This window comes from Adiantum capillus-veneris, chromosome 2 (assembly GCF_014529385.1).
Source record: "Adiantum capillus-veneris isolate H3 chromosome 2, ASM1452938v2, whole genome shotgun sequence".
Taxonomy (NCBI): Eukaryota; Viridiplantae; Streptophyta; class Polypodiopsida; order Polypodiales; family Pteridaceae; genus Adiantum; species Adiantum capillus-veneris.
In genome coordinates this window covers 72,324,264-72,396,352 of record NC_140932.1, presented here as the reverse complement: position 1 = coordinate 72,396,352, position 72,089 = coordinate 72,324,264, and the positions used below count along the sequence as shown (strand labels likewise).

The 72,089-nt window shown below is 42.3% G+C and overlaps 1 protein-coding gene and 1 pseudogene across 2 annotated transcripts; both read right to left on the bottom strand.

Annotated features, from left to right (window-relative positions):
- Positions 1–16,637: 16,637 nt before the first annotated feature.
- LOC147462970 (uncharacterized) lies at positions 16,638–58,617 on the bottom strand. Of its 2 annotated transcripts, XM_086486490.1 has the most exons (9): positions 58,198–58,615; positions 57,337–58,023; positions 55,683–56,976; positions 44,685–44,757; positions 44,476–44,567; positions 44,326–44,391; positions 43,680–43,769; positions 43,417–43,593; positions 16,638–16,937 (listed from the first exon to the last, which is right to left on the bottom strand). In XM_086486490.1, the coding sequence occupies exons 2-9, from the start codon at positions 57,768–57,770 to the stop codon at positions 16,899–16,901; spliced, it is 2,265 nt and encodes a 754-aa protein (XP_086342616.1). In that variant the 5' UTR covers positions 57,771–58,023; positions 58,198–58,615; the 3' UTR covers positions 16,638–16,898. The 2 variants fall into 2 exon arrangements, with proteins under 2 accessions (XP_086342616.1, XP_086342621.1); XM_086486495.1 differs by lacking the exon at positions 16,638–16,937 and having other exon boundaries at positions 43,363–43,593; positions 58,198–58,617.
- Positions 58,618–72,040: 13,423 nt separating this feature from the next.
- LOC147462969 (uncharacterized) overlaps positions 72,041–72,089 on the bottom strand; it is a 616-nt pseudogene continuing 567 nt past the window's right edge.

The window sequence follows — 72,089 nt, the reverse complement described above, 5'->3', positions numbered from 1 at the left end:
TGAACACACATCTTTTAAGAACATGACTCTTTTTTTTGGGTGGAGTGTCCAAATGTTGGATTTGTGATGAGACCTCTTGATTGATCATCCTATTTGGGATACAACCCGACCTCAACTTCATGCTCACTTGACGGTTTCTTAAAGGTGAGACTGGAGGTCTACTTTTCTCGTTATGCCTCTTAGGTGCCATTATCTACACATGACATATCGACAGTTACTTTGAATTTTTTATAATTTTGATGCATAATCAATGTAATATTTCTCTTTAAAATATTGTGTTCTTATTCAATCTACTTAAATTACTTATAGTATATATAGTTTAGGTTTATAGTTAAATAGTTATATATAGCTATAGTTATGATATATACTTTAGATCTTTTGTATACCATATACTTATACTATAAACTATATATTGTCTTATACTATATAAACTTATACCATTTATACTATATAAATTTACGCTATATACTAGATATATTATGTACTATATAAGCTTAAATTATATACTTTAGATACTACATACTATATATACTACGTATACTATATACTATATATTATATATAATATATAATACTACTTATACTATACATGCTATATAATTATACTATATATTATAAATAAACAAATACTATATATTATATATACTACATAAATTATATATTATATATATAAACTTATGCTACATACTATATATACTACCTATACTATATACCATATAATATATACTATACATACTATATATATATATATATATATATTACATATATTATAAAATGTGTGTGTGTGTGTGTGTGTGTGTATATATATATATATATATATATAAACTTATACTATTTACTACCTATACTATATTCTATGTATATTGCATACAAAAAACAAGCGGAAATTGGAGAGAGAAAACCTGCGGAAAAACCTTTGCATGCAAGATTTGAGGGAAAGAAAAGGGGGAGATAGAGCTCCCCCATCATCCACGCGTACGTGGATGACGAGGGAGATCTGTCTGCCCCTTTTTTTTTTGAAACTTCATAGTCCAAGTTTTTTGTTTTCACGGTCGAATGCACTTTGAATTCCTAAACAAAGATGGCATTGTGGCAGAGTACAGAATACATAACGACATTAGGACATTCAAATGCACTTTGAATTCCCAAATGAAGACAATATTATCCACCAAAACGCAGAAAAAAGGGGGGGCAAAGCTTCATTTGGTATTTTAGAGTTTTTTTTTAGAATCAATTAAGTGATTTGCGGAAAATCAACTCAATTATGACAAAAAAAAAAAGCAACTCACACATCACGCAGATCGCAAAAAAGGGGGGGACTTTGTCATCCGCATGTGCGCGGATGATAGGGGGGCTCTGCCTCCCCCCCCCCCCCCCTCCCCCCCCCTTTTTTTTTGTTACTTTTTTGTTGTGATCTAGGCATTGCCGTGAGCGGCAATGTCTATCAACACAAGCATAGAACCACGACAATGACAAATGGCACTCAATGAAGATGACAAAGTATAGAGAGGAGCCATACTTGTTTCACTTGTTGTGAGCTCCCAAAAAAACAAAATTTTCTTCATTCAAGCACATATTTTGAGGAGTTGTGAAAACGACTTGTTTTGGCAAAAAATATTGAAAATCCCTTAATTACACACTTAAAATCACTCAAATCCACATGAATATTTTGTACCTTTTCTTCAAAAGAGTGATGTACAAGCCTACAATTAGGCATATATACATGTATAGCACACAAATTGTTAGTAAATTAATCACAAATTAGTAGATCAATTAGTGAAAAAAAGGGGGAAATGTACAAAATACACACAATTTTTTTAACCAAATTTCATCACAAATCAACCATTCATCATCATCAATACCTAATGTAAAACCTAAACTACTCTAATTGGTGATTAATGACTCTTCTATACACTAATGACTCCTCTAGCTTAGGCACTCGATCCGTGACAACTACATTGATGTTGGCGGGTTGTCGCATAGCTCAATCCACCGACATAATGTCAATGTGATGGGTCAAAACCCAGCTAGTGCAAAGAGGCATGGAGTGAATACAAATTCAAGAAGAGGATCCTAATCAAGAAAGAGAAGAAGACGGGAATGCAATGATAATAGAGAGTGCTACTCAATGCCTACTCTTTAATCTACTCTAATGTCACCAATCAAGTGGGACAATGGTGTACAATTATCAATCACTCACACACATAGATCAAGATCTCAATAAGCTCACAAATCAAGTGAAAGAGAAGAGAAATGAGAGTGGAAAGCAATAATTAGAGACAAATTAATACTTAACCACACACCATTAACACAAATAATAAAGAGATAGAAGAAGAAGAGAACTTAGCTTTCCATTGCATGCCATAGAAAGAGCGGAAGCACAAGAGGAAGCTCCATTACAAGCATCACCATCTCCACCTTCTTTACAAGCTTTCCATGAAAGCTCTACTCTCGAGTGGATAAGTGAAAAATGACCTAACTTTAACTTTATACCTAGGGCATCAAAAAGATGTTCGATCGTTCATGAGATGCATAAAACTGTGTGCATCTCTACAACTCCTAGGCATCATGATAGCCTCAATTATACAATTTGGAACTCATGTAGAGCCTGTAAATACATTAAAAATGCATATACAAATGATATGTCTGTCAAAAAATGAAGCATTGTATGCTAAAAATAACATCACTGAAGGTCGTCCACTGCTTTCCGTTGGCGTTGCTAACAGATTGACCTTCGGCTCCCTCCTTTGTTGTGGTGGACTAGCTGAAACCATAGATGGAATTTTGCACATATTGGGTTCGAGTAGTTCTTGGCGTAGGGTTGAATCTCTTGCACTACTAGACCTAGCACATATGGTTTCTCTACTTGCCCTACTGGACTAACTGAAATCATGGGTGGATTTTGGCACGTATTGGCTTCATGTTGTTCTTGGACTTGGCATTGAAGGTCTTGCACCACTAGACTTGGAAAGTGTGATTGCTCTATTTTACATCAAACATGTAGCTCTTGAATTTTTTACTGCGATTTTTTCAAGTTGGATACTACACCTTTCGGTATCGACTCCATGTCTCAACAAGATTAAGAAGTGGAGTCTTGACAAATTTTTATGAGTGTGTCTTGAGCTAGAAGACATAAAGAGGACGCACTCACAATATACAAGAGCTTAAAACTTGATTGCACCACTTAATCTTGATTACAAGACTTAAAAGAACTTGATTACAATACTTGCATTATAATGCTAGAGGACAAGCATAGACTTGATTACAAGAACAAGACTTGAACACAAGGAAAGAATTCTAAGAGGGCTTACCTTGCAAGAGCCTCACAACTGGTGTTGGCAAGACTAAGGGGAGTGTAGCCCAAGACGTCTATTTATACTAAAGCCTCAGGAGGTCAAGAACCTTCTAGGTTCTTCCTTTTGGAACCTTCTAATTTATTCCTCAAGCTTCTAGAACTTTCTAGATTCTTCTAGCTACTTCAAAGTCTTCTTGATACTTTTAGAACCTCCTAAAATCTAGTAGATTCTTCTAGAATCTTTTTCAAGTTTCTAAAACTTTCTAGAACCTTCTAGATTCTTCCAAAACTTTCTAGAATTCTTCAAAGAGCTTGCATCTATGACACCATATTCCCATCATAGGAGAAAATATTGTTGATATAAGGAATGCAAGGATGCACATATAGCTTGGAGATAGTGAAGAAGCTCAAGGAACACAACAAGAAGTGTATTACTTAGTGTGCAACTAGAAAAATAAGTTAGTTTTGAGTTATAGGTGTACATACAATGCACAGGGGGGGAAACTCCTAGTGAGGGAAAAGGTGCCCAATAAGTGTGTTCACACACTTATATGTGGTAGTGATGTGTTCACACACATCACTACCACATATATAGTAACAAATCCCATCCCCGCCACCCCACCCCCCCTTGGGAGTGTTGTGGTGAATGAGAGCTAGTATATAGTGTATAGCAAAGTGCCATTCCCTAAGGACATATCAATCCACAAAGAGAAGCAAGCCCAAAGCTTTGAACTTCTCACAAGGTAATGCCCTTGTGAACAAATCTGCAACTTTTTCTTGTGTCGGCACATAAGCTAAACTTATTTTTCCTCTTGAGAGTATCTCCTTGACATATTTTTTATGCGCCTCAATGTGATTTGTGAAAGCATGAAAAATTTGGTTCCTCGCAACTGCCAATGTGCTCTGACTATTAGTGTGTGTCCTCTCCAATAACCAAATCACTCATAAGGTGTTTGAGCCATACACACTCAGCCATAACTATGAAGACTTCCTTGTACTCAGCCTCACAACTTGAAGTGGCCATAGTAGGTTGCTTCTTAACCATAATATGCAAGAACTATTGAGCATGAAAAAAAACCCACTTGTGGAAACTTGTGTGTAATAAAAACCAACCCAATTTGAATTCAAAAATTAATGAAAATTTGGTAGCAATGATCCCCCCTTGGGATAAAACAACCCAAGATGTAAAGCACCACTCAAGTGGGAAAGATGCTTTTACCAATCTGCCAATGCTTAGACCTTGGGCTATGTATGAATTTGCTAACCTATGAGATTGCAAATTGAATATACAGCCTCATATTGCATACATAAATAAGGTATTTAACATCATGATAAAGAGTGACATCCAAAAGATCTCCAACATCATGAAGACTCAATTTCCAGCATTTTTCTATTGGAGTAGCAATAGGTTCATAGTCATAAGGTCTAAACTTACATAAAAATGTCTCTATGTATCTTGATTGACACAAAGAAATACCTCCATCATGCTGCTTAAATCGTATCCCCAAGTAATCATGCAAAAGCCCCAAGTCTTCATCTTGAATGTATTATTCAATTCAGCCTTGAATTTAGCAATGTGTGTCTCATTCAGACTAGTCTTCAGTAAATCAGCTACATACAAAATGACAACAAGATGTGCATCACCCTCATGTTTAACATACAAAGTGCTTTCAATTGGACTATAACAAAAACCTTGTTTAACCAAATGAGTGTCATCTTTCTCAAACCAAGCATGGAGGAGACTGATTCGACCCATATAAATCTTTCTTGGCATTTTCACACTTTCTTTTCTTGTTCTTTCTTGGCAAAACCAAGAGGCCGCACTACATATACTTCCTCAAAGATATCACCATTCAAGAAAGTAGTAACAATGATTGATTGATGTACATTCCATCCAAAGTGAGATGCCAATGCACATAGAAAATGAATATTAGTCATACAACAAGTAGTGGGAACAAAAGTCTCTTCATAGTCAATGTCTTTTTGCTATGCTTAACCTTTTGTAACAAGTCTATCCTTGTAGCAATCAATGTCACCATATGACTTACCTTTTAATTTGTAAACCCACTTTATATCAACGGCCATTTTTCTAGGAGGCAAATCACATAAAGTCAATGTTTCATTTAACTAAAAGTGTATCATACTTTGATTCCACTACAACCATCGAGTTTTTTAAATTTTGTAATTCATCCAAAGAAAGAGGTTCCTTTTTATCACATAAAATAATAACATTCAGATGCCTAAAACATGCATGTCAAAGTTTTGCATCTAATACAACCTTTAGATCCATAATGGTTGTAAGCAAGGGATGGTGGTACAAAATTGGTTTTCCTTGACACCACATAGGCTTGGGAGGTTTCTTAAGTAGAACAAGACTAAATTAAAAGAGGGCAAAAGGGAAATAAAGGAGAAAAATTAAATTGATAATCCCTGAGGTTTTATACTTTAGTCCTTTTTTGGAAACGTCCCATAACTGATCAACATGGGTGGGACTTTCAACGTGCAAGGAAGTAGATTTTGCTTCTCTCTCTCTCTCTCTCTCTCTCTCTCTCTATATATATATATATATATATATATATATATATATATATATATATATATATCCATGGAAGCTCAAGCCAATACCATATCTACAACTATGATGATGGAAGATGAGTGTGATCCCTTCACTAATCTCAAGTCACGGATACCTACATTTATAAAGGATACTATCATGGAAACCATGAGCGGTCACAAACCTATCAACAACCAAGAATTTTTGTCGGGCTTTGGGTGCAAATCAGGACGAATACCCCTCCAAAGATAAAAAGTAGTTGGCAACATAAAAGGAAATTTCATCCTCAACAGCAAACAAGGGTGCATGGTGGCTATAAGTAATGGGAAACTTCTCAGCTAGCAACCCACAGATCCATGAAAAAATTACCTCCATAAGCTACTTTGGCTTTTTTGGGTCATAATACTTTGGCTCATATGATCGAATGCAGGAGCACGAGTTGTAATCCGCATTCTTAAAGAACTTGTACCTCATGTTTTCCACAAGGAGGGTGTTTGTTTCATTGAATTGTGGATTATTACGTCACACTCTTCTTAGGAGCTTTAGAAAAATAAGCTTGTCGTTGAACTCCTTCGAAAGGGCTAGCACATATCTAAGTGTGGGAACCCATATCTCAAATTGAGACTAGTCAAAAATATCATGTAAACTAAGCAGTTAGAACACCTATACAAATAAGAGTATCAAAGTAACAAACATTACATAGTAGTGACATAGTACCAAACTTGGTACAACAAAATACCAAAGTACCAAATAACCAAAGTACAAAACAATACCAAATTGTGTACACAATACTAAAGTGCCTTAGCACCAGACTGCCAAAGACCCAAACAGTACCAAATAGTGTAAATAGTACCCAAATAGTACCAAAGTACCATGTAGTACCAATATGTGTACAAATCAATAGCAAAGTGCAAAACAATATCAAGATCACTAAAAATATTTTGAAAGTTAAGGGATAAATACCTAAAAAGAGGTCTTTCATCTTCATCAATTGAGGAAATTAAGCATTCACTATGGCCATCAAATTCTTCCTTTGTCTACATGACCAAACAATCATGTAACATTGCTTCACCAAGTTGATGATGAAGTCCTCCACATCAGGTATGACTACACAATATTTTTATCGAGAGACTTGCACACCTCAGGGTCTAATTTCTGATGGGGATTGGATATTTCATAAACATTTGGTTTCTTCAATATAATCCTTTAATAGCACTTTATAGACATCCAAAATAACAAGATGCCTATTGCTCGCCATTACATATGTTGGCATTGATGTATTCGGCCGTTGTTCATTTAGCCACCAATTGTCCCTTGTTGTAGTACCACTAATTAAAAGTATATGAGTAGAAGACCACATCCTTTTTGCAATAGCAAAGTTAGACATTAGGCACCATAAAAGTTTACAATTTTTTTATAGTAGGATATTAAAGTTTACAAACTCATTGACATCTTTCAAGAGTAGAGGGACATGACACCAAAGGCATTGACATAAGAAAAATGGGTTGGTATTTCATATTAAGCTAGAAGCAAGTACAAAATGTTGTCACAATAGCTTATTCTTGGAGGCTTGCATCTTGAGACCATGACCAACGAGGCGCTTTCTAGATTTCATAAGGAATATTTGGGAGAGGGTGGCTGAGTCAATGCTATCACCTGTTTCTAAGGGTGCTGCATTAGGCCTCCATTAGGAAGAGAATGGGGTCTAGGAGGGCCTCTTTATTTGGCAATTTAAGGAAGTCAAATCTTTAGTATTAAGAAAGTAATCAAAGGACAGCTTTTGAATTCAAACAGGAAAAATGGATAGTTTATTTGAATTCAAATCCCCCCCCCCCCCCCCCCCCCCCCCGCCAAAATGGAATTCAAAATCTAGCAGGTAAAACCCTATCATGTGGCATATCTATGCAAAGAGCTCATCGCGTAGAACCAGATATATGATATCCACTCAAATTGGAGATGTCTCAAATATTTTGTGTGTCTACAATCTCAAGCATAGGCATGTATGTCCAAAGGGTGGATCGTGCAAGAGGTATTTTTTTACATCTCAGAGTATTTGGCACAAGTTGATCCTTCAATGCCTCGCGTGTGGCCATACGAGGAAGATGCAAGGATGACTTCACACTTGCCAAGTGGAAAAGGAAAATTATTTAACATGGATATGAATCTATCCCGCCAAGTGGTCAATAACTTTTTCATTCTCAATGCAAAGGTTATGACCAAGTGGGTGGACTCGTGGACAATGGCAAAGGCAAGGCGTTTGCAAGAGAGAAACATGGAAACAAGTACTTGGAGGAAGGAGGGCACCCCAGTGCCTAGACACCTTGCATGTTTCCCACATCTTATTAGTGCACAGTGGATTCATGAGAGAATGACTGAAGCAAAAGCGCGTGGAGAAAACAGCACCAACAAAGAATGGGAGTATGCACGAGGCTGCATACCAAAGGTAGAGAACTCATATACCTAGACCATATTCTATAGTTTTTCCTTGATTTTATCTTTGTAATTGATAAAAAGATATTTTCCTATTTTGTAGTGCTTTCCTTTAACTCTATGTGGTCAAAGGGTCATCACTTTCGTACGTGCCACATTGACGAGCGTAGAACCACCATGGATTGTGGAATCATGGGCAACTTTGACACAAATGGTGATGAAGCTAGGTACTGTGGAACTATTGAAAGGATACTACAGGTTAATTTTAGAACCTTTTGTGCCTTCATCTTTGAGTGCAAGTGGTTTGCAAATGTGTCTAGACGACATGAAAATGGCCTCTACATGGTAGACTCTAGTGTGCATCACACAGGGAGGTATGACAATTTAGTTTTGCCATGCAATTGCAGGTGAGCGACTACCTTTTTTATTCTTATTTGCTTGTAACATTAATTATACCAACTCACTTTGAGCTTCTCTTCTATAGGTCATCTATATCCCAGCAATCCACCAACCAAAACTTTGGTTCGTAATTCCCGTAACACCTCGAAGAAGAACCATTTTTTCCATTAAAGAAGTAGAGACCATCTTCGACCCTCTTCCACTTTTTCCATTAAAGAAGTAGAGACCATCTTCGACCCTCTTCCACCTCCTATTTTGGATGAGGGGGAGACAGAGGAGAGGGAGGTTGATGAATAAGTCCGGTGGCTGTAAGTCTTAGCGAGGATGATTGTCATGATGATGAAGATGATGAGATGGAGGATGAAGAATTCAAAGATGATGAAGCCAACGCATCCACAAATGACAATTCTGTTTCTCTCTTTATTGATTTAGGAGCCATGGGCTTAGAATTGGATGATGCTTCTTCTAGGGATCTATTCGATGAAGATGATTCATAAACATTTTGCATACTTTAAGCTATGAAATTTTTTGGTCGTGTCATCCATTCATCTCTCTCTCTCTCTCTCTCTCTCTCTCTCTCTCTCTCTCTCTCTCTCCCCCCTCTTCCTTTCTCTAATTTTGTGAAGCATGTTAAATTATGTTAATCAAGTGATAGTGATTAGTTTAGTTGTAACCAAGTGTAATCCCACATAGCAAACTATTGCTCCATGTTTTTATGTCTCTTTTTCTAAAATTTAAAATTTTCATATAATGTTTTTTAAATTTTTATTAAAAGGAGGGAAATACCCAAATTTGAGGGGGGGATGTTTAAGCCAAAATTTGAATGTTTAGGCACTAAATTGCACTTCGAGAATAAATGCAGTATAGCTGCACTTATATTGGACCTTGTAGTTGATCCAGCCTCCTTCTGCTTAGCCTCTTTTGCCTTCAATTATAGACACTGCTTGATCAAGTGATCACTAGCTTTACAATAATGGCGACGCATCTTCTTTTTGCCCTTATCACCAGAATTCCCAGACGAAGTGCTTCCAGCAGAAGCATTAGGAACAAAAATATTTTCCACTTGTAGAAGAACCATGAGAAGTGGTTACATTACTGTTACCACCTTTTCTTTGAGCAAAAATAAAAGCCTCTTTAATTGCATGTTGTTTAGCCCTTTTTTTTTGGAAAGTGACTCTTGCAACAGCAATGTGCATAATGCATCAAACTTGACAACTTCAGGATATCCTTGGGTCATAAATCTCCACATACTAGCAAAAGCCTGGTAAGAATCTAGCAAAGCATCCAGTCTGCACAAGGGAACTGTCAGAAATGACTTCGCCTACAGAAATAAGTTGCTCGTTTATATCCTTGACACCAACAAGGAAAGTATCCATTTTATCTTTCTCATGCATATTCTTTGACTCCAGCTCTTTACACAGCAATGCAATTTTTGCCTCATTGCCACTTGCATAAAGACCAACTAGAATATGCCAAGTTTGTTTTGCAATTTTTTTTGAACAAATATGATGAGAAATAGTGCACTTCATAGACAATGCGATCAATGCATGATCCTTCCCATCTCTTACATCCCAACGAGCTTTCTCAGCCGTAGGCAAAACACTTCCAATAGAAGCAATTCGTGCAACGAAATCTGCAGCATCCTCAACATTACATGTATCCACAGAACCAGGATGTATATCGATGCCTTGCACAATGTTCCAAACGCCCTTTGACACAAGGACATGTGGCATCAAGTAAGCCCACATAGGGTAATTGTCCCAATCCAATTTGTCCCCATTAGCAAACATCTTGAACACATCTGTGTTGTTGTCAACCATGGCAAATGTCTGGACCTGATGTGAAAACTTCCCAAAAAGAGGAGAAAACAAAGTGAGAACAACACAAATTGTAGAAAACTATAAGGGACCTGGCTCACCAAAGCTCACAGACATCTGAGAAAGTGAGCAGGCATGTAATATCGATACTGACGACTAAGCCCGTGAGGACGCAACCTGCTTTGATACCAATTGTTGGAAATATGGTTGCAAGGAAACGCATAGATCTTAATGAAGACGAAGGAAGCTCAAGGCACACAACAAAGAGTGTATTACTTAGTGTGCAATGGAAAGATAAGATAGCCTAGAGTGATGGACATACTATACAATGCACGGAGGGGAAAACCTCCTAGTGAGGGAAAAAATGTCCCGACGGTCTTAAGTGTGTTTACACACATCACTACCACATGTATATAGTAACAATATATGCACTTCTAAGACTTGCACTTGTTGTAAAATTTGTGGATGATAGATGTATAATTCATGATCTCAATTCTCGTGATAAAATTGTTGCATCTGGCATTTTGTGTCGTGAGTTATATAAGGTCATTTTGTATGACAAGTGTGGGAAGAATTTTACAGATGCAATTGTGGATTCAAAAGTTGTTTCAGATGCCAAAATTTGGTATGCATGTTTTGGGCATTTGAATTTTGTGAGTTTATTGTGTTTGCAAAAATTTGATATGGTTGCCTATATGACTCCTCTTGAAGCCCCTTCTAAACATGTTTCTGAAGTCTGTATTTTGGGTAAGATGTAGTGTTCAAATTTTTCAGAAATAGTTTAGTAAGGGCTATATGCAGGTTACAACATGTGCATAGTGACGTTTGTGGACCTATAAAAACTCCATCCTTGGGTAATTACATGTACTTTGTGACTTTCATTGATGATTACTATAGGCATGCTTGGGTGTATCTACTTAAAGCTAAGTCCAAAATATTCATCTGTTAGAAGAAATTTATGGTTATGGCTTAAAATGTCTCTATACGTACAATGGGCACCCTCTGTTCAGATTAATGGATGGGGAGTATATGACTCATGAATTTAATGCCTTTCTGACTAGTCATGGGATAAATGTTCAATGTCATATACACTATGGCAAAATGGTGTTGCTAAAAGAAGAAACAGGTCTTTTAAAAAGATGGCACGATGTACGGTCAAGAGTCAAGCTTTACCACATTTGTTTTGGCTTGACGCTGTCATGTGTGCTACTTATGTACTTAACATGTGTCCTACCAAAGCGTTGCGAACTATGACTCCTTATGAAGCATGGCATGATAAGAAGCCATTTATTGATCATAGGAGTACCTTTGATTATTCAGCTTATGCTTTTGTGCCACAAAGGCAACACAGAAAATTGGATGATAAGGCTGTCAAATGCATTTTTGTTGGTTATAGTCTTGAAAGCAAAGGTTACACTTTATAACATCTACAAAAAAACCATATCTTGGTTTCACAAAATGTTGTATTTGTGAAAGATTCTATTTAGCCTTTATTATCATGTACCAAAGACAGTAATGTAAGCTCACGACATTTATGACACTTTGTTGCCTCTATTCAATGGTGGAAACTTGAATGTAAGTTCCAATGACACAAATATACAACCTATGGAGATTTCCAAAAATGTTAGAGATCGGCGTGCAGACGTACATGATGAACCTTATGTGGAAAGGGCTAAGAATGAAGAGGCTAGGAGTATGCCAAAATAGCTAGTGTATACTTTACATGATAGTAAATTGTATGCACCTATGTCTAGCTGTACTAGTTGAAGTTCTCGCCATGCATCATCTACATCACATTGTTATGCTTTGGTTGTGTCTAGTTTATGCAACAAAAAGGAACCTGTTCCCTTTGATGAAGCACGAAATTTAAAAATTTGGATGGCTATAATGAATTTAAAATATGATTCACTTATAGAAAATGAAACATGGACTTTATATTATTTTCTTCCTACTAAAAAGGTCATTGGTATAGTGGGTTTACAAGTTGAGACATAAGCCGGATGGCGAGATTGATCTCTACAAGGCTAGATTTGTTGCAAAAGGTTATGCAGAGAAAAAAGGCATTGACTATGAAGAGACTTTAGCTCCCATTCGTCATATGACTACTGTTTGTTTTCTATGTGCATTGATAGCTTACTTCCCATGGAGTGTAAATCAATCAAACATTGTTACTACTTTTTGGGAATGGTGATATATTTGAGGAAGTATATGTAACGCAGCCTCGTGGTTTTTTCAAGGAAGGAAAAGAAAAGAAAATGTGCAAATGCAAGAAAGCTTTATATGGATTGAATCAGTCTCTTGGTGCTTGGTATGAGAAATTTGACACTCATTTGATTAAACAAGGCTTTTGTAACAGTCCAATTGAAAGAAATTTGTATTTCAAGGGTGAGGTGATGTATATCCAGTCTCGTTTTGTATGTAGATGATTTGTTGATTACTAGTCCAAATGAGTCACACATTATTGAATTCAAGGCTAAATTGAATGCTACTTTCAAGTTGAAATACTTGGGGCTTTTACATCATTACTTGCGCACACAGTTCAAGCAGTGTGATGGAGGTATTGTTTATTCTTAGTCAAGAATCTCTTTGATTTTCTTAAGGAGTTTCAATTTGAGTACTACTTAATAAGTCCTTTAACAAGTCCTTTTTAGTAGTACTCCCTTTGCTCTAGCTCTACCAAGATCGGCTATTGTCTTGGGGGGTCACTATGATTTGTATCAAGCAAGATACATAGAGACATTACTATGTAAGTTTGGACTTCCCGATAGCAAACCTATTGCTACTCCAATGGAGACAAGTTTGAGATTGAGTCTTCATGATGGAGATATTGGAGATGTATAAATACCTTATTTACGTATGTAATACGAGGCCATATATTCGGTTTGCAATCTCACAGGTCATCAGATTTATGCATAGCCTAGGGTCTAAGCATTGGTAGGCTGTTAAAAGGATCTTTCGCCACTTGAGTGGCACTTTACATATTGGGTTGTTTAATTTGAAGGCGGATCATTGCCATCATATTTACATGTTTTTTCATGCTTAGATTGGGTTGTTTGTTATGTGACACACGAGTGTCCATATGTGGTTTTTGTTCATGCGCAACACTTCGTGCATATCCTGGGTGAGCAAGAAGCAATCAACTATGACCACGTCCAATTGTGAAGCTGAGTACAGGGTAGTCTTCATAGGTATGGTTGAGTGTGTATGGATCAGATGCCTTATGGTTGACTCCTATGTTGAATAGGACAAGACACTACCAACATCATCTACATTGATAGCTAGAGTGCAATGGCAGTTGCGAGGAACCAAGTTTTTCATGCTCGCACAAATCACATTGAGGTGCATTATCAATATGTCAAGGAGAGGCTCTCAGCAGGACACAATAGTTTAGCTTATGTGCCGACACAGGACACTCTTGCAGATCTATTCACAAAGGCATTGACTTATGAGAAGTTTGAAGCTTTTCACAAAGCTTTGGGCTTGTTTTCTTCGTGAATTGATCATGTCCTTAGGACATGGCACTTATCTATACACTATGTGTCATCTCTCATTCACCACGTCACTCCCAGGGGGGATTTGTTACCATATATGTGGTGGTGATGTGTGAGCACACTTAAGACCGTCGGGGCACTTTTTCTCCCACTAGGAGGTTTTATCCACGGTGCATTGTATATACACCCATCATTCTAGGGCTAACTTATCTTTCTATTTGTGCACTAAGCAATACACTCTGTTGTGTGCCTTGAGCTTCTTCATCTTCTCCAAGCTATGTGTGCATCCTTGCAACCCTAATTCCAACAAAGAATGCACATATTTGTTGGGCTTCCAATCTTTACTTAAATCTCATAAATCAACCTGCTTTTCAAAAAAAAAATCATACATAATCTATCAAGAATATAAGCTTATAACCAAAACCACGTAAATGAGATTAGAAATTCTCTTTTGATGTTTCAATTGAGGGACTAGTTGTGATAAATTGAAATCGACAAAAAGTTTCAAAATTTTGAACATTCGTACGGTTTATATCTCGCAGGTGAAATATGAGAATTTTTAGTGGGTGCAGTTTTGAGATAGAAGAAAGCTTACATAAACAACTATAATCTAATACTTGGATAGCATGTATTAAAATCTATTAAGTTATGTGAGTTCATTACACAAGTTCCATGCACGTGGTTATATACGAAGTGAAACATGTTATTTGTATAATTTGGAGAGTCTTCATGTTAGGCAGACACCTCCATAGCTCCTATATCTACTATTAGACCTTTTGATTATTAATCGACCTTTGCTACTATGCTAAGCTATGTTAGATCATTTTGGACCTCTCTTATGCCCTATTCATCATGATCAACCCCTATTAGGTTACTATTAATTATAATAAGTTGATTAACTCAAACACCATCTTTGAAGCACTATTATGAATTTGTAGATTTTCACAATGCATCTTGGGCCATACCTTCCACGCAAAGGCACAATCAAAAAGCCCTTTGCTGCTAAATAAAAGCAAAGTGTCGTTCTTCCTCGCAACAAAATCTGAAGGCAATTGGAGTTTTTGGGTGCAACTCTACACGATTTGCAAAAAATTTAGCAAGCATTCAATTGCATATCTTCCACTCAAAGAGGAAGATGAAGATATGGCTAGTTATTTCAGGAGGCTAAGCTCCATGTGCACTCAAGGACCTATTTAGAGTACCTTGTTGATGAGGAGGACAAGGCAGCAATGCTTCTCAAAGCACTTCAAGACAACAAGGACTTTGAGTAACTTGTCACCGTCCTAAAGGATGAGAATCCAAATTTAGAGCAAACATGAAACTATGTTAATCACTTTTTCAAATGACTAGCATGAAAGACAAGATGAACGTGAAAGGAAGTTGGTAGTTCTAAGTTAATCTTAACTCAACAACCTTATTAAGTAACTTGAACAGACCACAATACCAAGGTGAAAACTTAATAATCCTTTGATGGTCAAGTTGAGCTCAATCATGCCCAACCTTCAAATTCTTTAATGTTCTCGCGCCTCTTTTGTTTTAAAATCCCCTTCCTCAAAGATCATCCAATGTCCTTTCTTATCCTCAAATTTCTTGTAGCGGTCTTCAATCTTATGTACATTATGACGAGCAATGTGTAACATATCCATGTATACTCAATAAAGAAACTAGTTTTTAAAAAAATTCAATGTTCTTGGGCAAACTTTGAACATTTCTATCATCAAATCATATTGAGCTTATAATAATTGTAAGCACAAAGTTACAACAAACTTTATTCTTTATGATGAGGATGATTTTGTATATAACAGATAACCAGAATAGCCAATGTGGCACTGACAACTACCCTCGAGGAGATGATTATTTTCTAAAAGAAAAATTTTTCCTTAAAAACAAGGTATAGCCTAATAAAGTACATTTGAGAGACTACTCAACATATAAATAGTACCTGAAGCCCTCCATATATAGAAACACTCAAAACTAGAGCTATGTTTAGAAAATAATTTGGCAATAAGTCTTGCTCAAGAGATTTTCTCTCTCTCTCTCTCTCTCTCTCTCTCTCTCTCTCTCTCTCACACACACACACACACACACACACACACACACACTTTTTTTTGTAAATCTGATTTGATTAATTTACAATGGGAAACCTCAAACTGAGGAAAACCCATGAAAAAGAAGACAAACAAAAACCGGAGCACTATTGAGACTCTGAGGGCTAGTACCAACCATCATAAGCAAAATGCAGCGCTGATGCCAGATGGCCCACAGAACCCAAAATCTAAAACAAACAACCAAAGGAGAGGATGAGAAAGCCTTGCTCCGATGCAGACTCTCCAATCGAAGGGAATTGCCGAGAGAGGATTGCCGGCCATGCCATTCCAAACGCAAGGTGGTGATAGCCTTCCAATCAACAATGAGAGAAGAAGGGACATCCAGGAATGTGCCCTTCAAGCTTGCCAAAAATGACCTCCCAATATGTTGGCTGCCAATGACCTAAAGACGGTGTGACGATATGCCCGTCTTGGTGGCATGTGCGCACGGGCGTGCGCACACACACACACACACAGAGCATGACTACCGATTGTCATGCATAATCTACAAATGGAACATTTTTCTTCTATAGAAGGGAGCACAAAGTCTTCAAGTGGAAACATAAACAGGAACAGGCAAACCTACAAGTACATTGAGCATCTTCAACATAAAGATGCCCTTGAATCGAGTAAAAATTTTCTTTTATATGTACATCAAATCTCATCTAAAGTTTCCATCCCTGGTATCAAGATTACGGATTATTCGAGAATACTTTTTTCTTCCAAAAAAGGAGGTGACTTACTAACACAAAAAAAATAAAGAATAAAAGAAGTAACAAATGGCAAGAGATTTCTGCTCTGTGGGTAATCCCTTTCAGAAAGCCTATTAAAAGGACTCTTGCAAGCTGAAAGTTTTCCAAGCAGCCTGTTTCAAAAAATACAATATGAAGCCCATTATAAGCCAGAAACTCTCTCTCTCTCTCTCTCTCTCTCTCTCTCTCTCTCTCTCTCTCTCTTACCCCCCCCCCCCCCCCCCCCCCCCCTTACGACGATAAAATTCTCTTCTTCTCAGGTGTGTGTGTGTGTGTGTGTGTGTGTGTGAATAAAAAGAGGAAAATGGTATACCCTTTCTGTCACCCAAGTGGGGTAGATTGGTTATGCCATTTCCCTCTTGAATAGCAGGTCTTGAGTTCCAACTCTCGTCGGATAGATCTTTGAGATCTCTTGGGACAGTTTCCTACGATGTTAAAATTCTCTTCTTCTTCTCTCCCCACAGCAGCCCATACCAAACCCAATTGATTACCCCATGTTTTTAGACTGACATAGTCTTCCTCATACCATTAGAAGCAAGTAGATTATCATCAAAGGCTGTTTTTTGACTTCTTTTTCTCATTTATTTTCCCACGAAGCTTATGGAAGCGAACATGCTAGGTGCAACGAAGGATAAGCACACCTTGCTCGGTTGTGCCTACTATTTAGGTTTTTAGATATTTGCTTAAGAAGAGCTGGGTGACCGCACAATTAACATGACACACAATCAGATATCACACTAATCCAAAGACGAAGGCGTGGCACGTTTATGCTACTATTTAGTTCTTTGGCTATTTGCTTAGGGGAAGTTTCTAGACCACACGATAAAGATGATAGAGGATTCAATATCAGACTAATCCAAATACCCCATCCTTGCCAGTTGCGCTACTACTACAAAAACAAAAACAAAAAAGAAATAAATAAAAAAGACGTACAAAGGGTGGCTCCTCTCTCATAAAGGTGAGGGAGAATGGATGATACAATTAGTGAGGGGATCCGAGGGTCTACATGATTGGGTGATACATGGGGGCTTGATGAAACAACCTTCGGTAAAAAAGAAGAGGAGGTTTTTTTTTTTTTTTTTTGGGGGGGGGGGGGTTTTTTGTGCGTGCGGGGTCATGAGGTTCTCACCAACACCATCAAGAGCCCCCACTTAGTCACAAGAGTGTTATTTGCTTCCAAATTGCAGAAACGATGCGTACAAGAACCATACATCAGATCCAACCAAATGACAACTTGGCACCCGATGTACACTCTCCAATGCTTGAAACTCACATCTAACCTATGGCTCCAATCAGCTCCCACAAAACAAGACACCTCTTGGTGGCTAATTTGGGACTTCTCGTAAGTGCCAGATCTGATGGGCTGGAAAAAACTTCATGGCTGAAAATGGCGGACTCTCCGACTGATCTTGTTCAATAACTTCAGAGATTAAATTGGATACTTTCTGGCGCCTTCTTAAAAGGTTGGAACTTGGCTGAATTGCATCAGATCTGAGGCTGACCTCTGGCCACCCCAAGACGCTGATGATGCTGAAGATTTGGCTGCTTATGGCGCCCAGAACGCATGAGAAGGATGGTTAGTGAACAGCCAAGCAGGGGTGCCGACACTGGCAAATCTGGCTGATTTGGCCAAGGCTGACCGGGAAGAGGCAAATCTGCCCATTTTCATCAGGGCTGATTGCCCTCCACTGAAAACTCTTTAAGTACTCCTTAGGTGGCCCCTAAAGATCCTGCCCAATGGGCTACATCTCTCCTAGCAAGAGGATATTTTGTACAAGAGTAAACGGAGGACACCATGAAGCAGCACATAAGAAGATTGACACCAAGATACACGCAGTCTTACAAGAATGTCAGCTACAAGAATCGCTCGGCCTCAAGGTCACGATTGGCGGGCTCCACTCACCGTGGTGCACCAGCAAGAACACTCTTGAAGAAGTAATAACCAAGCTCAATGACATTCTTCAACCTGTCGTCATTACACCTGAAACTGTCAATTGGATCAACGGCATGTGCCACCCGAGCATTGCATACTCACTTTCAAGGACAAAGATGAATGGATGAAGCTGGTACGTCAATCTCGACTTCTCAAGGGAAAATAAGTTTTGGATCGTTGAGGAACTAACCATGAATCAACTCAAGAGTAAAGCAAGCAAGCTCAAGAAGATGCATGAAGCACACAAGCAAGGTAAATGGGCAGTCTGTCGAGGTGGCAAAGGCGTCATCCAGGAATTTCGAACTCCCAAACCAGCTCTCTCATTAGCTGACCCCCCTTAGGTTTTGTTCTTTCCTTTATTCTACCCTCTTGATGGACCCTCAGTCGTTAACCAATATGTATCGATCATCCTGACTTAGAAGGAACAGTTGTAATGCTTTGCTTTGGTCCCATGGGTCATATATGACCTTAGTGGACGATAGCTCTCTCTCTCTCTCTCTCTCTCTCTCTCTCTCTCTCATATAATGACACTGAAAGTTGTTCTTGAGGAAAGCACATCACATGGTAGGAGGATTTACTATACCTTCGTGGCTTTTCATAAAGCATTTGATACTATTCCCAGAGCTCGATTGATGCAAAGACTGCAGGAGATGGGAGTACCTACAGAGCTGAATTGGGGAGTCATGGCTTTTTACAAGACAGTTGTGGGGTAGGTTCATACTCCCGAGGGGTTATTCACTCCACAGTTGGAGTGAAACAGGGATGCTGTTTCTCCCCTACATGGTTTGTATGTAGATGAACATTGAGAGGGGAGGCGACAGAGGAGCATAGCTAGCAAGGACCTAGATTTCATTACTATTGTATGCAGATGATATTGTGTTAATCTCAGATTCGCTAGAGGGGCGACAATTGGATGCATTGCACACTCTTGCTAGTGATGAAGGCCTGCCGGTGAACCTTGGCAAGACCAAAGTTATGATGTTCAACACCATAGCACGGTGGGTCACACAATATGCACTGACCTTCACATATGATCAGCAGACGGTTGAGTATACAGACGCATACACTTACTTGGGAGTGGTCTTCAAAGTTCAATGGTCCAAAGTTCTCTTTGAGGAGAGCAAAAGAGACCAGACTGACAAGAGCACATGCAGCTTTGTGGAGATGGAGAGGATGTGTTCGCAGATTCAATTTTAGGAACCTTGAACAAAGCTCTAGATATTCGACAAATTGGTTACTTCAGCTATGCTTTATGGGTGCAAATATGGGGACCATCAGTAGACCATCATAGGCGAGCTGGCAATACTGATGGATGGAGATGTATGGAGAGGCCTCTGGTCTCTATGATTTTCCGGATGATTAGGGCAAAGGCCTCTGTTACCCCACGAGATTATTCGTGTGTAGCTTGCTGCTCCCCCGCGTATTATAGAGGCCCTTAACAGATCCGTCTCTTTATTTTTTCCCAAGAAAAAGATCCTTCTATTAGTTAATAAAACTACCCATTGGGCTACAAACTGGTTGGGCTACAAACTGGCCCAACAAGAGGGGAGGGCTAAATCATCATGAGGGGAGACTCTCCCAATGAAAAAATGAGATATGTACAATGACAACTAAATCAAGATATGGGAGGGGGAACAACCAAACAAGTGGGCGGTAATTCCACCTAGGAGTTCCCATGGTGTAGAAAGGCCCTGGCCGACAGAGTAGTAGAAATACCCCGCATCTGGTCAGAGCTGCCCTGCAACCTCTCAAACTGACCTCAAAAGTGTATGGATCAGCTCCAGCCATATATCTCGTGCAATCTCTACTGGTGGGATGGGGCGGGCCTCGAAGATGCGGAAGCATCGGCCTCTCAATATGAACCAAAGGGTCAGGCTGCAGATAAGCTCCCAGCAAAACTTTCTATCACTACTACACTCCTGGGGCATAATCTTTGTGACAGGCTCGAGTGTGGGTTGGCCCTCACAGAGAGGACAATCACAAGACAGGCCAGAGAGTTCCGGAGCGGCTGAAGAACGTGGCAAGAAAGGAAAGATGAAAGCAGGACTCGTACCAGATTGTATGGGGACCGACCCGAATCAGATGGACGAAAGCACAGAACTTTGCCGCTCATGGGGTAAAGTAAGAGATTAGGAAGCCCTCATCTTCTTTGATGGAGAAGCCAAGGCCAACTTCATTTCACCTGAATTGGCGGCTCGGCTTGGAATTACACCCAAAAGAATGGGGCCACAGGCGAAGGCAGTTCTAGCGGCACCCGAACAGGATGTTGCCATTACACCTGTCATTATCAAACTTCGTTTGCATTGTCAAGGGTACAAGATTGTCCATGTTCAAGGACAGAAGAATTTAGTAGCAGATGCATTGTCTCGGAAGCCCTTGGTTCTGGCTATTTCCGCGATTCATCACCGAAGCTTCGAGGATATAGTTGACTAGTATGCAACAGATCCTGACTTTGCTGACATTTTTACTCGAATACAGAATGGGGAGACAGTTTTACGCTATTCCTTACAGGACGGCTATTTGATGCGGAAAACAATGTTATGTGTTACACAGCCTTTGAGGGAAAAGATCTTGACAGAGTGCCACTGTCCACCTAGCAGGCCACCGTGGCATAGATACCATCTTGAAGGGTGTGGAGCGTTACTTCTATTGGTCGAGGCTTAAAAAAGGATGTGGATGATTTTGTTCGCACTTGTTTAGTATGCCAAAAGGTCGAGTTTGACAGGCATAAGGCACAGGGACTACTACAGCCTTTACCCATTCCCACCCACACTTGGGAAAGCATTGCTATGGAAGGCCAATCACGAAATGGTTGCTACTGATCCCCGGTTTACTAGTTTGTTTTGGAGGGCAATCTGGTAGAACCTTAGCACACGGTTGCAGTTCTCGTCCTCGTTCCACCCGAAGACAGATAGCCAATTTGAGAACATCTAAAGCAGGTTTTTGATCTTCTTAGGCAACACAAATTCTATACTAAAGTGTTTTGAATTTGCTGAAGTCTTATTTTTCGGACCAAAAGACTTAATGGGAAAAGTATTTTCCCTTGGTGGAATTTGCCTACAACAACACACGGGAAGGCACCATTTGAAGTATTCGAGGGGTGCTAAGAAGGTTCCTCCATTTCTAAGCACCTAAGACAAGATTCTTTTGTAGTTTTTTTTTTTTTTTTGGGAAGGGGAGGGGGGAGGGGGGGGGGGGGGGTCTAGAAGGCATGCAAGGCCATCTAGCCGTTCAAAGGAGGACAGCTTATCCTCTTTTGACAATGACCAGATCGACAAGAAAACCAAGGAGTTCAAGGAAGGGAGGCAGTTAGGTTTGAGACGTTTTCACACTACTAGGACACCCATCGAACCCTTATTTTTGTACAACAGTTTGACGTCACCTTCTCTAGAGGACGGTTCTCAAAACATTCCACGGTGTGAAAAGCGGCATCTTACTTGAAAGGAACTTTCACGTCAACTTGGATATCATATGAATATGCAAGAGATGTCATCACGGGTTGGCAACACTTGAAAATGACTGAGAACGATACATTGAATGAATACTACCACAGGTTTTGGGATACTTATGTGCTAGTGTCTTTGTTTTGGAAGATTACTTTTTGACCAGATTGAGCGGTTTTGTTGTGGCTTGCTAAAAGAGATTTGCGACTGTTGTCTAAATCAAAAATCTGACTCTATTCAGAGACTTATGCGACATGCTAAGGAACGATTTGGAACGCACGCCGGCTCATTGACTTATCTTACGGACAGGATAATATCCACCTCAACAAGGCAAGAGTCTGCCAGATTGAAAGAATGAATCAGGGGAATCGGATGACAACTCATCACAAGATTCTGAGAATCAGAGGGTTCAGACGAGCTAAGGGAACCAGATGCAAGTTCATTAAAGGATTCCAAAGAAAGGCGATCAGATGATAATGCGTCTTAGGGTTCTGATGATTGAGATTGACCTACCAATGGATAGGGGAAGCGAAAGACGTTACCCACAGGTCCCAGGGCACAAGGAAAGAAAGGAAAAAGGGAATCAATTGGTAGATCAGAGAATTCCCCAGAACCAGGAGAAGATTTTTGAAGCTAATCAGTATGATCTAGATCTGGATACTGCTTTTGCCAAGGTGCACAAGGCTCTTGAGAAGTCTCAAGCACGGCATAAGAAGGCAGCCGACAAGATTCGACACGATTAACAGCTGAAGGAAGATAATTACATGCTTTAACGGTTTGAAAAGGCACACCTAAGAAAACGAAAAGGAAAGGAGCGGCTTTTTCCAAAGCTAAGATACTATGGCCCTTTCCAGATTAGAGAGAAGATCAATGATGTATCCTTCAAACTTAAGTTTCCAGAAACTTGGAAGATTCATAATTCTTTTCATGTGAGTCTCTTGAAAAATTTCAAGGGTGAGGTGCCAGTCAACAAGGGGGCGAAACTTGAAATGGAAGAGAGCGAGGAGATTCTCGTTTGGAACAGATACTTGCTCACCAAGAAAGAAAGGAGAAAGGTAAAGTGAACAGCGGTTCTTAGTTAAGAACCATTCGGCATTGAATGCAAAGTAGATGGAGGAGGACCTAGCAGATACCCCTCAGATTTGGAACTTTACCTTGACGCTTTTGGTCTAGCTTTGGCTATTCCAAGAGTTCCCGGAGATCAGCGGGTTGAATCTGGTGTATGTGGGACAGCACAAGAGGGGAGTTACTCCGCTCCTTTGTCACAGATTGCCTGGATGGAATAAAGTCACTAATTTTCCTTTGGACTTCAGGGATATTGATGTGCTGACAGTATTCTGCTAGATGACTGTATGAAAGTACTTCGACATAAGAATTTTCGTAACTTCTTCTGATTGATGAACACTCTAACATGTGATTGTGTTTGAGTGCACGACATAAAGACGAAATGACTGTTGTAACAGACTTGGACACTCCAAGTCGAGATTCTACCGCGACACCACAAGAATTCACTTCAAAACAGTTCACAGTTTACAATTGATTCGACGTTGGCCCGGCGGAGTTCCGTGCCTAGAGATATTGGCCCCATAGACTGGCGCTCCTTTCGGTATTTCTTTTGTATTAATCTATTGCCAAAGTACAATAGAGTGGTTGGGTCTCACTCTCAATCTCTGCTTCCAGATGCTCTGAGAAGTGAGAGGCCATGCCATACTTTTAAAGAGTTACAAGGGATGACAAAAGCAGAGCCTGAAAATCAAAAGCTTTCAAAAATAAAGCAAAGTCTTTTCACAAGCCCTTTTAGGGAATTAAAGCAACTCCCAAAAAGCTGCCCAATAATTTGCATGGATTTTTTCAGCCGGGCATTGCGTAGAGAAAAGCATGTCTCCATACAGCTCCCACGTCAGCCTTGCTGCCGCATCCAGTGCCGCAAATTTTAGACAGGCCGTACGGCAGTGCCACGTCAACATTCAGCAGGAATTTCGGGACCAGCCAACCGGGGAGAAGGTGTGTGCTTTTCTCTGCTACTCCCTATGTCCAGGGTTATGCCTAACACAACACCTGGGGGGTGTATATGCGTCCTGCCCAAAAGGCTGCCACATCACTGATTTGTGACATACCCCCCTCTTGAAAGCATTGTAATCGCCCTCGATTACGCCTACAAAAATAGACAGAAGCCAAAAATTGTCTTAGCAGACACTGAATGTTAGTACCGACGCACTAGGAACACACATCTAGCTCATGTACCAATCGACAATCACATCACAGGACATCACATGACAAATCACATTCAACATTCATTCGGATCTCAGACCATGATTTATCGGCAATGCAATTAGCAGTCGCATCTAGATCACTCAGGACCTCATAGATGCCCGATTGACTAACCCCTATTGCAACCATGTCTATCAAGATCATTCAGATCAAAATGCTACAATCATTTCGTCTATCAGTTCCAGCACTTAAACAAGTCAAGAGCAAGTCAGTATCATGTTCGGGAATTCCAATTCATAAAGTCATACAGCAGAACACTGTCAGCTCTCAGTATCCCTAAAGCTCAAAGAGACATCAGTGACTCTAGTATCAAAAATCGAGGCATCTGTTGACAAAGGAGCGGGGTAACTCCCCTCTTGTGCATAGCCACTGGACCAGATATCTATGGTAAACCAAAATCTTTAAGGTAAAGTTTCACAATCTGAGGAGTATCTACTAGGTCCTCCTCCTCCATCCACTTTGCATCCAATGCAGGATAGTTCTTGAATTTAACCAAGAACAGCCTTCTTACTTTACCCTTAATCTTTCTGTCCTTATGTGCCAATATCTGTTCTGGAACAAGGATCTCCTCGTTTTCTTCCACTTCGGGTTGCTCATCAGGCTCCCCATCTTCGGGCACATCGCCTTTAAAAGGCTTCAAGAGACTCACATGAAATGCATTGTGAATCCTCCAAGTGTCGGGCAGCTTCAGTCGGAAGGAGACATCATGGATCTTTTCGGAAATTCTGGAAAGGTCCACACTATCTCATGCTAAGCTTTCAAGAAAGCCGCTCCTTTCCCTTTTTCTTTGCGGACGTGCCTTTCCAAAATGTAAGAGCACTCAATAGTTCTCCTTTAATTTCAAATCACCACGAAGTCAATCAGCTGCCTTTTTCTGAGATTTCTTGAAAGCCTTCCACACCAAGTCCCTCGTGAACTGGTCGGCTTCAAAGAAAAATCTTATCTTTCACGTTAAGGAAGGGTGGAACCTTCAATAATCTCAAATGACACCTTCCCCATCAAAGAGTTAATCGTGTTTCTGTAGGCATATTCCACCAAAGGTAAAACCCTTCCCCATGTAGTCTTCTGATCAAACGAAGAAGACTTCAACAAATCCAGTGCCACAAAATTAGCAATCTTTGATTGCCCGTCAGTCTGCCGGTGTAACGATGACAAGAACTGCAACCACGTGCCTATGTTCTCCCAAATAGCCGTCCAAAACAAACTCGTGAACCTGGGGTCCCTGTCGGAGACAATCATCCCAGGCATGCCATGTAATCTGAAGATCAAGGCAATAAACAATCGTGCCCACGCTGTGTTCTCGGGAGATCAAAAATGAAATCCATTGCAATACTTTCCCAGGGGCGGGTGGGTATGGGTAAAGGCTGTAACAATCCCTATGCTTTATGCCTGTCAAACTTGACCTTTGGCATACCAAGCAACTGCACACAAACTCGTACACATCCTTCTTGAGTCTCGGCCAAGAGAAGTATCTCTCTATCCCTTCCAAGGTGGTAGCAATGCCGCGGTGATCCGTAAAAGGCGGACAGTGGCATTCGGTTAGAACCTTTTCCTCAACAGCTGTGTAACACACAACATGGTTTTCTTCATCAAGTAGCCATCCCGAACGGAATAGTACGCTCGGCGCTATTACCTCCCCATTCTGTATTCAACTAAAAATGTCTACAAAATCTGTATCTGTGACATACTGATCGACCATATCCTCGAAGCTTCTATGATGTATCACGGAAATAGCCAGAACCAACGACTTCCGGGACAAAGTATCTGCCACCAATTTCTTCTATCCCTGCACATGGACAATCTGGAAGAAAAACTGTGACAAGATGTTTGCCCACCGTATCTGCTTTTCCGATAGCTGCTTCTGTGACAAGAAGTAGCGTAAACTCCAACCATCTGTGGAAACCCTGAAATCGGCTCCGAGTAGGTAATGTCGCCACTGAGTAGGAGCATGGATAGCCGCCAAAAGCTCTTTCTCACAAATCTGTGCTATCAATTCCGGCCTTGAGAACAATCAGCTCTCGTAGACAATGACATTGGCCTTCTTGCATTAAGACCGCATCCAGACTACGACCACTAGTATCACAATATACTTCAAACGACTTCTGCAAATCCGGCAAAGTCAAAAACTGATCCTATAGTCAAATTCTATTTCAATTCCTGAAAGGCGGTCACTTTTGTGGATCCCCACGAGAAAAGGACTCCTTTCTATGTCGACAAATGCAAAGGGATAAACAACCTCTGCAAACTACCTGATGAACCGCCGGTAGTAGGAACATAAGCCCAAAAAGCTTTCAACTTCATGGACATTCTTCAAACCGAGCCAACCACGGATAATCTCTATCTTGGCCGGGTCCATCTGCACTCCTGCGTTGAGACAATGTGTCCCGAACAGGTGTATCTCTGGGCTCGGCTCACACGGTAAGGTGGCCGGTTCGGTGGTGTGATTCCAAGTATCACATCAATGGAGCTGGTGGCAACTCGCCTGGCAGGCCCTCTGAAAAGCAATCAACATGAGTGTGGAGAAAATCTTGGCATTCTTTGTTCAGGTCAAAACATATTCGTCCTTCATTCATCGTTCAGTTCTCTCCCAAAAAAAAAAGTGAGTAAAGAAACTGAAGTTCATCAAGTACAATCTCTGAGCCCTTCTTTTGTCAAAGTCGCTTTCTTGGCCCAGTAGTCAACCACGGCGTTGTTCTTGTGGTACCAAGGGATTTCGAGTAGTACGTCACAACCTCTCAAGGAAATTACGTAGAAATCCTCGTGCCCTAAACAACCCCGTCATTGCAAACGAAGTTTGCCAATGATCGGTGTAATGGCAAAATCCCGTCCGGGTGCCGCTAGAACTACCTCCGCCTGTGGCCTCAGCCTGTCGGGCGTAATTCCAAATCGAACCGCCAATTCAAGTGAAAAGAAGTTTGCCTTGGCTCTTTCAAAAGAGCTTCCTGATCTTTCCCTTTGCCCTAACAATGGCAAAGTTTGTACTTTCATTCATTTGATTCGGTTTGGGTCCCACGCAATGTGATACCAGTTCTGTTTTTTTTTATCTGCCTTTTCTGCCACGTCCCTTAGCTGCTTTTTGGAACTTTCTGGCCTTTGTTCATCCTATTTATTCGGTGCCTTGTTAGGGCACTTCGCGGAGATATGCCCAGTTTCCCCGCATTCAAAACACTTCCCCTCTTTGATATAACCAATCCTCTCTCGACGAGTGAGTTGGGGTTGTACATCCTTTTCTTTCGTTTCTGGGGTGCTCTTCTTCTTTCTACTTTCATTTTCCAAAGTCTGTTCGGTTTTCTACGTCATGATCTCATTTGTGGGGTAAGTCAAACTGCAAGAATGAATGGCAAAACCCCGTTTTGCATGACACATCAGTTCCTGAATGGCTCTTCTTCTTTCTACTTTCATTTTCCGAAGTCTGTTCGGTTTTCTGCGTCATGATCTCATCTGTGGGGTAAGTCAAACTGCTAGAATGAATGGCAAAACCCCGTTTTGCATGACTCATCAGTTCCTGAATGGAATCTGACTTTTGCTCTAAGCAGTGATCTCAGATTTCCGTAGGAAGTCCCAAGGTAAACCGCTCAATCTATTCATTGAACGAGATCTTCTTAAATGAAGAGGCTGGTAGAAAGGAGCTCCAGAATCTCTCGCAATATGCGTCCAATATATCCTTCTTGGTCATCCGAAGATGGTTCCAAGCAGTTCCAATGTCGCATTTGTACTCTCGAGTCAGCCAAGAAGAAATAAAAATCCTTTTAAATTTCAGCCATTTAACTAGCGTTGTCTTGTTTAATAGAAGCGTGGACCACCAAGTCCAAGCATTTCCTTTGAAGTAAGAAGTAGCCCTCCGAATCTTGGAGTGCTCTGAGTAACACCCTCCAGAGAAAGCTATGTCAAACTGCTGTATGAAAGACAAAGCCTTAGAAGCATCTCTATAACAAGAAAACGTGTCAAATTTAATTGACTGTCCACCTTCCTTAAACTCTCGGACTTTCTTGCTTTTATCTTCCAGGAAGTCATACTGGTTTGCTTTATAAAAATTCTTCTTCTGTGCACAAAAGCTGTTGTCGTCAGAGTCCGAACTATTTGAAGACGAGCCCTCTGTACAACTGTCAACCACGAGGCGAGATTTACGCTTCTTTGCCTTTTCCTTGCCCATTCCGAAGCTTTGCTTTTTGTTTCGCTTTTTGCCTTTTCAGTCTTCTTCGCTCGAGTCAGAGGAGCTAGAAGAACTGTCAAAAGAAGAAGAAGAAGAACTGCGTACTCCTTCAAATCAAACACGCTTCTTTTGTTTTCTTGGCGACGCTAATGTAGACTGACGACCCAAATAACCCGGGAAGTCAGCGCCTTTCTTCTGCTTTTTGTCGTGCTTTTCTGCTTTGTTCTGCGCGTCAAAGAGCTGAGCAATTCGTGCATCAACCACCTCTTCTAATTCTTGCCATGTGTACATCCTTGGACTAGGAGGTTTCTTCAGTGCCAGTTTGAGGGGTGGTTCTGTGGTCTGCCGCCACTGTGCATGCACCTCGTCGAAGGAGGTCTAGCTCATAAATTTTGCAAATTTCGGATCCTTCGCAAAATTTAGCATCATCTTTGTTGCATCGCCGATCAATCGTCGACGCTCCATCTCTTCGATCTCTGCCTAAGTAGGACGAGGCGGGCCGCACTCCTACCTGAATCTTCGTTTGATCTCTTCCCGCATCTCCGAATGCAAACAAAGTCGACTGATCTTTGTCTGAAGCCATAAGTGCCGCGTAAAAAGGATCGGATTTCCCGTAGAAGAGAAATTGGCCGTGCTCTGATACCACTGTAACAGACTTGGACACTTCAAGTCGAGATTCTACTGCAACACCACAAGAATTCACTTCAAAACAGTTCATAGTTCACAATTGATTCGACACTGGCCCAGTGGAGTTCCATGCCTAGAGATATTGGCCCCAAAGCTGGCGCCCCTTTCGTATTTCTTTTTATATTAATCTGTTGCCAAGGTACAATAGAGTAGTTGAGTCTCACTCTCAGACTCTGAATCCAGATGCTCTGAGAAGTGAGAGGCCAGGCTACATTTTTAAAGAGTTACCAGGGATGCCAAAAGCTGAAAATCAAAAGCTTTCAAAAATAAAGCGAAGTCCTTTCACAAGCCCTTGTAGGGAATTAAAGCAACTCCCAAAAAGCTGCCCAATAATTTGCGTGGACTTTTCAGCCTGGCATTGCATAGAGAAAACCATGTCTCCGTACAGCTGCCACATTAGCCCTGCTGCTGCATCCAGCGCCGCAAATTCCGAACAGGCTGTACGGCAGTGCCACGTCAGCATTCAGCGGGAATTTCGGGACCAGCCAACCGGAGAGAAGGTGTATGCTTTGCTCTGCTGCTCCCCATGTCCAGGGCTATGCCTGACACAACACCTCGGGTGTATGTGTCCTGCCCAAAAGGCTGCCACGTCACTAATTGTGACAACTATAGCATTTCGGTCTTGAGAATCTCTATAGGCATGATCGCAATAAGAATTAGTTAATCCAACATCAGTGAGATTCGGGATGGATCTAGATGCGATTGCTAAATACGTTGCTGGCAGTCATGGTCTGAGATTTGGAATGAATTTTTCTGTGATTGATTTGATTTGAATGTGATGTGAACGTGACTATCGTCTTTGTGCAAGTACTGTATTTGTGTCGTCTAGTGCGTCGGTACTTAGAGTCCGTGTCTAATGAATTGGTTTATCATTTACGGCTAGTCTGTTTTTGCAGGCGTAATCGAGGGCGATTACAATTCTTTCAAGAGAGGGTATGTCAACTGGTATGAGCACCTGCGGCAGAGACTATACGGACATGCCGCAATTTGCACTGACATGCTGTACAAACGGCCGGAATTAGCGTGGCAGCAGTACGGATTTTGACATTTTGCGCTGATAGGTGCTCACGTGGCAGGTTGTTGCTAAATAGACTATTTTCTTATTTTCTTATTTTCTCGAGTAATTTCTTTTTATTGAAATTAGGATATTTAAAGATGTGCACTTGAACCGTAAGGTTAGGAACTGTAGATCTACTAAAATTATTAAAAGGCTCAGGAACGGAAAACTCTGATGCGTCATATGATGGGTGACATTAAGCATCGCGAAGGGGTTTTATCGTTAGTTCGGTAGGAGAGATCGGGAAACGAGTATTCCTAATGCATCACGTGATGGGGTGACAGGAGCATCGGAAGGGAATATCTCATTGTTCTGGTAGGAAATCCGAGCTGGAAAGAGGAATACGCGTAAAGACGCAAGCACAAGAATAAAGATGGGTTCTGAGAAACTTTTCTTAAAAAGCGGAATATTTTAACAAGTTTTCCGGGAAGAGCAATCGCTTTCCCGCGAGGAATCTATGTCTGCATTGCATTTGTGCATGTGGTTGCATCCAAGGACCCCTCGGAAGTGTTGTGAAAAGCATTGTTTTAAACTTATAAGGTTTTATTGAGTTTTTGGGCAGGTTCAGACCAATTGTAAAATATGCCGGCCGCCCACTTAATAAGTGGGTAGCCACTTGGAAAATAAAGCAACAAAACCAGCCAGCGAATTCTCTCTCCCTATTTCGGGTAGAACAGTACCAGGAAAAAAAACGTCGTGATCTCTATGCGGCCAGTCTCTGCTCAGTTATTCTTGTTGTGGCCAGGGAGCTATAAAAGCACCACATGCCTTCACTCAGAGGAGGAGTTGCCAGCGCCAGCAAGAGAAGACTCTGCCGCAAGAAGACGCAAGAGATCGCGAGACTGCGAAGCACGGAAGTCGCTTTTCCCGCGCAAGAGCGACAGGCATCTGTTGTGGATTCTCCATACGAATTGTTGTCCCGTATTTGTGTGTGTGTTTACAGGTACTTCATCGCGAAGGAGAAGCAGGAAGGCTTCGACCTACACTTTGGATTTTCGGGAACTAAATTCAGAAATTGTCTACGGAGTCTGGACTCCGAGTACAGACGGAAAAAGGATTGAGAGCTCGTCTCTCGGATTTCCCTTACAGAAAGGAACGACCATTGAGTGAGAGAATTAGAACTGAGGGGTTCTCTCCGATTCTTGTGCTTGTTAAAAAGATTCTCCCTAATAAAGGATTCTCTTTAAGGGGGGGGGGGGGGGGGGGGACCAATCTATCTTCTGGTCCCAAATACTGTGTCGAACTCCTCCCTCAACTCTGTTTAGTTGAAAGATTATTTATGTTCATCTTGTTGATTATTCGTGTGCGCTCCCGTTTGTGACAGTGGTATCAGAGCTCGGATTCCTCTCTTTCTCTGCAAAGGAGGACGATTCCGGGAAGGAACGGGGAGAACCATGACAAGCCACGAAAGAACCATTGAAGACAAACTTCAACAAGTGCGAGCACAACTCGCGGAATTGCAACAACTCATTTCGTTTCCGATTGTCCAAAAGGCTATGAACGGAATCAAGAAGCCACAAGGAACGAATGCCGATGGGCGTCAGGAAAATCCTGCTAATGGAAGTAATCCGCAGGTCGATGGTGCGGAAAGAGGTGCCGAAACACACAAGGGATCTCCGGATCAGGACAAACGGCCTTCCAAGAGCAAGGGCCAGGAAAAAGAACTCTCTGCTTAACGAAAGCAAGGATGTCTCTATCTCTTCTCCATCATACTCTCCTGACTATACTACTACATCTACTTCTCATACAGTATCTAAATCTTCTCCCAAGAAGAAAACTCCTACTACTTCCCTACATATTACTAAAGAGAAGCCCCAGTTCAAGAGGGATAACCGCAGACGTCACCGCAAGATGCGGATTTTCAAATCCGGTGACAAGGATGTGAAGTTTGATAACTACACAGGACGGAGAGATATCTCCAAGGCACTGTCTTTCATCAGGCAGTTTGAAGTTTCTTTTGCCAACGGAAACTTCACTGAAAAATCCAAGTTACGTCATGTTGGGATGCATCTCAAGGAGACTGCAAGCAACTGGTGGTTAGCCAAAATTCTGGAAGTTACTCAAGCCAGAACCTGGGCTCAATTCAAAGCTGAATTCTATGAACAATTTCTTCCACCTGGTCTCGAGAAGGACATTTGGAAGGAATGGGACTGGCTCGCCCAGAAGGAACATGAGAAGGTCACCACTTATGTTGACAAGTATTGGTCGGTTCTTCTAAAGGTTACTCCTTTCATGAAGATCTCCGACGAGGAAAAGATGCAAAAATTTGAAGTGGGTCTCCTACCACAGCTTCGAAAGAGCGTGAAGCTGTACCCTCATAATACCCTTCAGAGGATGATGGAGTCAGCAATCATTGTTGAGGACCTACACTCTAACTACAGAAGAGATACTCCAACCGAAGCAGACTATCCATCATCAGGATCGAACATGTAAGTCTGGAAAGATTCTACTCTAGATGCTCAGTGGATGACCAAGCAAGAATTAGCATCCTATCTCGAGATTTTGGAAGGTTAAGTACAAGCACTACAGTTGAGGACAGCTGTTTAGAAGCCAGAGGGATGTTGCTAAATGAACTATTTTCTTATTTTCTTGAGTAATTCTTTTTATTGAAATTAGGATATTTAAAGATATGCACTTGAACCGTAAGGTTAGGAACTGTAGATCTACTGGAATTATTAAAAGCCATCAGGAATGGAAAACTCTGTTGTGTCATATAATGGGTGACATTAAGCATCGCGAAGGGGTTTTACCGTTAGTTCAGTAGGCTAGACCGTGAAACGAGTATTCTTGATGCGTCACGTGATGGGGTGACGGGAGCATCGGAAAGGGAATATCTCATTGGGCTAGCAGGAAATCCGAACTGGAAAGAAGAATACGAGTAAAGACGCAAGCACAAGAATAAAGATGGGTTCTGAGAAGCGTTTCTTAAAAAGCGGAATATTTTAACAAAGTTTTCCGGGAAGAGCAGACGCTTTCCCGCAAGGAATCTATGTCTGCATTGCATTTGTGCATGTGGTTGCATCCAGGGACGCCTGGGAAGTGTTGTGGAAAGCATTGTTTTAAACTTATAAGGTTTTATTGAGTTTTTGGACAGGTTCAGACCAATTTTAAAATATGCCGGCCGCCCACTTAATAAGTGGGCAGCCACTTAGAAAATAAAGCAACAAAACCAGCCAGCGAATTCTCTCTCCCTATTTCGGGTAGAACAGCACCCAAAAAAAAAAAAAACACCGCGATCTCTACGCGGCCAACCTCTGCTCAGCTATTCTTGCTGTGGCCAGGGAGCTATAAAAGCACCACATGCCTTCACTCAAAGGAGGAGTTGCCAGTGCCAGCAAGAGAAGACTCAGCCGCCAGAAGACACAAGAGATCGCGAGACTGCGAAGCACGGAAATCGCTTTTCCCGCGCAAGAGCGACAGGTATCTATTGTGGATTCGCCATACGAATTGTTGTCCCGTGTTTGTGTGTGTGTTTGCAAGTACTTCATCACGAAGGAGAAGCGGGAAGGCTTCGGCCTACGCTTGGGAATTCCGGGAACGGAATTCGGAAATTGACTGCGGAGTCTCGACTCTGACTACACACGGAAAAAGGCTTGAGAGCTTGTCTCTCGGATTTCCTTTACGGGAAGGAACGACCATCGAGTCAGAGAATTAGAGTGGAGGGGTTTTCTCCGGTTCTTGTGCTTGTAAAAAAGATTCTCCCTAATAAAGGATTCTTTTTAAGGGGGGTAACAGTCCATCTTCTAGTCCCAAATACTGTGTCGAACTTCTCCCTCAACTCTGTTTAGTTGAAAGATTATTTATGTTCATCTTGTTGATTATTCGTGTGCGCTCCCGTTTGTGACACAGGTTGTACAGATTTCCGGAAATTACGTTGGCAGCTTTTAAGCCAATAGCTTTTGACTTTATTGCTTTTTGGGACTCTGGTTTTGGGCATCCGTTTGTAAGAATAAAAGAGCCCTTAGGGCCTCACTCTTCAAAGCATATGGACGTAAAGTCTCAGAGCAGAGGACACTCGGGAGTTGTACTTTGCAACGATTAATGTTAAAGAAATACCGAAAGGGACGCCAGTCTTTGGGGCCAATACCTCTGGGCACGGAGCTATGCCGGGCCATATCTCTCTCTCTCTCTCTCTCTCTCTCTCTCTCTCTCTCTCTCTCTCTCTCTCTCTCTCTCTCTCTCTCTCTCTCTCTCTCCAAAGACCACCTCCTCCAGCTTACGGAAGATGGTTTTGTGGCGAGACCTAGATACATGGATACCCACTTGTCTCATGGGATACGATGTGCTATTGGCCAGTTACGCACATCTTCTCACCAGTTGCGGATTGAGACTGGGAGATACAGCGGAGTACCAGCAGAGGACAAGACATGCCCCTTGTGTAACATGGAACCTGAGACAGAGCTACACTATACATGCCGCTGCCCCATCTACTACGAGATACGAGGCCGCTTCCATTGCTTGTTCAGAGAGGGTTTTGGACCACTCTCAAGAGTCATGGGATACGAAGATCAGAGATGCCTGGGTTTGTTCTTGCTCGAGCTGCGCAGACACAGAGATAGCCTGATGAATGGCGAGGCTAGCCAGTCTCAAAGACGGATCACAGACTTCTTCAGAGCAGACACGGGACAGCCGCAAGAGCCACTCCCACAGCAGAGCTCCCCCCCCTCTCACACCAGAGGCACACTAATTGACGGAGCGATTGAACTGGGGAAATCCAGGCGCCCGCGACTGCGAAGAACTACACACCCCTCTCTCTCTCTCTCTCTCTCTCTCTCTCTCTCTCTCTCTCTCTCTCTCTCTCTCTCTCTCTCTCTCTCTCTCTCTCTCTCTCTCTCTCTCTCTCTCATCTGGATTCTGTTTGTGTGTTGCTATTGATTTTCGGGTTTAGAGTGTCCAAGCCGGTTAAAGCCACAATCACCCACCCCATGGCCAACTAGGCCTAGCAAATGAGCACAAATGGCAGGAAGGACCTCCATCCCAACTATGTCCACAGTAAATACATTTGCACGTCCATTGTCCTTTCGGAAGAAACATAACTCACTCCACATACTGCTACTCTTGATGCTTGGGTCTACCCATCTGCAAAAACAGATGGCACATGTGCACATACATTTAAGGCTTACATACACCTACATAGTACACACACGCACCCGCATAAACCCTAAATCCCATGGGAAATTGGAATTTGGAACCCTCGCCTTGGAAATTTGAAGGACGAGCATCGAGTCTTGATTCCCAAGCGGTGGGAGGAAGCAGGATTGCAATTGGGCAGGGGTAGCTCGCAAGGTGGGCAAGAGAGAAGGAGAGAGCGCTAATGTTTGCACTCTACATGTCACAGCACCCTCCACTACCCCCCTCCCCGTATTGCGCAGCAACAATAAGCCAAGCGTGCGCAAAATTGGGCATAAAAGAGGGCCCGCTTTTTTTATTCAGGTGGACGTGCGACAGTTAGTTTCAGATGCCTATCGGACACGGATGCAAACAACAAATCAGATTGCCAATCAGACACGTCAGAAAAAAACTATGATTCCAAGGGTCCTCTCAAGCTTTAACATCAGTAGATGGTGGGACCTCTTTAGCTACGCCTTCACTCGGTTTCTTGGCGACCCCCACGCTATCTCGAGGTTGATCGGGCACAGATTACTCCCCACCCAAACAGGCCTCAAAGATTGCTCAGTTGGCTCCTGCAACAGCATTGGTTTTTTCTCAGTAACCCCATGAGGATTGTCTCATGGAATATCCAGGGTCCTGGAGGACCACACTGTGCACCATCGGGGTCGGTTGAGACAAGAGCTCTAGACATGTCTTGTGGGTGGACCTATTGATATTCTTATGCTACAGGAGCATCATCTGTGGGAGAGCCACATTCGGCTTTGTGGGCACACTTTGCGAGGTAGATATGAGACATTTTCATGAGCTGCTTTTCGGCCTGGCGGTGTTCAAGGAGGTGTATGTACAACTATTGCAGGCTCACGGCAGCATGCCATTGTGGGCTGAGGTATTATTGTGCTAGGTAGGGCCCAATGGATCACCATGCAGTTTCAAGGTAGCCTTGTGGGCTTCTTAAACATCTATGCACTCAATCCTGCGAGTGCACGAGTTTTGGTCACACATTGTGGAGTCCTTGCCTCACACAGTGAAGTGGTGCATTGGGGGGACTTCAACATGTTGGAGGACCCCTCGGATAGGATGGGGGGCAGCCATGCTACAATTCACGGGGCTGCCTTGGCTGCTTGGGAGCACCTATGTATGACTTTGAGGATTTTGGATGAATGGCAGCATGCAATATTTGTACAGCCCTCAGATCGCCTCTCTCTCTCTTGGTCTGACCGTAGAGTAGGGGGAGTGAATCTATCTAGGATAGATCGTTTTTTCGCTAGTGACCACATATGTGACATGGGAGAATCGATTTGCAATTTGGTAGTAACTACTATCTCCAATCATTCGCCAGTGATTCTTATTGTGTCAGATAGAGGAGTGGCAGTGTCATGCTACGCATGCCAGAGAGGATTTTGCTAGACACAGAGGTTAGAGAGCAAATTGTGGCACTCTGGACAAAGAGTTTGGACACACACGGGGACCCTTGTAGAGCTTAGTCATTTTCTTCCTCCAACCGTCTACAACTCGCTTGGCTGCAACCACAGAGGAGGAGAAGCGACTCTGACGAGGGCTTGCCTCCTTGTAGTGGATGCAAGAGAGTCACCTAGGTTGCCCTTGGATGGAGGAGCAGATGCACCAGGCTCGACACGAGCTGATCACCATCAAGGAGCGGTGCCATGAGTTTGTCTTTCATCGTCAGGCATCTCAGTGGACCCAGGTGGGCGGCAGAGTTACTAGTGAGCGACGGAGTTACCGGTGAGTTCTTTGAGATTATGGGTCCTTGCCATGTGCACACGAGTATTGGTCAGTTGAGGAGGCTGGATGGGTCTCTTGTTACACAGCCCAAGGATACTAACTTTTATTGTGAGCCGCTTTTAGCCAAGAGCCAAAGTCGGAGCGTCTAGATGTACGCACAGAGCAATTGAGGGCACAGATGCCTTGTTTAGTCACTAAGGAGATGCATCAGAGACTTGAGAGCCCTCTCCAACAAGAGGCGCTTCACGAGGCCCTCAGGGCACTTCCCAGGGGTAGTTGCCGAAGGGAGGATGGTTTGACTCCCAGCTTCTTCTTGGAGTATTGGGAGGTGCTTGGTCGAGACCTTTGTAGTGCTTACAAACACATTATGCACATTGGGGTGATGCCAGACAACATGAGTGAGGGATTAATCTATCTTATACCCAAGAGGGGAGGCTCCCTGGACAAGATTTGACAGTAGCAACCCATCACCGTTCTCAACTCAGCCTACAAAATCTTAGCAAAGACTCTGAGTTTAAGAATTCAGCCACTACTTGAGAGCATAATACATGAGACACAGACAAGCTTTGTTCAGGAGTATGACAACATTTTCACCTTTTGGGAGGAGACTGCCCTCACACATCTCCAAGGACAGGATCGTGTGGTACTCCTCCTCGATTTTGAGAAGGCATATGATAGAGTTGACTAGGGCTTCTTTGAGGCACTATGCGTCGGATGGGGTTTTCGCATGCATGGATTAGGGGAGTGTCAACGGTCTACAAGTGTGCGCGCAGTCAGGTGTTGTTGGCAAGGGAAAGAGGGGAACACTTCGTGCTCGGACGCTTAGCTTGACATGTCTGCCCTCTTTCCCCCTTCCTGTTCCTCTTCTATGCTGAGGTGACGAGCAGGTTTTTGACCTCACACGAGGTTGGTTTGCGTGGACTGTCACTGCCTATCTGAAGAGAGGAGCTTTTGGACATTGAGTTTGCAAATGACGTGAGCGTGTTTTTTGAGGGCCGGGAGGCCAACTTGCACAAGTGTGAGCAGTCTCTTGAGGTGTTCTTTTGTACATCGGGAGCATTGATTACCTGACGGAAGACAGTGGCTTTCAGGGTTGGTAGTGCTCCCACGCTCGATTGGTCGCCTCGAGAGAGCATTAGGTGGATCCCTTCAGGGACACCAGTACGCTACTTGCCCTGTCAAGTTTATTTGGATCTATCGCCAAAGAAGTCTATTGCTCCTCTCCTCCTTTCTATCAGGAGGAAACTACTCCATTGGAGCTCAGCACGGCTTTCTCTTGCTGGCACGGTTGTGGTGGCCAACCAGGTGTTGTTGGCTACTATGTGGTACTTCACGTTTGCTAGATTTTCTTGAGCTCTTGCATCAGCCAACTGGAGAAACTGATCAAGAACTTTGTGGTCAAGGCTAGACACATAGTCGGCTTGGGTCAAGGTCTCCTGGCAGGTCGTCACTTTACCTTGCTTTCAGGGAGGGTTGGGGATCATCAACTCAGCACAGTAGAGTGGAGAACTCCTTGGAAAGCTTGTGGTCAAAGGACTTCTTCCAAGAGAAAAACCCTAGAAGGAGTTGTTGCTACATTGGATTCGAAACCATATCCCACAGACAGGCGGCCCATGGAGTCCTTCCACCCGTTGGATTTTCATAGAGATGCGCAAAGTAGGCTTGAGCAGGAGACAGGAGGACTGTTTTGCTGCAAGCCTGCTTCGGCGGGAGCAGTTGCAGGGTGGCCTTGAGCAGCACCAGCCCAGATGCATAGACGAGCGTTTAAGGTAGCCACTTGTTTGGAACCCTATGGTCACACATAACGAGACCACATGGCTAGTAGCAGGACCTCATGTCTCTTGTGGTCCCATTGCAAAGGGTCCAACCCGCTCTTGTGGGGACTGGCTGAAACCAGCCCGTAGGGCAGTAGATCTTTTGGTTTTCACATGAAATTCTTTACTTTAGACACACAAAGAGAGAACTTGCAAAGGTAACCTGCGACGGGAATTAACATTGCACACACACGGCTCGGAAGCTAGAATGCTCCGAGCAAACACCGACAACCTGTAGGCCTCAAAATTGGCGCCCCTTTCGGTATTTCTTTATACTTTAAGAGGGTAGATTACAAAGTAGAGTCCTGGGAATTCTTTACCTGTGTCCTGTATCTAGCTAGATACCACCTGTTTTGGCAAAATTTTGGTAGCATAACAACCCCAAAACTTGCCCAAAACCAATTCCCCTGCCAGAACTCACTACCACTGACATAAACCCTCTAATTTCTGCCCAAAAACAATAAATTCAGCACGCTGTATTTACTGGTTTTTGCCCTGTTTTAAGCCCTAAACAGTCCTTGAACTGTCCTCTAACAATGGGGCATTGTTCCCAATAGTTCTGGAATCCATATGACTTACATGATGTCCGACCATTTGCAACTTCAAAAAGAGGGTCTCAAAAATTAAACAAAAATCATTGGAAAGAAACCAACAACTAAGGTTAGCAATTGCCACGTCCACGTGACATACTTCCCTCTTGAAATCGCAAACGTCCTCGATTGCATACCATAAATACACGCCACTGATGATCTTGTGTTGTTAGCACTCTTTTATCATCGCACGTATCCGCAAAAAAGGTCGTGACACATAGATACAAATGACTTAATGAGACCTTCTTACTTTTGTTATTTCCATCTATTGCACTGAATTCATATATACATTTGATGTGCTAGCTCTATCATTACCCCTCCTTTGCACACGTTGGGTTGGGGCATAAGTAGGCTATAACCCAAAGGCTTCAAGGTAAAGCTGCAATACATTTGGTGACTCTGACATCTCATGCTCTTCCATCCACTTCGCATCCATAGGTGGATAGTTCTTGAACTTCACCAAGTAGCGTCTTGCAACCTGTCCTTTAACTTTTCCATCCTTATGTGCCAAAACTTGCTCAGGTACTAGGATCTCATAAAGTTCCTCAACTTCAGGCTAATCCTCATCTGGCATATCTTCTGGCACATCACCTACGAAGGGTCTTAGAAGACTCACCTGAAACGCATTATGAATCTTCCATGCATCAGGCAATTTCAACCTGTAAGCGACATCGTTGATCTTGTCAAGCACTTAAAAAGGCCCATAGTAACGCATGTTGAGCTCAGGAAACAGTTGTTCCTTGCCCTTCATCTTCTTTAACCTTGCCTTTTGGAACCTTAACAGAACCCAATCACCAAGTGATAACAACAATTCACAACGATGACGATCAGCAGCCCTTTTCTGATTTGCCTGAGTCTTCTCCAAGGCAACTTTAATTTTCTTGTACATTTCATCCATGTTCTCAACATATCGATCTGCCTCAAAGATCTTGTCCTTTGTATGCAAAATGGGAGGGGAACCTTTTTGCCGCCTTCAACAATCTCAAAAGGTGCCTTGCCAGTCAACGAATGCACTGTATTGTTGTACGCATACTCAAGCATAGGCAAATATTGTTCCCACTTGCCCTTATTATCTGACGCATAGCATTTCAGCACATCCAAGACAATAGAATTATCCTCTTCTGACTGCCCATCAGTTTGTATATGAAACGAAGACGAGAACTTGCGCGTAGTGCCCATGTTCTCAAACAATCCTCTCCAAAACAACCTTGTCATGCAAGGATCACGATCACTGACAATCGATTGTGGCATACCATGGTACTTAAACACATTGTACATGAACAAGCGTGCTATCTGATCAGATTTTATCTTCTTCTTGACAGGGATAAAATGGGCCTGCTTGCTAAACCTGCAGATAATGGTCCATATACCATCATTCCCTATTGGGGTTCTTGGAAGATCAAATATAAAGTCCATAGCAATGCTTTCCCATGGCTTATCCGGAAGGTGGAGTGATTGTAACAACCCTGGTGCCTTTTGCCTATCAAACTTGACCTTTTGGCAAATCATGCATGCTCGCACAAAGCCATTCACATCTCTCCTCAAGGTAGGCCAATAGAAAAATGTCTCTACCACTTTAACTGTCGCATCAATACCACGATGCCCTGCATACGGAGGGACACGACTCTCTTCCATGACCTTATGTCGCAATGGCCTAGTGACACAAAGTCTGCCATGCATCATCATAAAATCATCTCTGAGGAGGTAGTACTCATGATGTTGCCCCTCTTGTAACTGTTCAAAGATCCTTGCAAAATCTTCATCAGCAACATAATGTTCCTTCATGTCATCCAGTTCATGATGATAAGGATTAGACACACCTCACATTTGTGGCTTCCTTGATAACGCATCAGCCACAACATTTTTCTTGCCTTCCACATACATAGCCCATCACATATGCTTTTCAAATAACTTTGACAGTGTCACGAAGTATCGCAAGGTCTGATGGTCTGTTTGGACAACAAAATCAGCACCTAAGAGGTGGTGCTTCCAGCTAGAAAGCGCATGAATCACGGCCAAGAGCTCTTTCTCATAGACTTGCATAGTCTTCTCTGGCCCTTGCAAAATTCATCTTTCATAAGCTACTACCCGTCCATCTTGCATTAGGACTCCTCCGACGCTACTGCCACACGCGTCACACTGGACCGCACATGACTTCCTGAGATCTGGCAAAACAATTACTCGATCTGAAGTCAACTTTTCCTTTAAGAGACTAAAAGCTGAAATCTCTTTTTGGGTCCATCTGAAAGTGACCTCTTTCTTTTGCAAAGCGTGAAGAGGTGATGCTATCTCTGCAAAATTCTTGATAAACCTTCTTAGTAGGAACACAATCCCAAGAAGCTTCTGACATCGTGCACAGTCTTCAAGTCTGGCCATGTCTTGATAGCTTCGACCTTTGCGATATCCATTCTAACACCATCCTTTGAGACTATATGGCCAAGAAAGTGGATCTCTTCCAGGAAGAATATACTTTTCTTAGGATTGACAAGTAGCCTGTGACTGCGCAGCTCTTCTAACACAATGGTCAAGTGACGCCTATGCTCTTCTTCATTCTTCGAATAGACTATCATGTCATTGAAGAACGTCCCAACAAACTGTTGATGCGAGCGGAAATCCGGTCCATCATTCTGTTGAACGTGACAGGAGCATTTGTTAGACCAAACGGCATCACTAGAAACACATAACGACCAAATATCGTTCTAAACGCAGTCTTGTGCACATCCTCTGGGCTTATACGAATCTAATGGTACCCACTCTTAAGGTCTATCCTGCTGAAAATTGCAGCACCCTCTAATCGATCGAGAATATCATCAATCCTTGAAATAGGAAACCCCCCCACTCTATCTCGTTTCAATTCCGAATCAGCTTCAGATTCATTTCCTTAGTGTTTTAGTGTTAGTTCTTTGTACTTTCCGTACTCTGACATGGTATCAGATTCACCAATTGTAACTTTCTGGTCTCATAGGCCATTTTGGCCTTTCGAAGACGTTAATATAACATTTCATTTCTCATTCTCAAATGTCCTGCATCTTTCTACCTCAGCAATCTCTCTTCTCCACAGTTGCCTTGTTCATGTATGTGACATTGCACGTGTTCTCTAGTGAGAGGATCTTATAGGAGTTGAGCCAAATTAAGTCGAGGTGTCCACCGGATCAGAGCCCAGTTCTTGTCTTCCGCTGCCTATTCTGACATGCCAGATCACCCACCATTTGGTATTGCGCAATCTTATTTCTGTTCTTCAGGACAATCAAAACACTGTTGTGTGTTCTACAAATGACTGCAGCCCCGGTCCCCAAGTTCTCATCTTTTATAGGCCGCTGATGTGGCGGATATTGCTAGGTGCATTCCAAGAAGGTGTACACCTTGCAGCCTGGTTAAGAAAAGCAATACTTAGCACACTACCTAGGAACAAATGGCATCCCAAGATGTGCAACTGTGTCACATACGAATCCAGCAGCTACCAGATAAATTCACCTGGTGTCATACAGCAAATAATATTAGACAATCTGAGCAGAGTGGGAGACTACTTAGATACATTCTCTTCGACAGCAGAGGGAGCATTTCACAGAGATATGATTGGCAATCGCATCTTTGTTGAGATGAGGAACTATCGTCCTGAAAGGGGTATCCACCTCGATTATGGCTCATATCCACTATTCTTACTTTTTTTCCTGCTGGCACTCGTATGTTTAGGCTATTCCACATTTCATGTGGAAACAATAGGTCTATTTTTTTTACCTAAACAGATCTTTACTGCCACTTCATAGAAATAGCATGAGGTGAGGTTACCTGCAGAATGTCATATACTTTCTCTGCAATGTACTTCTGTTGTATGGTTGCACCCTTCTGCTGCATTTTATCAGGATGAACAAATAGAGTTGCTTTCCGGTAAGCCTTTTTCACATCAAGAACCTCTATCAAGTCAGACAGAGGAATGGCCTGCCAACTGCTGTCTGACCAAAGGACCTGTAATACAGAGGACCAGCCCAATTATTGTCAGAAATTAATTTTGAAGCACAACCAACCATGGCAAAGTCACATTTATAACCTACATGCTGCAGGTTAGAAAGAAGTGCCCGTAAGTTCCCTTCTTTTCCAGCAGCCCACTGTTTGATTTTTTCATCTAAACTCTCTGAACATTGCTGCAGGATTAAGCAGAGACGGAAATACTATAAAGTCAGATTGGTCTCAGACATGGTGGTAAGTTGGCACTGGTTTTAAGGAAAATATCTTCTTTTTTATCAAATAAGATCTCTACAAATTGTGAACTTTCAATCAAACTTTATGAGTGAAAAATTAACTCTTGATATATTTCTTTTCTCCGTTGTTTTGCCAAAAAGTGCGCAGTAGATGTTTTCTTTAACTCCATCTATTTAACAAGCTAGCAATGCCTTGAAATATGAATGAAAAGTTATATAGTAATCAAAATGCATTTAAGACGAGATGCAAATGTGACCGCACACGGAGAAAATGCAGTACATTTTGCCAAGAACATCATTCACAGATGACAATGTATGTTTGCAAAAAGGCACATGGCTCGCGTCACAAAAAGTGGCAAAAGATTTTCTTGCCAAGCATCAAATTTACAAACATCACCATAGAGGTGAAGTTCAGTTACTCTACCAGATGGTCATGAAATGAAGATTATGTAGAATACAATAGGCACAACCAATCACCAAAACTGGCAATAATTTTTACTTGTTTTTCATTCTCCTGACGCTGCAGCTCTGCTTCCCTCTGTCGCAACTCCTCCAAAGCTTTTTCCTGAATTACAAAGTTATGGCAAGGTTAGTTCGTATGAGCTTTCACCTTCAGATATACAACAGATTATTACTTAAGACGACTTACTGCACGCCTTCTAGCCCGTACATGCCGCTCCCATCTTAATTTCCTACGCTCAGAAGTTTCTCCTTCAATTTCTTCAAATCCCACTGTGAAAGCTGCAAGGTCCATGGAAAAACAAGAAAGAATAAATAGATAAGTAAAACAACACTAACATGTTCATCAAAACCAAGCTATGATTGGCAAGAAAACTTCCAGTCATATTACTAACCAACCTAAAAGGCTTTCTGTGTCCTCCAATTGTGCCGTCATATGTAATCTGCTCTGTTCATTGTTGTAAAGACTCTCCTGCAGAATGTGTTTTCCGTCAAACTTCTATGCTGCTGACTTCATGAACTGAAACTTATCTCTGCTTGGTCTACTTTTTATCATGTTGCTGCAATAGACCCACTCTATAACCTTCCACATGCAAACTTGAAAATTAAACATTATCAAATCCCCTTGCACCCTTACCTAATCACTAAGCCTACATATAATTTAGCTGTGACAGGACACAAGGTGTTCGATAGCTCTTAGTTGTGCATCATGAAAGAGGGAATTCCTACATAGAGATGAAAGGCAGAGCCAGAAGCCCATGCTTTCATGACTTCCCACAGTGTGGCCATCTACAGAAAATGTAGCTCATGGACTCGTACAGTTAATTTTGCCTTAGATAAGAAGTAATACCTACAATAGAGGACATGCAGCAGGGCGATGAGTACATCAAAAAAGAGCCCCAGAAAGTGACACTGATATACATTTCTGCATGCTCTCTAGAGAATGAACATATACACCTTCATAAGGTCAGAAAAAACTTAACTTATTAAGAATAAGAGAGGCTAAAACACTCACAAATGCAAGGCACACAAGAAAATGGATAAAGAAGAAAAATTGACGCACCTTATTTGATTCTAAACAAGAAACAAACAAAAACAAGCCATTATTTACTTGAAAATGCTTTTGGAAAAGGCTTAGGTGAACTTGACTAAAACTTTTACACAGTTACTCAACTTTGAACAATCACAACAAGGATAAGACAGCACAAAGACTTATACGAATATTCAAACCCCACATGACAACACAAAATACAGACAAAAGAGGAAATTCATAAATCCTAATGTAAGCTAAAATGAGAAACTCGACATCCCGACCTAGAGAATATATATTATCTTTTGGGTATTGTGGACCGTTCAAAATCCTAGAGGCATAAGTGTAATGTCCTCTAGGTTGGAGCTACCCTCACACCTTAGCACTTGTCACAAACTGCTGACATGTCAAGCCATTGAAGAACAGAGCCAACCTGTAGATCCTGGCCAAGGAGCCTAAACCCTAAGTGAAGAAGCAGCAGAAGAAGAAGAAGCAGAAGAAGTCCCCACCAACTTATGGGACCCCGTCCGATGGGACCCAAATGACCCATAGACATTAAAGTAAAGCAAGCCCACACACACACTCAATTGCATGGCGAGTTGATGACGTGGCAGCCCTACAAACAGATTTCTCGATTTCACGCTGGCTGTGATGATGTTGGCAACAGTTCGGAGTCCCTGTCACAAGACGGGCACCACGTGCCAATAGAAAAGAACAGACTGAACAGAATTTTAGCACTTCAATAACAACTAAACTAAAATAGAGAGAGACGACACGCGACACGGAGTGGCGGAATTCCACCCCAGAGAGTACTGGCCCCAAACCTTGGAGCCCCTTTCGGTATTTCTTTATATTGCATCAACACAATACAAGTCAGTACCTTCTCTAGGAAGCATGTCAGAGAATGAGCCCTAACCTCATATTTAAAGGCCCTTGGCCTAAAAACAATTACAATGAAAAGCCTTCAAACTCAAAAGCAACTGGTCCAAACGCAAAGCCAAAAAGCTGCCAGCGTAAATCACGAAAATCCGTACAGCCTACCACGTCGTCAGCCGGCGCAAAACGCAAAAATCCGTACAACCTATCATGTCAGTGCAATTTTCAAAAATTGCCATGTCATCAATTGCAAGTCCTGCTTTATTTTAATCTTTATGTCACTTGGGGCCCCATCGGACGAGGTCCCCATAAGTTGGTAGGACTTCTTCTTCTGTTACTTGTTCTTCTTAGGGTTTAGGCCCCCTCCGCTAGCATCTGCAAGTTGGCTCCATTACTTAGGCTTTGACATGTCAACAGTTTGTGACATCTCCCCTTCTTGAAAGAGAGTAATCGTCCGCGTTTGCCTTCGGTTTCTGGGTGCATAGTCCTGGTCGTTATTCTTGTATACTTTTTTGGTGCATGAGGGGAGCGGCCAGACGTGCCCTACCCAACTCCGAAAACAAAACAAAAGTAATCATCTGCGATTACAGCATATCTGCAAAACAACTCAAGTTAGCTCAAAAATTTCCGAGGGACAATCAGTTTGCTCTTTTTGTTAAGGAGTTAGCTTCTCCTTTCGGCTCTTTTGTTCAAGGAGTCAGCTTCTCCTTTCGGCTGTTTTCATCAAGGAGTTAGCTTATCCTTTCCTCCAGATCGGAACTCTTGATATTCCGGCGTAGTAAAATTAGCCATCACACCTAGACCGTACTGATCTTCCATGGGAAGTCTTGATGCACTAAAATTACATACCCAGGCAATCTCATCCAATTAGGAATATTCAGTAATTCGCACATCACAATGCAACACAAATGCTTACATATGCATGTTACAAGACACAACAAACAACGTTGCTGAGCACTCCCTCGAGACAAACGGTCTGCGGTATGAAGCTACTCAACGACTACCTCGTCACTCCCCCCGCAAATAACCTATAAAGGTCCGGGCCATGAGCTCAGAGAACTGTACAACCAAACGCTCCCCAGACCGCAGTCTGCATCGCTTGGAGGTTCAAGCATACAACAGAACGCTCCCCAGGCATAGGCCTGCGTCGTTCCGAGGTTTTCTAGCATACAACGGAAAGCTCCCCAAGCATTGGCCTGCGTCATTCTAAGGTGTTCAAACATACAACGAAACGCTCCCTAGGCATCGGCCTGCATCGTTCCGAGGTTCAAACAATACCAAAACAGTATTTCTCACTTCTCCACCAGAGAGTAAAATAACCAATATCAAAACCAGAGTCAAACATTTCAAATCGGCACCAAGACAGGTTTAAAACAGATAGCATCCATTTCAAACAAATTTCAAACAATACTTTCTCAAACAATGTTCAAAAGTATCTAACTAGAAAACAATTAGAGAGGTCATTAAGGGTTTTGTTCGGACAACCGAACTTTGAGGACAACGGGCTTGCCCTTCTGCATCACGGTGATGGTTCAGTTCCGGATTTGGAGAGTTGCATCATTCTTGTCGTGCCAGGGCATGCCCAAGAGAACGTCGCAATTGCCCAACTTCATAATGTGGAAATCAGCTTTTCCATGATAATCTTGTATAGTCACTGGAAGTGCACCAATGAGCGGTACCACTTTCTGAGTTTGCCCTATGGCTAGCTCAGCTTCAATTTCTCCACCCTCTGCAGCATAATCAAAGTGCATCTACTTCAAGAATTCTGGATGGATGAAGTTCTCCATAGCTCCGGGGTCAAAGCAAATAAGGGCTTTCAAGCCGTTGACTTTTCCATAAGCTCTGCATAATTCATTAAAACTCTCGAGGTGTATACCATAAATATCGGATACTAGTCAAATAGCAGGTCTAGCCTTCTTGGTTGGAGGTGGCCCCGGGGATCTGTCTGACGTGGGAGTAGAAGGTTGCACTGAGGACGTCGAGGCTCGCTTAGGACATGTATTGAACGTTCAGTATGCCCTCTTTGGAAACATTCGAAACATCGGCCTTCTTGTAACAAGGCGTCTCGTTGACGTGTCAGACAAGGCCGTTGAGGTTGGTTTTTACCGGATTCCCAAGAATTTGTTCATTGTTGCTAGGAGTTCTAGTTAGTGGCCGTAGGTTCTTCTGTGGTAAACTCCAACTTTTCTTTCATGAGCTTGTAGCAGACCGCGGCATGGTCCATAAGCTCTTGCATGGTAGAGACTTGCTTGGAGAGACAATATTTCTGCAATAATGATGGTAGTCCAATGGTGTAGCACTCGCACTGGTCCTCCAAGGGAATGAACTTAAAGAAGGACGCTGGAAGGTACACGTCGAAAACCTTTGGTTATAGTCGTCCATGGTTTTGGTGGCAAGCATTTTTAAGTTGCCCCACTCTGCCAAATTCCAAACTTCAAACATCGAAGTCATGTAACTACGTGCAAAAACTGTCTTGAAAGCTTGCCAGGTCCTTGGAGCATGCGGTTGTGTCGCGATTGAACTCCACCATTGCATAGCATTATTTTTAAGAAATCCCGCTGCTCGAGAAATCTTGGATTCTTCTGTATAGTTCCCTAAAGCATAGATGTTGTCGAATTGTTGTAGGAACTGCAATGCTTTCTTGCGATCTTTCACCCCGGAAAAAGTGAAAAATTTGACTGTCGTGCCGCCATCTTTGAAATCTTTGGGTTGGTTAGGCCCATATCCCGGGTATAGATAATAAGGGTAATTGTAACAAACTGCTGACGTCTCAAAGCCTAAAGAATGGAAACCTTAATTTCTGCCAGAAACTCTAACTGCTGAAACCCTAATTCTAGAAACCCTAACCCTAAAAATTGCAGAAACCCTAACCCTAAGGGCAATGTGGCAGATTTCCGAAAATTGCACTGGCATGATGACGTGGCAGGCTGTACGGATTTCCGTGATTTACACTGGTAGCTTTTTGGCTTTGCTTTTGGACTAGAAGCTTTTAAGTTTGAAGGCTTTTTACTGTAAACTGCTTTTTAGGCCAAGGGCCTTAAAATATGAGGTTAGGGCTCATTCTCTGGCATGCTTCCTGGCGAAGGTGCAGAGTCTCGAGTACCGACTTGTACTGTGTTGATGCAATATAAAGAATACCGAAAGGTGCGCCAATGTTTGGGGCCAATACTCTCTAGGGTGAAATTCCGCCACTCCGTGTCGCGTGTCGTCTCTCTCTTTCAGTTCAGTTTTTAATGAAGTGTTAAAGGTCTGTTCAGTCTATTCTTTTCTATTGGCACGTGGTGCCCATCTTATGACAGCGGTATCAGCGCATCAGGCGTGTGCTTTTCTGAAAGCATACCGATCCTACAAAAGAGCAGACCGATTTGATTCAAGGTATCTTTGCCCACAAAACAGCAGACCGATTTGATTCGAGGTATCTTCGCCCACAAAACAACAGACCGATTTGATTCGAGGTATCTTCGCCCTCTAACCCGGACCTATCAGCCACCCCCACCCTTACTTCATCGCGCATCGGACGCGCTCCCGTCTTCACCAAAGTGTCTTACAGGGCATAAGCCAATTAAGAACCCAATACTTGGAATTCATGGATTCAGCAGAATATTTGCAGTTTCTGCTCAACGAGCTTCACGACATTCTTTCGCGGCATCCCCACCAGAATCTTTCGATACTGCAAAGTTTTTAACAATTTTTGAACTACATGTTACCCCATTTGATGCCCGAGGTGGTACCTCCTCCTCCGCCACCAAAAAGTACGAGAGCTTCCAATCGGCAACCTTCTCAGCCGTCTGTTCCAATGCAACCGCCTTTGCCACCGCCATTGCCCCCACCTCCACCACCACCACCGCCGCCGCCGCCATGGTGGCTACAATGTTTGGAGCCCATATGGATACCCTTATTATCCATACCCGGGACATGCGCCTAACCAACCCAAAGATTTCAAAGATGGTGGCACGACAGTCAAATTTTTCACTTTTTCCAGGGTGAAAGATCGCAAGAAAGCATTGCAGTTCCTACAACAATTCGACAACGTCTATGCTTTGGGGAACTATACAGAAGAATCCAAGATTTCTTGAGCAGCGGGATTTCTTAAAGATAATGCTATGCAATGGTGGAGTTCAATCGCGACACAACCGCATGCTCCAAGGACCTAGCAAGCTTTCAAGACAGTTTTAGCGCGTAGCTACATGACTTCGATGTTTGAAGTCCGGATTTTGGCAGAGTGGGGCAAATTGAAAATGCTTGCCACCAAAACCATGGACGACTATAACCAAGGGTTTCTCGACGTGTACCTTCCGGTGTCCTTCTTTAAGTTCATTCCCTTGGAGGACCAGTGCGAGCGCTACACCATTGGACTACCATCACCATTGCAGGAATATTGTCTCTCCAAGAAAGTCTCTACCGTGCAAGAGCTTATGGACCATGCCGCGATCGGCTACAAGCTCATGAGAAAGTTGGAGTTTACCACAGAAGAACCTTCGGCCACTAACCAGAACTCCCAGCAACAACGAACAAATTCTTGAGAATCCCGTGAAAACCAACCTCAACGGCCTCGTTTGACACAACTTCAACGAGACGCCTTGTTACAAGAAGGCCAATGCTTCGAATGTTTCCAAACAAGGCATACGCTCAATACATGTCCTGAGCGAGCCTCGACGTCCTCAATGCAACCTTCTGCTCCGACGCGACAGACAGATCCCCGCGGCCACCTCCGGCCAAGAAGCCTAGACCTGCTATTGGACTAGTACCCGATATTTATGGTATACACCTCGAGAGTTTTAATGAATTATGCAGAGCTTATGGAAAAGTCAATGGATTGAAAGCCCTTATTTTTTTTGACCCCGAAGCTATGGAGAACTTCATCCATCCAGAATTCTTGAAGCAGATACACTTTGATTATGATGCAGAGGGTGGAGAAATTGCAGCTGAGCTAGCCACGGGGCAAACTCAGAAAGTGGTACCGCTCATTGGTGCACTTCCAGTGACTATACAAGATTATCATGGAAAAGCCGATTTCCACATTATGAAGTTGGGCAATTGCGACGTTCTCTTGGGCATGCCCTGGCACGACAAGAATGATGCAACTCTCCAGCTCCGGAACCGAACCATCACCGTGATGCAGAAGGGCAAGCCCGTTGTCCTCAAAGTTCGATTGTCCGAACAAAACCCCGAATGACCTCTCTAGTTGTTTTCTACTTAGATACTTTTGAACATTGTTTGAGAAAGTATTGTTTGAACTTTGTTTGAACTTTGTTTGAAATGGATGCTATCTGTTTTAAACCTATCTTGGTGCCGATTTGAAATATTTGACTCTGGTCTCAATAGTGGTTTCATTAAATTGGTGATTTTTACTCCTGAGTGGAGAAGTGAGAAATATTGTCTTGATATTGTTTGAACCTCGGAACGACGCACGCCGATGCCTTCTTGATATTGTTTGAACCTCCGAATGACGCAAGCCGATGCCTAGGGAGCGTTTCCTTGTATGCTAGAAAACCTCCGAACGACGCAGGCCAATGCCTGGGGAGCGTTTAATTATATGCTTGAACCTCCGAGCGACGCAGACTGCGGTCTGGGAAGCGTTTGGTTGTACAGTCCTCTGAGCTTATGGCCCGGACCTTATTAGGTTATTTGCGGGGGGAGTGACGAGGTAGTCGTTGAGTAGCTTCATACCGCAGACCGTTTGCCTCGGGGGAGTGCTCAGCGGCGCTGTTTGTTGTGTCTCGTAACATGCATATGTGAGCATTGTTGAATTGTGATGTGTCAATTACTGAATATTCCTAATTGGATGAGATTGCCTGGGTATGTAATTTTAGTGCATCAAGACACCCGTGGAAGATCAAGACGGTTTGGGTGTGATGGCTAATTTTACTACGCCGGAATATCAAGAGTTCCGATCTGGACGAACGGAGAAGCTAACTCCTTGATCAAAAGAGCAGAAAGGAGAAGCTAACTTTGATCAAAACAGCCGAAAGGAGAAGCTAACTCCTTAATAAAAAGAGCAAATTGATTGTCCCTTGGAATGACCCTCGGAAATTTTTGAGCTAACTTGAGTTGTTTTGCAGATATGCTGTAATCGCGGACGATTACTCTCTTTCAAGAAGGGGAGATGTAACAAACTGCTGACGTGTCAAAGCCTAAAGAATGGAAACCTTAATTTCTGCCAAAAACCCTAATTGCTGAAACCCTAATTCTGGAAACCCTAACCCTAAAACTTGCAAACCCTAATTCTGGAAACCCTAACCCTAACCCTAAGGGCAACGTGGCAGATTTCCGATAATTGCGCTGGCATGATGACGTGGTAGGCTGTACGGATTTCCGTGATTTACGCTGGCAGCTTTTTGGCTTTGCATTTGGACCAGAAGCTTTTAAGTTTGAAGGCTTTTTACTGTAAACTGCTTTTTAGGCCAAGGGCCTTTAAATATGAGGTTAGGGCTCATTCTCTGGCATGCTTCCTGGCGAAGGTGTAGAGTCTCGAGTACCGGCTTGTACTGTGTCGATGCAATATAAAGAATACCGAAAGGGGCGCCAAGGTTTGGGGCCAATACTCTCTGGGGTGGAATTCCCCCACTCCGTGTCGCGTGTCGTCTCTCTCTTTCAATTCAGTTGTTCAATATTTTGTGCATCAAAGGGATTAGTATCCCCTCTTCTCTTGAATAACTGTCTCCTTTTTCCCGCGAATGGAACCTTTATCTCATTCCTATCCAGGTCACTTTATCTGTAACTTGTATTTACATGCACGTGCTTAACAATGTACGGACCAAACCACCTTTTCGTAAACTCTCATTGCGGTATGTTGGTTGTCAAGGCTACTATCATACATAAGCACCCAATCTCCTTCCTTTATGTATTTTGGTCTGAGCCTATGCTTTTTATCAAATCTTTCTTTGTTCCTCAACCTTGCATCTTTCGAATCGAGCAATCGCAAGCTCTATCTCCTCATGCCTTCTTTCTAATCGTTGTATTTGCAAAGCAAGGTCTTCCCTACTCATTCCATCCTCATTCCATGTTGGAATCACATCCTCAATTGGCATTATAAACTTTTGACTATACATCATTTCAACAGGCATGTAACCAATGACTAAGCTATGTGAAGTACCATCAACCCATAAGGCATAAGGTAACACTCTTGGCCATTCATGAACCTTTCACTTGCATGCTTGAGCCAAAGCTTTAATGATAGGAGGATGTCCTCTTTCACCTTAACGACTACCTTTAGGATTATGGTAACAGCAACCTTGATACCCATCCTTGAGAAGAACTCTCTTGCTTCATCAGCATCCAATTCTCCCCTGTCAGCAACTATTTTTCCAACACATCCATGGCTTGCATACCCCGTAAGTGCTCTTTGTTCTCAAAGCATGACCTTTTACTTGGTTGAACAAGTCCTCTCTTGCAAGCACAATGTAATGCATTTGCCACATACCCAAAGGCAAAGTAACAAGATGTACTACCCATTTGTAATGCATATCCAATGGGTAGGTAGCATGCAACCCATCACGATACCTTACATTTGAATACATATCTGACAAATAACACAAGCTTCCACAAATTGAGATACATCTTTATACACGCCTTTCCACCAATACCTTTCTTTCAATCGGACAAAGGTGTCCCATACACCTCAATGTCCAACCCATAGACTCTTATGTAACTCCTTGATAAGCTTTTGTTGAGTCTCTTTATCACACACAACTCTTTGTGGTGTGCCATTTCTCTGCTTTGGATGCTTCCATAGGTAGCCATTCTTTAAAAAGCCTTCCTTCGTATTCTTTTATATTCTTGTTCACTCCAATCTTCTTGCCTTTCCAATGTGCTCAAGTATTGTACAATAAGTAGCCAATCACCTTCATACATCTCTTCTGAAAAAGACTCAAGTGCATTTGCCAAGCACATATCATCACTTCTTGCATTTGCAATGGTATAAAACTTTGTACCTACACCATTTCCCTCAACGACCATGTTCTCTTCATCTTGATACCTTGCTCTAGATAGCATATCTACCATTGAATTATCCTTCCCTGCTATACGCTTGAACTATGGATTCAAGGACTTGATGTAAGCTATCCATCACAGCATTGCAATGACAAGAGTTGAGCAATTTGAGATCATTCCAAGAAGAGACAAGCAATCAGTTTCTACTACCACAGATGCCCCTATCAAGTACTCCTTGTCGCATCTCAATGCTATGACTACTCCCCATAATTCTCTTTTTAACTATGCATAGTCCCGTTGAAGAGAACTTAGAACCTTAGCCATCATCCTATCCAATTGCCCATCCAACCCTTGTAGGACTCCTTTCCACTGTCACAACCACACATCTTCCACATGCATCTTTCTCTCTCTCACTCACAAAACCTTCACTCGGTTCCATTCTCTCTCTATTCATTGCACATCTCTCATAAGTAAAAGGAACCTTGTGTACATGCAAAGCACTCATCCTCAGCTATCACCATCAACACTTCTGTTGCACTTAACATGGGTCCTCAATGGGTGTGGTTGAGAAGGGCTTTCTAAGACTCCGCTATGTTGTCGCACTATCAATGCTCATAAATAGGAGGTAAAGCTCAAGCTCCTCTATCTCCTCCAAAGCTCACTGCTTGCAGCGTGTGAGAGTCTGCATTTGTTTTCTGCTTTGTAGTATTCCCAAGAGCTTTTTGTGCTCGTAGGGTGCGGTAAAGAACTCTCCACTCATCATCGTACCAATGGTTCTATGGCATAGTCCCTGTGGAGGGAGTACGTCAGGTGTGAGTAGTGTGTGGAGGCTGATGTGTGTAAGATGGATGAGATCTGGGAGGTGAGTGTGGACAACAATGCAGATGGGTCAAGCCAAAAAAGGCCAGCATGGGCCTCTGCTGAGTATGTAGGGGCTAGTTCCCGTGGGAAGTGCAGCAGGTGCGTAGGAGACCGTCGCTTCAATGAAAGAAAGAGAGAGGTAGGCATGGTCGTTGGTCGGTTCTGATGGGGGTGGGTGGATTGGTGAAAGAGCTAATGAGCTGTAGAGATGCCATAGTATAATCCACTGTACTCTCCCACCCCCACCCCCACCCCCCCCTGTCTACGACTCCGTGTGGCATGCATGTCAGACCACGAGATGTAGGCCAAGAGATGGTGCTGGGAGCCCAATCTGAGTAAATGGCATTTATAGGCAGTGGGAAGGGCTGCGTCTACTGAGACTCGGATGAGGTCCTCCTTGTCTGTAGCATGTCGTATGTCTTGGTCCTCGAAAGCACACGTCGTCACACTGAGAGCTACATGTCCAGGCATTGAAGTCTACCATGAGGAAAACTTCGACAAGAGTAGAGTACTCCATTGTCCCCTCCATCACTCTTAGCAGCTCAATCCAAAATCCTACTGAATGTGTGCAGGATATAAATGCAGCAGCATGTCAAAAAATCCAATTTTATGGATTATATCACATAGGTTTACAATCACAACGATCAAAAAAAAAAAAGAGAACAGCCACGATAATTCTACAGAAATTCTGGTGGTACCTGTGTTGCAATACTTGAGAAACCATGGAAACTAGCATTCTTCCTTAGACCATCAGACCTTCCCTGCACTTGTCCCTTAACGAGGTTTACATCGCCTTTTGGTGGTTCACTCTCAGACTTTAGGCCAGTGAATCTATCAGGTGAGACATGAACTGTATGCAAACCTACACTGTCTTCTGTTGTGTCCTGCAATGTTGCAGCATCCTTGTCTGCTTGCACTTTGAAACCACCAGGTAAGCTGTCAATTGAACTTTCATTACTTGAGATTTTCCCCCGGCCAAATTTCCTCCACTCTTTCCAGCTTACATCGCTATCCTTCTCATGCACATCCCGAAGCTCGTATTGGTCAGTACGTGACAGGTAGATTTGTGTAGATGGATGTTTTGCAATGTGTACAGGAAACTTGGTATTATACTTTTCCCTTTCAACCTGTTCATTGAATTTCCAAACATTCGTGAGCAAAGCTTGCAGCTCTCTTTCTTCCATTTCATCTGAATACTCTGCGGAATTAACCTTCCCTGTTTGTAAAGCAGCTGAGCTATGACAAGGTTTCCCAGCATCTTGTTCTGATTGTGAAATCATGTGCTTCTCAACAAAGACGTCTGCCACATCCTTATCTGTCACTATTTCTTTCGTAGTTGCCACCAATGATCCTGTTTTTCTGGAGGTAAAAGTTTGGCCAGCAGGCGGACCTGAAATCAAGTCCTTCCAAGACTTGACTTTTATTGGAGTACCAGGCGTAGTTGGTTCAGATGATGGAGCATCATGGGATGTTACTGAAGTCCTTCCAGCAGCCAGCTCCGACCTATCGGAAACTGATGAGTCCATTCGCCTGGATGTCCAAACCTGCTTATCTCTCTGTTCTCTGCCATCCTTGGTTGATGATGACCTGGATAGCACTGTTTCAACACTATCAGGGATCTCATGAGCATCTGATGTGGAAAAAATCTTCAGCCCTGATTTCCCTGATCCTAATGCCTTTCCACCATGACTGTCTGCCTTAGTTGGAACAACAGAAAATACCTGAGCAAAGCTTGTTTGCGGGTACCCACCAAACACATCGTCAGAGTCAACAAAAGATTGCAGCATTGCGATATTGATGCCATCCATAGCTCCTGCTGAACTCTTTGCATGTCCAAATGAGCCCGATCTCGGAGGTGAAGAAGGTACACTCAACAAAAAGGAATCATTTGTCACACCTGAGAGAAGCATGTCAGATGGCTTTCCTCCACTCTCGTCGAAGGAAGAAGCTGATGAAAGTGAGCCCCGTTTTAAAAGCCTCCCAATTTCTGGCCTGCTCTAAAGCAGCAAATGAATCAGATAATAAGGATCAATCCCTTCTAGATCCAACCCTTTACCGCATAGAAGCTTTACTTATTTGTGCTTAAATACTTAGCTAGCTATGGCCTAGATCAAGGAATGACATGCAACAGAGCTTAAATACCCTTGCTTGAGAAAATAACATGATATGCATGCAAAACAACTTGAGGACCATCCTGTTTTTGAGTATGAGTCAGTGAGAGAGGTCAACAACATAAGTTGCAACATGTACATGTGCAAGCATGCATGCATGTGTTTGTGCTCGGGGCCAGGGTGAAGTTCTGCATAGTTCAACAAAAGAAAACTGAAGCTTGGTAGTGAATTGGTTAAATACCTCGTCTTAGCACTCAGCTTCTCAGCCCCTCCTAATTGACCAGAGGCTGCAGAAGCAGTATGGACTGGGCTCATTCGCCGGGAGCTGGAGTGAGAGCTCGGCTTGGACCTTGAGCCAAAATGCAAACTAGAAACCATCACATTATCAGGCACTGGACCCTCATCATCAAACATGTCATCATAAACTTTAGAGCTTGCTCGTGAGTCATAAAAGACACCACGTGCAGAAGCATCATCTCCAAAAACAGGGAGATCAAAAACAGGGAGAGAAGAAGTCCTGAAAGAGGATGTCCGGGCCGTGACTTTGTCAAGCATAGCTGATTGGCTCGTCCCCAAACGCGAGGCTGATATTAGAGCCGCAAATCTTGGGGGTCCACCGAAAACGTCATCAAAGTTGATCTCTACTGGCAAGCCTGTGTGCATAGGTTTCTCCATGGCTTGTATTGTGAGAGACACACAACCACAAGTCACTTTGTTTTCTTGATCCTCAGGAAATGCATTCCTTGCATGTCGTTCTATGTGTCTGATTGGCCTGTCGCGTAGTGTTCACGTAAAGACGTCCAAGAGCAGCCCATCCAAGACCCAAGGGGAAGGCAAATTTGTAAGTGCAAGCAACATATTAGGCACATGGTTGTCGATGATTTTGTTCCCATACAGCCAGGCATCCCTAGAGTGTCACTGTAGATACCTAAATCCATGGCAAATTGCAGATTTCAATATGACATTTAAGAGAATCACTCTGACAACTCATTGAAGGTGGTACTCACATATGGCAATGTGTTACCATCTGTTTGCTTTGTGAAAGAAAGCACACATGTGCTTAAATGGAACTTGAAGCAGAAGGTGAATGTGGAGAGCTTACCATCGGTAACGTTCCTAAGGACTGTGGTGAGAGCGAAGGCGGGATGCTTTTATGGCTTTCAGCCCACCATAATTAGCTGAAATTGACTGTTGCTTGCACTCCGAGGGCAGTAGAAGACATTTGTAATTCGTGTTTGTCACGCTCGGCTCCGCAGTAATTAGCTTTCACTTCTTGCTTCACAAAGAGATCCTCTCTCTCTCTCTCTCTCTCTCTCTCTCTCTCTCTCTCTCTGTGCGGCTTGGAACTGGTGTAAATGGGTCTATGGGGCTCACACAGGAGGATAACCTTGTGTAAGAGTCGTGTGTGCTGGTGAGTGATGGAGGGAGACAGTGGATTAGTGTGGGGTGTGTGTGTTGAGGGGGGCGACAGTGTGAGCGTGCGCGCGCGCTCGCGTGTTGTTTTGGCATATACATGGATAAGGCGGGTCCAGACAATTTTCGTCCCATCAACTCTGAAAACTTCACAGCCCCCTACGAGGCTACGACCCAGATTCCACTAGCTGTTGTACATTTTCGTTGGCTCTAAAGAGCCGTTCATGCCAAATGCAGTAACTCAGCTTGCAAGAGTGCACCTTTGAAAATCAATAATGCTGCTTGAAAGGAAGGGGAAAAGGAAAAATCTCGCCTCTACTAGTGTTTAAAAATAGTATATTTCAGTTCAAATGTATACAATTTCCTCTCAAATAAAAAATTATGAAAGGAAATTTTGTATGGTTGCGAAAAAATGATTTTCTCAAACAATGCTCGTTGGCCTTAGCAATCTGCTAGAGTCTAAAATTGTTGTGAAAAAGGGTGAATTTGATACCATTTTTGTCTATATTGAAACCATGTAGGTGTGTCTCTTCAAAACAAGCTCAACCTCTCTACATGTCCCTTACATAGCGCACACCCCAAGGCTCTCTTTCATTCCTCATGTCCTTTACTTGTGCAAGAACATAACCACGTGCATGGAATGATCCGTGTTCTTTAAAAAACCATTCCCTTTCTTTTCCCTCCCTATGCCAAAGTCTTTCGACTCCATTGCCTACCCTTATGCTCATTCAGCACTCGCACCACGACACACATGAAGCACTTCAGGATACACCATCCCCACCAATTCTCATTAGTCATGTCGTGCAACAAACTCCGTGCCAAGAGGATAGACATTACATCAAAGACCTTCTCATACTGGCACCCATAGAACATCAACTTAAGGTACCCCACACGTGCTCCAAAGTCAGAGCGAAGAGCATCCTCAAGGAGCACCAGACACTTCTCTAGCAAATCTGCCTTAATGCATCTTGCCTACGGAGCTAGTTAATAAATATAAAGTTGGGCATTCAAAAAGAGACCCAATGGCTACGGGCATGGTTTTGGGATAATTGGTTGGTGAAAGGTATAGAAGTCACTCGTATGTCTAGGTGCTCCTAGAAAACTTTTATATCACCCTTTTAAAGAATGAAACCATGGTTTTCTAAGCCTTAGGTGCAAGGCAATGGATGGTTCTAAACTCACCTCTTTCCCTATTTGTTCATTTTCCTTGGAAGGTAGCGACATCTTTGCATTTGCTCTAAATGTAGCTTCCCCGCCTCTCATATCAATATTACAACTTTCTCAAGACCATAGCCTCTTTTGTAGGTCAAGTTCTACGTAGCCACTCTCCATGAAACTCCAATCCATTATGGCAACCATAGATTTGAGTTGAACTCAACAAACCCTTGCTTGAACACATTAAGGTTGACCTAGATAATAGTGTCTATTTCCTACAGCCCATAATCTTTAAACACTTTCCTAATGCCTATTTTCATTGTGGACTCACTACTCATAGTTAGGGATAGCTCCTCTTTTCAGCCAAGGGGGGAACCTAATGAACCTGAGCTACAGCAAGAACTACATGACACAAAAGCTACTTAGACTTCGACTCCTTCTCAGTTCCTCAAGAACCAAAGGAGCAATAGAAGGAGAGGTCACAGACAACTCAAGTCGCAAATACTTTTTGCTTTCAAAAGTGATAGGTCGTTAAGAGGTTTTCCTTCTTGCAATAGCATTGTGCCTATAGCTTTGTTGCTTCCATCTATCTCTAAGTGCAAACGGTTTGACAACATAAACAATAGCTACAATAGGTAAGGAATGGGTACCACAGTTAAAGCTACCTTAAGCTCGTCAAAACTACATTGTTTCTTGTTGCCCAAAGTGAAGACCTTGCCTTGATGCTTTAATTGATCTGCCACCATAGGAACCGCTATCTTAGCATAATCCTTGATGAATTTGCAATAATAGCCTGCCATACCTAGAAAAGTTTGAAGTTCTTCCAGGTTAGTAGGATGTGGCCATTGTAAAATCACATGCATCGTGGCTAGATCCATTTGAAGACCAACATAAGAGATAACATGTCCTAAGTACTTGATTTTAACTTTTAGAAATTCATACTTATTGAGCTTTGCATAAAACTTGTCCTCTCTTAGCAAAACAAACACCAACTTGAGGTGTCGAAAGTGCTCTTCCTCAATAGAGTTGTAGATCGAAATATCATTTAGGAAAACAATGACAAAATTCCCAAAATATTGTCACAACGTATCATTCATCAGGGTCATGAACTTGGCAGGAGAGTTAGCTAACTTCAAAATGTCCAAATCTTTACTAAACATCTTTGGAATGTCTGCTAAGCGTATGGGTGAAAGCATGTATAGGTGGACCACTTTTGCCACTATATAGTATATGGTTTTTGGGGTTGAGAAAATGGGTGGTTTAGGCGTTTGAAACACTGGGATTAAATTCAAAATTTATGGAAAAAAGGGTTAAAATTTGACGTGTACTAAGTGAAAGCGCTTACTCATTAATGATCACCTCAAGGTACATTCAAGAACTTAATGCAAATATTCTCTCGAGTCTTGTCCCTCCCACTCTGTCTCGCTCGTTCCTCCCCCCTCTCTCTGTCTCGCCGGCGCCATTCAGGTTTCTGATTCCCTCTTTCCTCCCTCCTTTGCGTTTCTCTGCTAGCCGAAGCAACAAGTAGCAACATCACAACAACAGCAAGCAAAATCAGGAGGAGTACTTTTTGTTGGGCTGGTCCTCAACTTCAGTAAAAATCCCCTGCAGCAGCAACAAGTATGTGTCATCATGTATCTTGAAGCATTCTATCTCGAATGTTGGTTGAATTTGAATGTGGCTGGTTTTCCTAGGTAGCATTTCCAGGTAGCATTGATCCATGTTTTAACATGCTTCATGCAGATGTAGAAGCGTTGTATGCTTGTCTCTGAATGTGTGGCAAGATAACCAAAGGGGGCTCGGCCTAGTGGTTAAAGTGAATGGGTGGGTGCGTAAGGACCCAGGTACCCCTACTGATATGGTCTGCCCTCTGTTGGGTGGCAAGATAATCATGGATTGTAACTATTAATGATGCATGTGTAAGTTTAGAATTTATTTCTGGAATGTATATGCATTGTGCACATCTAATTGATCACCCTTGTGAATGCTTTATAAGAATGCATCATGCAGCTTGAAGCATAAATGCAGATTTTATCAATTGTGTGTGCATGCTTATACGAATGCATCATGCAGGTTCAAGCATGAATGCATTTAACTATTGATCTTGTATCTATGTGGCATTTGTGATTTTTTCAGGATGAAGAACCAGGCTACAAAAGGACCTTCAGACTCTGACAAGGGTACACCTAGGAAGGGAAAGAGCTCTACGCAGGAGTCGCCTATCAAAACAGGTAAGATGCATCATGCATGCATTTCTAAAATTGGTTTTATGTCTTGTAAAATTTCTGAATTTTTTGCACATGCATGCTACAAAAAGAACTTTCGAGTCCCCCAAGGGTACACCTAAGTAGCAAAATGTTCAGCAGGTTAGATGCAGGTATTTCCCCCATGGATTCAATTAAAGTGTTGCTTTATTAGGAAAAAGTAGTGTGCACACCACTAGTAAATATCAAGTGGGTGAACCCCACTTTTTATGGGTACAGCACCACTGATAGGCTGTGTTGAAGTGGTGCACCTGCAACACCCTTTAAAGTTGGGCAAAAACCATGGTTGCATCACTACATAGTTATGCTGATATGGTGCACCATCTATTAAAAGTGATACTGGACCACTTTAAAGTGCTGGGCAGCACTAAAAAGAGGTAAGGTTCTAGTAAAAACTGGCGATACAATGGGTGCATCACTTTCCAATGGAAAACCCTAACTATTTTGTGGTGAAACATCACTTTTAAGCGAAGCATCACGATGGTGCACCACTTTTCAGTGGTTTTACATACTTTTAAGGTATCGAATAACGTTCTAGTTAAGAAGCACCACTTTCTAGTTAAGAAACACAACTATAAAGTGGTGCTTCTTAACTTAAACGTTATTCGGTACCTTAAAAGTGTGTAAAACCACTGAAAAGTGGTGCTTTTTAACTTGAACATTATTTGGTTTAAAGTGGTAAACACCAATAAAGTGGTGCTCATCACTTTTTGTGGTTCAAATCACATTTAAGTGGTGTTTATAGTGGTGAAGACCACTATAAAGTGGTGAACATCACTATAAAGTGGTGCTCCTTAACTAGAACGTTATTCGGTACCTTAAAAGTGTGTAGGACCACTGAAAAGTGGTGCTTCTTAACCTAAACGTTATTTGGTATAAAGTGGTAAACACCAATAAAGTGGTGGTCACCACTTTTTGTGGTTCAAATCACATTTAAGTGGCGGTGCGTGATGGTCAACCACTTTCAGTGCTATAGAACCACTTTTTAGTGATGCTTTACAAAAGTGCAATAATCGTTAGTTCTGCATCTTTGCTAAAAGTGGTGGTTAAGTGCTTTTAAGTGATGAATCTTTACAAGGAGATACCACATTCTATTGGTGAAGCACCACTTTTTAGGAGTGGAGCACCAGTTTTAAGTTGTGTACAACAATTCACATCGGTGTAGCACAACTGAACAGTGGTTCAGTCCACTTTTATGTGCTGGAGCACCACTTTAAAGTGGTGAAGAAACTCCAAAAGGGGATGTATCACTAGAAAATAGTGGTGTAGCAGGACTTTTTAGTGTTACCTAACCAGTTTTAAGTGGTTGAGAACCATTTAGTGGTACACCACCACTTAAAACTTTTGTAGTACCACTGAGAATGGTGCAGAAATCATTTCAACCACTTCTTATTGTTGATAAAACAAGTTTAATTATGGCTCATTACATACTAACATGCATTCTTATATGTTTTTACAGGGAGGTGGACAGTACCACAAGTGGCCTTACCCACTCAAACAAAATTTTGCTTCACCAAGGAAGATTTTCATACCGAATATGGGCTATGCTTGGTTGGCCAGGATCCGAAGCTCCTATGTGATGATGATTTCTCAGATGAGGAGTGGCTTAGTGTATGGCTTTACAAGCGCCACCAAAAGGAGAAGATGCATTTAAAGGGGCTGAGGCCTGAAATGTATGAAGAATGTCTCCTGCTATACCACAAAGTATATCATGGAGCTCCCCCAAACAACGAGGTAGGCGTGCATTTTGCACATGGATTTACTTGGCAGAAGTGCAAGGCCACTGAAGATTATGAAGGTTTAGTTGCATGGGCTATGTATGCTGAAGGTGTTATCAAAATGTTACGCCAACAGAAAACTTTAAATAGGAAATTGGAGAAATGGAGGTCCACAAACAGTCCATGTCTTGGAAGCGAGTGGAAATGCAGAAAATATGCCTAATTACACTGACAGTACTGACATAGGCTTTGACTGGTAGACATACTCAGGTGGACATCAATTTTCAGGGCAGGCTAAGGAGGAATTTCCAAAGAAGCGGGCCTTTGGCTCGATGGGAACATTTGGAATGTCAAATGTTTCCTCGACTACATTTTCTGCGTCAACGGCTGATGTAGCAGCTATTTCTAACATGAAGGCTAATGCTGCTGAAAAGTTAAAAGAGAAGCAGCAATGTCTTGAAGCAATAAAAATTGCTTTAGATCAATCAAAGACAAAGAGAGATGAGCATGTTGGTTTGATGCGAGGTGCCGCCAAGATCGTAGAGAGAATGAACAAGGATGTGGAGGAACTCAAGTTGCATAAGGTTGGGCTTGTACCAAACGAGGAAGCAATGACAAAGCTTGAGACCTTGATTCAAATCAGAAAGGAGGCTCTCAAAGACATGGGACTTGATATTGAAGTGCACAATCTCGATAACCTAGGTGAAGAGGCAGCACAGTTACAGGTATGTAAGCTTGATTGATTCACCTAGTAGTAGTTGATATTACTTAAAAGTGGTTAAACTCTAATTAGGAAAAAATGGTTAGAGACCATTTTATATGGTAAAAGACCACTTAAATGTGTTTATATAACACTCTTAAGTGGTACCACATAAAGTGATGAAGACTCTTGAAAGTAATGCACAAACACTTATACTGCTTTATAAAGTACGCAGTGCTATTTTTTTACAGGGTCAGCATGACACTTTGTTATGGGAAGTAGAAGTGGCGACAGGGCATCTTCGATTTGTGTAAACGATTATTAATTTGTTCAAGTCAAGAATGCCTATCCTTCCTTTCAGGCTGCCTGTTCATTTGGTATCGGACAATAGCTGTGTGCAGTTAGGTGATTGTGTTACTTGTGGGATGTCTATCATGCAGATTGTTGTTACCGGTGTCTACATGCTCCGGTGTCAACATCCGTATCACCCACTTTGTTTTGTAACGTCCTGTAAGTCTACCGGCCAGTGTCTATTTCATGGATGTGAGGAACCTTTAAAAGATGCTTTGAAGCTGCTGGCACCTGGAGAGGCAAACATGGATGAGCATGTTGGTACAGGTAATCGATGTTTTTATACCTTATGATATGAAGCTGATTGTAGATTCATTTCTTGACCATTTTGTTTCTTTTCTCCATGTAATTGCAGAGAAAGATCCAATGGAAGGCATCTTTGGATCTCCTGTTGATGGAATTGGTAATATTCTGTGGAACATTCTTCTCTTTGAATGTTCACATAACTTAATATTGAGTATTATTACATTGTCTTTTATGTAGCACACTCCCAAGCTGGGTCATCACGCAAGCCCAATATTGATAGCATGTGTGGTGGGTGTGGGGATAAGAATGCATCCCAGAAACAAGCAGGTGAAGACACTCCGGACCAACAAAAGGCAAAAAAAAGGGCTAAAAAAAGAGCAGATGTAGTGGGAGCTCAAGGTGACGCATCCAAGGAGTCAGCCGAGGTGCCTCTGAAGCCAGAACCTGCATTGAACAAGGATGTAGAGGACGTTGAAAAATCATCTGAGAAGCCAATTGAAAAGGATACAACAGTGAACTTGTCTAATGAGGACTCAGAACTTCTTATTTCACAGGTTTGTGCAGAGATTTTGGGGCATAGGAAAAAGAGGAGCAACACTGAAGAGCGCGCCACACCAAAGAAAAAAGCTAAGGTTGCATCCGAGCCTCCAGAGCCTACTCCAGGAGGTAAAAAATCCAAGGAGCCTTCATCTGCTCGGAAAAAGACTAACCTCCAAGCACCCACAACCTTAAACCTCCCAAACCAAAGTCCCGCAAGAAACTTCTGTAGCCCCTATTAACCTTTTGTGCTTTGTAGCCTCTTTGTAATTTTGTCTTTGTACCCTCATTTTGATGATAATGAAACGACGGGTTTATTTTTCGTTCACTAGTTGTTTATTGCTCATTGATTGTCTATTTATTGTACTCATATTGTTCATTGACTGTCTATTTATTGTACTCGTATTGTTCTTTCCGACATCATCATGAGCATCTTCAAGTAGAGCTTATTTTTTCTCTCCAGTATCTCCTGCCAAGTGGACTATTGCCATAGAAGTTCAGAAAATTAATGAAATGGAAATCAATAGCCTGGAAGGTATACTTTTCAAGTGTATTTTGAAAAGGTTAATATGTCAGTCTGATTGAGGTTTTTAAGGCATGCTACTTGTCTATGGCAGAACTTAGTTGGATTGGAGATGTTCAAGAACCAGATGAGAAGGTTGAAGACATAGCAGCTAAGCAGGATGCAGAGCAGGATGCAGAGCAGGATGCAGAGCAGGATGCAGATGTAACACTAGATAAAGTAGAGGAAGACCAGGAACCAGCAGTTTGCCCCGAAATTGAGGAGATTTCGCCAAACTGCCCTGGATGGGGATATCTTGTTTCGAATTTTTGCAAGATCAAAAAGCTCATCATCCTTGATCTCGATGGACTATTCGTGAAACGAGATGTAACCAAACGTGATCCAAAGACTGGACAACTTAAACACCCTCCACGTCCAGCTTCCGACAGAGTTAAACTAAAAAGAGTGGACGAGAAGTTGTGGATCTACTACTATAGAGATGTTGAGCAATTTGTTTGGGATTTGAGGCAAATAGCAGATTCAATGATTTGGAGCACTTGTATTGCTGCTAACATTGAGCATATCCTCAGTACATGTTGGCCAGACATATGGGAACATAGGACTTATTACTTTAGGGATCTCTTCTCAAACTGGCAATGTGAAAAGTGGTCGTATTTTGAAGAGATTGCTGGAGCTCCAAGAGACCTTGCAGGTGAATCTGTGTCTTTCAAGCCCCTTTACCATGTTTGGAACAAGTTTCCATAATACGACTCCTCTCGGACATTGCTGGTAGACGACTCCAGATATAAAAATCTGCGCAATGTCTGGGACAACTGTATATGTCCACCCACCTTTGATCCTCTTGATGAAGAACAAGACCCTGATTACCTCACGCGCACACTGTTGCCATGGCTGTGCAGATGGGCACTAACCCCCAATACCCTGGAGTATACAAAGGCAAACCCCATCAGCAACCCCAAAGATGAACTTTCGAGTCTAGTCTTTGAGCACTTTGTTATAAATGAAGATGAATGAGATTGTACATCCGGAAGTGCCAGAAACGTTATATATTGTACATTCTTGGTGGATATATAGACGTTTCTAGATAATTGTTGTAATATACTTTTTGTAATATACAGAAGTTCTGGCACTTTACTGTCTTTGCACTATACATGTCTCTACACTTCTGAATGTCTCAGAACCACTTTTTAGTGGTGCTAAACCCCTAAAACGTGGTTAAATTTTAATTATGTTATTGCAACAGTTTTTCTGGAAGTGCAACACCATTTAATGGTGATTTTTGGGGGGAGTGGTGAAGCATTCTTAACCACTTTTTAGTGGGGCTAAACCACTTTTTAGTGGTGCTAAACCACTTTAGTACCACTAAAAAGTGGTAAATTTTTATTGAGTTTTTCTAAAACTGCAACACTTTTTAGTGGGGCTAAACCACTTTTAAGTGGGGCTAAACCATTTTTTAGTGGTGCTAAACCACTTTAGTACCACTAAAAAGTGGTAAATTTTTATTGAGTTTTTCTGAAACTGCAACACTTTTTAGTGGTGATGTTTGGGGGGGGTGGGGGGAGTGGTGAAGCATTCTCAAAAACCAACATGTCAATTCCATCGTACGTTTACACCAATTCCATCTTGTTCAATCTTTCACTAGATGATATAAAATCAGATTTGATTTACAATTCAAAGGGCATGCTATTGTATATTGCCTCATGGTTTTCATTGGAAAGTTCGAACACTTCTCCTATGCCATCGAGCACTACAGGCTCCATAGGGAACTTTATTGCCCTTATCAAGTGGGAATATATGAAAACTATTGGCTTGTTATCCCACAGCTCATACAAGTTTGCTTGTAGGGATTTACACCAATGGCCCGTGACCATATAAGTATGCTTCTCTATCTTGTTGCCCCATGCATCAATTTGCTCGTTAGTTGTTAGGCCCTTAGCTACTACACACTTCAAAATGTAGAAGTCAACAGCCTCCTCATTATTCTCTTCAGAAGTGACACCAAAATTGTCTTCAGGTGTGAGAGCATCGCTTAAGGAGTCATAATGACCTGCATAAGTGGCACCATGGAACTCCTCATCGTTTGAGTCTCCGTATGACTGGGAATCATTAGGAAGTGGCTCCAAAGTGTGATATTGCCACGTCTCCACATGTGATCTGTTCATACACTTTCTCCAATGGCCAAGCCTGCAAGGAAAACAAAAGCATGACAACCGTTTTGATCGCAATGCACAAGTGTTGTTCTCAGAATACCCATTCACACAGTGCATTGCTCTTGAGCCCTTCAATGGTTTGCAGTCCCATTGATGGGATCTCTGAACATCGCCTAGCTTGACCTCCCAGAACACCCTACTGACCTCCCTCTTTTGCTTGTCATACATAGTAGTTGCTCCAGTACTGAGATGCATTCTCAAAAAAGAGACAACTTCAACTGCACAAGTCAACCGCACGCTATTTTGCTTCAATTGCTCATGATTTAGAGCCCTTATAATGACAGCCCCAGCCCCAGCCCCATCATGTTCCCCCTTTCCATGTCTTGAGCAAAAAAAATTCCAATTCATTTCCATGCTAGTAAGGCTCCAATATCTAGCAACAAAGTAAAACGGTCGCTTTGCTTTAAATTGTGAAGCTGTGCCATCTGACCAAACCCAATGTTTTTTAAAGCTTAGCCCTTGATCTCTCAACCATTGAGCATGTAAGAGAAAAGCATACTGCACAAATAAGGTGTCACGTTGTTTATCATTTGAGACAAAAAAGTGCAGGGTCTTCTTTATTGCACCCGATGCGATGCGGAAATAAGTAATCAGGACAAAGATAGTGACTTGCTTAGTGTACCAATGCATTGACTGGATCTCATTTTGCTCCTTGAAGGAGTAGTTCTCTGCAAAGTCAACGACGGAGACAACCACATCATCTGGAAACAAAGAAATGCAGTCCTTGAACTGTTGTGCTTGCCACCTAAATATAAAATTGTGAGTGACATACTTCTTCAAGTGGTCTTGGTACACTCGCAAAAGTTCTCTAGGCAGCATTTTCTTGTGGACAATGTCTTTCACAGTGCTCTTTCTAGCTTCATTGTTTAATCTAGTGGCACCCACTATATTTTCAAAAAACTTCACAGATACTTGCTTACTCTGCTCAACTTCTTCTCTTGGACAGATCTGAATATTACCTACACCGCATGCATTGCATGTTCCCATTAAGCATTGGTAGCTATGGAAACTATGTTCTGCAAGTATAGGGTAGAGTATAGACTCCAACAGTGAAGTGGTGCTCATACTTGCATTTTTGTATGCAAGACATCCATGGTTGACAACTTCATCATGATGAAGGCATATAGGGCAGCTGCACATGCAGCAAGAACCATGAAGATCAAAACTTCGAGTCCGCATGTGATTTACTGCCTCTTTAAGGAAAATCATTTGTACATGCACAATACAACAGCAGGTGTAGCGATCCCTCAATTTTTGGACAAAGAACGGTTTCATAAACTCGAAGCAACGTTGCGAAATCTGAATATCTGCATACTTTGTCTTGAATCTTAAATAAAGCTCCACCTGCAATATACATGTATACAAATGTTAAAAATAAACTTAGCATTCAGAACTGGTTAAATTGTTTCAAAACATTAAAAAGTGATTCTATATCACTAAAAACTGGTGTGCACCACTAAAAACTAGTAATGATACATTCAGTAGTATTGTTTTACCTGTGAAAATAATGCACCACAAATACAAATTAGTGTAGAAACTAGTAACCATACAAAAAGGTAGAATATTAAGAGGTTGTGTGAGGACAACTTAATAGTGGTGAGAAACCGCATTCAGCGTAACTAAAAAGTGGTTTGGCACGACTTAAAAGTGAATTCAAACCACTTTGACGGTGATGAACCGCCAATAAAAAATGGTGTGCACTGTTTGATATATGGTGGGCAACAATTAAAAAGTGGTGAGTAAGGACATGAAAGTTCTGGGGAAGTTCAGAACTAGCACTTAAAAAGTAGCTGGGAGGGACAAAATACTAGGCGACAGACCAGCATTAGCACTAGATAGTAGTCCAACACAACTTGAAAGTGGAGGAGCTCATGTGAAAAGTGTTTGATGACCACTTTAGAGTGGTGAGCGACTAGTTCAAAGTGGCCAGTCACCAATTAAAATCTAGCACTTAAAAAGTAGCTGGGAGGGACAAAATATTAGGCGACATACCAGCATCAGAACTAGATAGTGGTCCAACACAACTTGGAAGTGGAGGAGCTCTTGTGAAAAGTGCTTCATGACCACTTGAGAGTGGTGAGCAACTACTTCAAAGTGGGCAGTAACCACTTGAACGCGGATTCTGGTCACTTGAATGCGGTTTCTGGCCACTTGAAAGCGGGAACTTGCCGCTTGATTGCAGTGACAAGGTTTTAGATACCACTTGAAAGTGGTGTTTTGCCACTTGGGAGTGGTGCCTCATCACTTGCATGGAGTGATGACTGACGTAGTGACTTAGCACATGAAAGTGGTGTCTCACTACTTGATGACCACTTGAAATTAGTGAGCAACTACTTCAAAGTGGGCAGTCACCACTTGAACGTTGATTCTGGTCACTTGAATGCGGTGTCTGGCCACTTGAAAGCGGGAGCTTGCCGCTTGATTGCAGTGACCAGGTTTAAGCTATCACTTGAAAGTGGTATCTCACCACTTGATGACCACTTGAGAATGGTGAGAAACTAGTTCAAAGTGGGCATTCACCACTTGAACGCGGATTCAAGTCATTGGAATGCGGTGTTCGGCCACTTGAAAGTGGTGTCTCACCACTTGGGAGTGGTGTCTCACCACTTGCATGGAGTGATGACTAACGTAGTACTTTGCACATGAAAGTGGTGTCTCACCACTTGCATGGAGTGATGACTAACGTAGTACTTTGCACATGAAAGTGGTGTCTCACCACTTGATGACCACTTGAGAGTGGTGAGAAACTAGTTCAAAGTGAGCAGTCACCACTTTAACGCGTTTTCTTGTCACTTGAAAGCGGGAACTTTCCGCTTGATTGCAGTGATAAGGTTTTAGTTACTACTTGAAAGTGGTGTCACACCACTTGGGAGTGGTGCCTCACCACTTGCATGGAGTGATGGACTGACGTAGTGACTTAGCACATGAAAGTGGCTTCTCACCACTTGAATGCGGTCAGACACCACGTGAAAGTGGTTTTTATACTTGTAAGTGTTGTGTCCACCGCTTCATTGTGGTGTGACAGCACTTGTAAGTGTTTACTAACAAAATGTGTTCAAACTCCACTAATATGGTTTTGGTTACCATCATAAGGTGGTGGGCACCATTCGTGCAGCAGCAATAAAAAGTCTATGGCACTACTATAAGTGTTGCACCATGACTAAAAGCTGCTACATCACTTGGAAAAAGTGAGCTGCACCACCAAAAACGTTTGCACTTGTAACACCCCTACAAGTTTGTAAAACACGTCTGTTAGCATTGGGTAAACAAGACTTTTTAGTGGGTGAACACCACTTTGTAGGGTTTACGGTGAAGCGTTGGTGCATTTCTAGTAAAAACTGTTTCTTAAACATTAAAACCTACTGCAAAACATTAAAAATTGGTTCAAAGACACTAAAAAGTGGTGTGGAAACACAAGTAAAAGTGCTTCAAAAACATTTAGAACTATTGATAAAATTTTAGAAGTGGTTCAGATTCAATTAGAGACCAGTATAGTAATGTTTCACCACTTTTTAATGTTGTAGCACCACTAGAAAGTGGTGCAAAACACCAAAACAAGCTGTAGTACTAATAAAAAGAAGTATAGAAACATAATGTTATGGCAGTACTGAGTTGTAGCACCAATAAAAAGTGGTATAGAAACATAATGTTGTAGCAGGAATATGAGTTGTAGCACCAATAAAAAGTGCTAAAAAAATATATCAATTACCTGAGGCTCCTCAAGAAGGTGGATTGGATGCTTTACATATGAACATCTAGCTAGTCTCTTACTGCAAACATCTTTCTTGTTGGGGGACACCCTCGTCTCATCTGTCCAAAATTGAAAGACTATGTCTTTAACAGTTCGAGTGATGTAAGTTCTCCGTGCATCATCTCT

What these genes read in the sequence shown, in the direction of transcription:
- LOC147462970 (XM_086486495.1), bottom strand. Translation starts at nt 57,770, where the DNA reads ATGGAGAAACCTATGCACACAGGCTTGCCAGTAGAGATCAACTTTGAT. An exon ending in GTCAGGAGAATGAAAAACAA is followed by an intron (nt 43,770 to 44,325) that starts GTAAAAATTATT and finishes TTAATCCTGCAG; the next exon opens with CAATGTTCAGAGAGTTTAGA. An exon ending in TTCTTTCTAACCTGCAGCAT is followed by an intron (nt 43,594 to 43,679) that starts GTAGGTTATAAA and finishes TCTGTATTACAG; the next exon opens with GTCCTTTGGTCAGACAGCAG.